Genomic DNA, 72,089 nt, shown 5'->3' on the forward strand with positions numbered 1-72,089 from the left:
AGACGGCTGGGCAGTTCCCAGCCGTGAGGCTGTGGAGAAACCACGGGAGGCCTGCAGTGGGCTCTGCCATGGCCCCACACGGGGCGTCGGGGACCCGGCCACGAGCTCCTCGCCTGGAGGGCAGGGCCCCTGGGACAGTGTGGCCCGTGTGCCTTTGTCACCGGCCTTACAGTAGGCCCTCCTTATCTGATGTTTCGTTTTCCGAGATTTCAGGTATCCACGGTCAACAGCAGAAACTACAAGTTCCATAAACGAACAGTTCATAAATTTAAATGGCGCAGTTCTGAGTAGCGTGAGGAAATCTCCCGAGTCCCGCCCAGTCGCTCGTGGGATGTGAATCATCTGTGTGTCCTGCCTCTCCGCGCTGGACCCCTTTAGTCACTGAGTGGTGACGGGGTGACCAGGGGGACTTTTGTGGCATCGCAGTGCTTGTGTGCAAGCAACACCGTTTTACTGGATAACGACCCCAAAGCGTGAGAGCCGTGGTGCCCGCCACTCGGGTTCCCGAGGAGAAGCCTGACTTGCTTCCCGTGAGTCCAGTACGACAAGACATTGACGAGAGAGAAAGACAAAGACCACATTCACATAAATTGTATTAAGGTATATTGTTACAATTTTTTATTTTATGATTATTGTTGCCAATCTCTTACTGTGCCTAATTTATAAATTACACTTAATCTTAAGTGTGTATTTATAGGAAAAAACCAGCATATACAAGTCCATGGTGTCAGGCATCCACTGGGGGCCTTGGAACATACCCCCCCACAAATAAAGGGAGATGACTTCACTGGCACGTAAAGTTCACTAAGTGAAGATGAGTTGAATAAATGAAGTTGTGCTGGTCCCAGGCTACTGAGAATGATGCCACCACCATCCAGGAATGCTGAGGCTCTGGCCCAGCTAGCAGCTCCCGGAAGAGGCAGATGTGTCCCCTCCTGGGGCCCATGTTGTAGATAGATGGGTCCTTGTGGTTCTGTGATTGCAGGACACGCGGAAGCAAAACCCATCAGGGAGCTCTGGGGACCCACAAGCAGGTCCTCGGGGTACACAGCCCTCTGCTTTTATTAGGGTCTGACCGACGGGGCTGTCTCAGGTTAACCAGGGTCCCCCTTGATTGGCTCATTTAAGGCATCAGAGCAGGAATTAGGGCACAGGGAGGGAGAAGCAGCGTCACTCAAGCAGTGAGTTATGTAGGTTACCCAGGGCTTTCTAAAAAAGAGAACCTCATGGGGTGGGGTGGGGGGGACAGCCTGATTCTTTACCCGGTTGTTTTGCTTATTGCCAGGTTATACAGGTTATACAGCTGGCAATGTTTATTCAAGATGGATGTCTTTTGAAATGGCTGTCTCTGCAATCACAGCTTAACGGCAGGCACTTGTAGCATGACATGTGATGAGCAAAGCAAGAGAGGAGACAAGAAGAGGCTGTCATCAGTAGACGACTGGATTAAGAAGCTGTGGTACATTTATACAATGGAGTATTACGCAGCCATAAAGAAGAAAGAAATCTTACCATTTGCAACAACATGGATGGACCTAGAGAACATTATGTTAAGTGAAATAAGTCAGAGAAAGACAAGTACCATATGATCTCACTTATATGCGGAATCTAAAGAAGAGAATAAGTGAATGAACTAATCAGAAACAGTTTTGGGGACAAAGAGGAAAAACTGAGGTTTGTTAGATGGGTGCGGGGGTGGGGATAAGGGGGAAGGTGAGGAGATTAGAAAATGGCCATGGGGTTTCCAACTATAATTTTATATACATATATATATGTAGTTATGGGGATGTTAGGTATAGCATAAAGAATATAATCAATAATATTGTAATAAATATGCATGGTGTCAGAGGGATACTAGATTTGTTGGGGTAAAAGATGGGAGAGGGTCTAGGGGCAGGGTGAAAAAGGTGAAGGGATTAAGAAGTACAAAGTACAAATTGGTAGTTACAAAATAGTCATGGGGATGAAGGGTATAGCATAAGGAATATAGTCAGTAATATTGTAATAACTATGGTATCAGATGGGTACTAGATTTATTGGGTGATCACTTTGTAAGTTATACAAATGTCTAATCACTGTTATACACCTGAAACTAATATACTATTGTATATCAACTGTAATTGAAAAATAAAACAATTATTTAAAAAAAAAAATCTTAGGAGGAAACAGCAGGGGGCTAGGAGAATGGAATGACCCAGGCTCCTCTGCCCCCGGAGTCCTCCAGCCGCGGGTCGGCTGCGCGGACACACCAGCATCTGCAGGGGCGATTGTGGGAGAACAGCACCTTTATGAACAATGTGAAGTATTGAATCAAGAAGTGAGAATCCTGGGCTCAACACAAAGACCTTCTGTTTCATTTTCGCTACTCTATGGTCAGTCCTCTATATTGCGGCCAAAGAGCTCCTTGAAAAATGTCAATCATTATTAACATTTATTATCATTATTCATTAATCATGATTAACATTACTAATATAGTTAATACCATATTGTGTATTTGAAAGTTGCTAAGAGAACATACTTAGAAGTTCTCATCACAAGAAAAAAATTCTGTAACTGTGTGACGACGGATGTTAACTAGACTTACTGCGGAGATCATTTTGCAAAATACACAAATAGCAAATAATTATGCTGTACACCTGAAACTAATATAATGTGGTATGTCAATTATACCTCATTAAAATAATTAAATTTTTAAAAAAGAAAAATTGTTAACCGAAAAAAAAAAAAAGAATACTGTGGGGACAAAGCCCCAAAAAACAGTTTCCAGGCTCTCGGCCTCACATAGAAAGGTGCTGGCTCGGGTAGTAAATGGCCATCAACTGTGATCAGATGGCCATCAGCTGTGGCTAGTTGGCCGTCAGCTGTAACCCGTAAGCCATTGGCCACTAATATAACTGCCGTGGCTACGCTAGCAGAGGGAGAAATGGGGGCTAGCAAGAAGATGGTGGCTGGCAAGCGCGGACTGCTGTTAGGCAGATTACGTAGATCCTGCTTCCTGTGTCTCCAGCCCAGCCGCCAGAGAGAATATATTGGTTTGACTCCCCTACTTATGGCTCCATGGGTGTTCCTTTTTGGCCTTACCGTGTCCTGCGTTCTTATGTGGGGAGTGGGAGCAGAGACCCCACAGGCCGCCCCGCCTGACGCCCCACACGACAAATACACTGAACAGAAGTTTATCCTGAAAGAAAAAAGAAAAAAAAGAGGGCTGTTGGGGGCATACATTTATATAAAGAAAGAATAGAGAACATCTCTCATTAAAGCCTCCTCCACTCCCCCCCTTTTTTTACCTGAAATACAAAATTTAACTTATTTCGGTATCCTAATAAGTGTACCCATAATCTAAGCTCCTCTGCCTTCCTGTAATTGTCCTGTTGGCTCCGTGTCCTCGGGCCATAAGTGACTCAGCTGAAGCTGTTGTCCCCCCTGCATGTTGGTTCCGCCATGTTCCAAACCGGGTCTGATACTGGTCCTTGGCAGCGGGAACAATTAAGAACCAGGGCGGTGGCCAGCTGTAGAGACAGAGTCCCAGAGAGCAGTTTGCAGGCTCTCGACCTCACGTGGAAAGGTGCTGGCTCAGGTAGTAGATGGCCATCAGCTGTGATCAGATGGCCATCAGTTGTGATCAAATGGCCATCAGCTGTAACCAGTTGGCCGTTAGTCACAATTGTTTTGTGTATAACTGCCGTGGTTATGCTAGCAAGAGAATTGCGGCTGGCATGTGCGGCTAGCGAGCAAATTGTGGCTAGCATGTTGGTTGGCAGAGAAGCATGGATTGCAGCTAGCAAGTGTAATTGGCAAACGGATTGTGGATCGTGTTGATCCTACTTCCTGTGTCTCGCCTTGACACCAGCGAGATTGGGGTGCAGGAAGACCCCTTATTGGGGTACTAGCGGATGTTTGCTTTGGTGTCTTGACCAGCTGCCATCGAGACTATAGTGGTACGACCCCCCCATCCATAGCTCTGTGGGTGTTCCTTTTTGGCCTCACCATATCCTGCGTTCTTGTGCGGGGAGTGGGAGCTGAGTCCCTGCATTATACCAGCACTCTGGCTTGCTACTGGCTCTAATTGAAGCAGATTTGATCTCCCACATTGGATAGAATCCTGTTACCTAAAACCCTTCGATGACCTCAAGTTGCTCTCAGGACACAGATAACCCTCTGTGGGGACAGAGTCCCAGAAAGCAGTTTCCAGGCTCTCGGCCTCATCTGGAGAGGTGCTGGCTCGGGTAGTAGATGGTCATCAACTGTGGCTAGTTGGCCGTCAGCTGTTACCAGTTAGCCAATTAGCCCCTAATATAACTGTCGTGGCTGCACTGGTGAGTCAAGTCGAGTTGAGAGTCAATGAGTCGGTCGGTTGGCAGGTAGAGAAGTGGACAGCAGGTTGCAGGTCGTGTGATTCCCACCTCCGGTGAGAATATAGTGGTAAGACTCCCCTATCTATGGCTCTGTGGGTGTTCCTTGTTGGCCTCACCATATCCTGCGTTCTTATGTGGGGAGCGGGAGCTGAGACCCCGCAGGCCGCCTTGCATGACACCCTTCTTCACTTGACCCGGGGTCTGCTCTCTGGCCTTTGCCCCCACCAAGCTCCCCTCACTTTCTCAGCCCCTGCCACACTCAGTCCCTCAGAAGCATCATTAACGGGAGTGGCCCCTCCTGTCATAGGCCACTTTTCATGCTGCTCACTGTGGCTGGACCACCTGCCTTTCTTCGTCACCTAGTTAACGCCTGGTCATTCTCGAGTAGGGCAGGATCTCTCAGGCTCCGAGCACCTTTCTTTCAGAGCACCTGGGTAGTGACATCTCTAGACATTGGTTCTGGGTTGGTTCCCCAGGAGACAGGCTCTGAGACCCTGAAGTTTGTAAGGTGTGCTGGTGACTGCTTGCATAGGGTGTGCTGGAATGCAATGGCCTTTGGTAATTGTCCAGAATGAGGCAAGAGGGCTGCACCTTTCTCTATGCCATTGACCGTCAGTGGATAGACTCTCTCCAGGGAGGAGGTGTCACCTTGGGTAAGGTGGCTTTCTTTAGCAGAGGACAAATTACTATGAGGGACTCAGCGGCAAGCCATTAGCAGACAATGCTCAGGCATGGGGACGCACTGCCTTGTTCCCACAGGGGGTCCTGGGCGGCCCATGGCAGCCTGCACTACAGGGCTTGTGTTATTCCACAGCACAAGCTTCCCGAGGGTGGTCTATTTTTGTTTTGCAAGTGTGTAGTTCTTACTTGGCACAGTGCAGGAGCTCAGTAAACGCTTGTGAAAGGATGAATGAGTTCAATCTGTGTGCCCAGACATCCAGGTTTGCCCAGAACTGCCCTGGTGTTAACACTGAATATCCTATGTCTCAGGGACACTGCAGCAACGGTCGTCGTACGTCTAATATTCCCAAGTACTGTTTACTGACCCTGAACAGGTCCCCAGAACTTCTGGCTCGCCCTGACAGCAGTCTGTGTGGCCATGAGTAGCTGGAATTCTGCCACCACCCTGCTCACCCTTCAATGAGGAGACAGCCAGATCTTGACTTTGGCTTAGGCTCTCTGCTCACACTGCTTAGGTCCCATCACCCCTTTTCAACATCAAGCCTCTGGTTTCTGACCTACTTTTGTACACACAGGCCTTTCCTGTAACCCAGCAGGTCTGTCCAGATTCCTATTCTCAGGATTTCTAGTCTGGCTCATCCTGTTACCACTCGAATACCTTTTCTTTCCATTTTTCCTCTTTCAGTTGAAAACACGGAGACAGTGTGATGTGCTGTCTCATGTGAAGAAACAGTCTGTCCTTTCAAAACTGTAGACTCAGTGGGAACCCTGGTTTTCTGGATCAGAAGCACGGCCAGTTCCACAGAGAGGGTGGGATGGTCTGTGTAACACTATTGAGTCTGATCCTCTTAGAGATGTGAAGGGACAAAGAAAAGCTTGGCCATTCCAAAACTGCGGGCCAATCCGTCTTATCACATGCAAGGAAAGCATTAGGCTCTGGACAGTTCAGTCCCTCTGAGGCTAGCTAATCTCTGTAATTCCCAATGCAAGATTCTGGGAACAAATCTGAAATGCAAAGAAGTTGGTTTTCCTAGAAACTATGGGTTTAGTTCCACTGGCATGTTTCATTTTCACCCTGAAAACAGTAAAAATACGAACATCCCCTCCTCACAGTCCAGCTCACTCGAAGCTGAACGTCTGTCCTAAATGTCACGGTCCTTCAAAATCTTTGTCCTTGCACTTCACCAAAGAAACAACTTGCTTTTCTATTACGCCTCCATCCTGAGGACTCTAATGGAATTCAATGACTTTTCAGATGATATGCCTGATGAATGTGGAGACGATTGGCATTTGTTCCATGCTAAGGAGGAAGATATTAAAATGCTGAAGCAGCCAGTCTGGCATCACCCAGCACACAGACCTAGAATTTTTGAGAGGACCAGGTAGAAATCTGACGTTTTAGCATCTCTACAGGTGAAAATACTGTCTTCCCTTCTGGGATGTCCTCCTACAGCTACCCAATCAAAGAGGGAAAATCAGCGATATTGCAGCTCTTAAACAACTTGAAGGAAGTTCACCACTGTACATATTTGCACTGTGATCTTACGTAGCTATAGTCGGGGGATGGTATGTAAATTTAATGGAGTCACTGAGACTGAGATCTGAAATATGCTCTTGGTGGTACAGCCAGGTTCCCAGGGACTGGTATACGGGGCTTACCATCCTTCTCCAGCCAGTGCCCCTTCCTTGGAGCGTGTCGCCAACAGGGACACGTGGAGTCAATGTCTGGCACTGCCGCTGGACTCTGCTTCACTTTGCCCCAAGACAGGGTTGCCTGGGGCAGCTGGGTCTCCTGCTCAGTTCCCAAAATTCAGAGGGAGCAGCATGGGGAAAACGATAGGCCGGGTTAGGTGGGTGTACTCTGTAATAGAGTTCTGCCAGCTATAACACAAGCCCTGAATTAGTGAGCTTTAAAAGCTAGCTGCTGAAATGGATGGGAACAGGCCTAGTTCCAGTTTTAAGGTCACATTGTCCTACATTGCAGTCATCATAGGTACCAAACTGGTAACCACAGAGGTTTCTCCCACAGCCATACAGCAATTTAAAGCAACAATGTTTACACAGAGAGAAAACAAAGGAAAGCAGGCGTTTCAGGTAAATTGTGCTGACATCTCTGAGCACCTGTGGACTCAATGGAAGCTTAACTATTTCACAACTATTTCATGGGCTCTGGGTTTCCAGCCACTGCTCAGAAATGGAAATTAAATGCTGAGTTACACGCATGGAAAAGTATGCATGTAATTTATATAAGAAAGGAAGCAAGAGGATGGAAAAGCCCTCAAAACTCAGCTCATTTCTTCAACTAAACATGAATAATACGGATACTTCATTTATTTACAGAACATTTTAGGAGTAGCGTCATCGTCACATATGAATGACAGCAAGGCTGCACATTGCCATTCTATCTCATGCTGGAAAACGAGACGTTGGGTCGAAGTGAGTTTTCTGGACACTGGAAGTGATGATTTAAGAAGCAAGCGTCTTAAAATGAATTTAAATCATTTTATATAGAAATACGTCTTAGTTTACCTTATCTCCTTAAATAGAGTCTATTAAACATAGCTTAACATTGTTGTGAAAATTGTATTATTGAAGTACCATCAAAAGAAATACTGGGCTGTCCTGGGGGCCATTTGCCCCTGTCTGAGGGCTCTAGAAGGCAGTTCTTTTCTTCATCTGGCTCTTTCAGGCCAGGCTCTCCGCAGCACTGGCTGCTCCTCTCAGCACACTCGCTGGCCCTGAACACAGTTCTCAGCCAGGATGACAGTGCAGTCAGACCCACACACCACACCCAGGCCAGGCAAATTGTTACCAATGTGGAACATCCATTTTTGCAAGTGGGTAAGTATGCACACATTTTACAGTCGTATTGGCCTGAGTATGTCCTGCCATTTGCCTAGAATGGAGAAAACTTGCTATGAATAAGTTGTCATGTTCCTGGAGTATGTGACCATTTTCCCTTCTAAGAAAAAGTCGGTCAGATTGTCAAACTTCTTCTCAGACACTGATGTCACAGGCAGTCAATGGGTGGTGCAGAAACCATGACTGTTGTCATGGGAACGGAGACAATGCTGACTGAAGGCTAAGTGACTGTTTGGGAATTATTGCCAACTTGCATCTTGAGACTTTTTTAACTTGTGCCACCAAAAAATGTATTGAAAAGTGAACGAACACAATCTTTGAGGACAATTGGGGAGCAATGCTCTCCTTTACTTTCTATGGGTTGGGAAACCAGAGCAGTGCCAAGTCTAAGCTGAGTGAGGCAGAGGGGCTTCCTTCTTCTTAAATGTGCTTTATTGCCAGGCTGTGAAAAGTACTTCAGAGCTTATTTATTTACTTCTGGGTTCCTTACTGTATTTGAGAAAGCTGAGGTTGCCTCCAGCACATACTAGATATGTGAGATTTTCGGAAAACTGTCCTCAGCAAACAATTTCATGTTTTGCCTCACACAAGAGGCATGAATGTACCAAATTTTCCTAAAATAAACCTCTTGGGAAATAATACATCACTTTAGGGAAAACTTTAAATATACTGAAGAGGCAAATTTAAAATTTCACTGAGCATCATGAATAAAGTAAATGGTAAATAGTTATTTCAATTCAGTTTTCTAAGGAAGTTTTGTTTCTGTATTTACCATGGAATGACCTGTTTGACCTTGAAACTATGTCCCCACAAAGCCCTCCCTCCTGACTTGAGGATATCGTGTGGATCACAGCTCTGCGCAGCATCGAGGCTTCAACAATGAACCACAAAACGTCCCAGTCAGAAAGCCCTGCCCGTGACTTCTGAGTTAGAGCCAGATGGTCCTGTGATCACCTTTCAGTGTCCGTTCATGCCCATTTAAAATGAACTCTTATCTGAAGCAAATGTCTCAGCTGCGTTAGTAAGAAGCCAGTGTACTGATTAAAGGGTTAGGAAGGCTCTGCACTATCTCAGTTATCTTGACATCATTCTCCACTTTTGTAAATATCTCCTCACTGACTTCCCAAAAGGCACATGAGGGTGGTTTGTAGTAGGTATGAGTGTGACTGTTTCCCACACAAGAAAGGGAGTCCATGTCTTAGAATCCTAATCAGGCCCAGACATGTACCTGTTCAGAAAATGTTCCTTTCTTTCTCCCACTCTCCCTCCCTCTCCAGCTTTTGAACAAATTTCTTTTTAAATCTCTTGGGGAATGATAACTATAGAGAGAAACCAGCCTCATAAGTGGAGTCGTCTGGGCCATGTTGTCCCCTGTATTTCTTTGTCCGATTCTTGTAAAGACGTCCCTGGTCCAGAGCTGCTCTGATTTCTGAGAGGTTGTGCACTCTTCCTGAGACACTGTTCTCTCCTCATGTGAGTGGATCTGCTGCTCCCAAGTCAACACACCTACGGGGCACACGTAACTTGAAACTCACACACAGTGGTGCTCTCTTGGAACCAGCACCATCTCAGCTGCTTCTCCATCCTGAGGCCATTCTGTAAGTCTGAAGAACTCGATCTAGAACATTCCTGCCCGACTGGGCTCCTTGTTTATACTCTACTCGTCACTCAGAATGCCCTTCTCTGGTTCACTTTCCCCTCAGCCTCCTTGTCACCCCCACCTAGGGGCTGCGGTGTCCGTCCTGGACACTCTGCTGCCCCCAGTGGACGCCACTCCCTTAGGACCACAGGGCAGCACCTGTGCATTGGCCGATGTCCAGGGAAGATGTTCTCCCTCACATTGCGCATCTGACAGGGTGTGGGAGGCAAACAACTTGCTCAATTTTTGTACCTCACCCTTCACATTAAAAACAACGAAAATAACCTAAAGGATGTCAAGGTTTGGTGTATTCTCTGCAGGTTCACACAAGCTTTGAAAATGAAGTGCTACACTTTATCCTGGTTCAGAATGCTTCCGTTATGCTCTTGCCCATCTTCTGGATTTTGCGGTCCCCTCTCATATTACAGACAAGCAGTGCCTCAGTCATTTCTCCTGCATCCACTGTTTCTGATTTATAATCTTCCTCACTCTGCACCGTTCCAAGCATTGTGTTCACTGAATTTTCCAGACCCCGTCATGTCCATGATAGGCGTCACTGCTCTCGAAGGCACCTCTGTTCCACTCCTCAGCCAATTACCTGCCCATGGGAGAGCAGTCTCCCACCGTGGAACGAGGACAGAGCTGTGTTGGTGGGCCAGCAGAACCCAGACGGGCAGGAACAGGATTGGAAAGGACCTGCTGGTGACAGTCACCATCCCAGGACCTACGGAGTGGCATGGGGCTACAGAGTCCCGGTAACTCCTACGGTTTTGTTGCCTTGAGGCAACATGGGATTTTATGCAGTAAAAAAGGCCCTGCTGTGAGGGGCTGCAATGTCTGCGGGCTAACGCAGAAGTGCTGGGACAGGCCTGGGGACTCATGCTCAGGGCGGCACATCACTGAGGCGGCAGACGTGAGTGAGCTCCTCAGGGTGAGGTGCCTGGTCGGCTCATCGGCAGGGCGGATTTTCCCAACACCTCAAGCACCAGTGGGCAGCCCAGACAGCGAGGAGGCTCGGTTGGCGGGACAGTGAGCGTCAGGTATCAAGCAGGGGCTTTCTGATGTGCTCTTCTCAGGTTCTGAACAGTGTCCTGTGTACACTGTTCACATGCTGCCTCTGTGGCTTCTGTGGCGTGCATACGTATTACCCACACGGAAGAAAACTTCTGATATATTAAAGCAGAAGACTGCAACCAGCTATGAGCTTTATTTATTTCAGCTTATAAATTTAAAAATTCCCAGATTAATTTGACAGAATCTGTCATTTGGGGCTGCGAGGGTCATTTTTGGGGCTGTAGTCCTAAGTGACTGCAAATCACGATGAACTTTTAAAACAAAACGTCTTAACCTTTTTTACAGATCGTATTTGACATGACTCGTTCACCTCCAGGGAAATGCTTATAAACATTTTAGACATCCGATATGAGTAGAATAGTACAGACATTCACTCTTTGTTTAATTCCTCTTATTTTATTGCAGCAAGTCTCGAATCTTTAGTATAAAGATAAATCAAAAGAAAAAATATCTACAATCTTGGGTTAAGAAGTATGCTGAGATCTGGTGACCAGAACCATATGTATAGGATATAAACATATTTATATTTTATATGTACACAGTTAATGGTTACCTATTCATTATAAATAATAGGTTTAACTTAGATTCTACAAAAATAATCATTTTGGATGGGCGCATGCAAACCAGTACACATAAACTTACTTATAAAACACACCTCTATGCTTTTTATTTGCTTTTAAATATAAATCTTGCTATTTAGCCATCAGCTAAAGTGATCTAAATGCAAATCCCCAAATCCCCAATTAAAAGTATAAAATCTGCTTCTACCCACAGCAGCATACTGCTTCAAGTGCTCTTCCCCTATCAGTAAAGTCGAGATAATTTTGTCGCAGTTGAATTACAGGTATATATCCCATCTCCTCCGGTATTATCAGTCCTCCAGAGCGAAAGCTTCCTTTGTCCTATTTTTCCTGTGTCGTTGTGAATATTACAAACAGTAGGTATCTGTTAAAACACCACCTTGGCTCTTATATTCTCTCACATGGACAAAGCCTGGCCTGGTGCCCTAGGACGAAGCCCTGCCCTCACGGGCCCATGGAGCCGTCCGAGGGGGCAGACGACTGCGGCGTCACAAAGGGCTCGTTCTGCTTCTGGTCCTCTTTCATGCCGGCGGCCTGGTCCGTGATGGAGGAGAAGGACAGCTGGTCGTGCTCGATGATGTGCACTTGGTCCTCGTCCTTGTCCTTCTTCACATAGAACATTTTCCTGAACTTTTTCAGCTCGTGGAGTTCACAGAAGGTTTCCAGAACCACCAACATGGCAATAAGGCCAAGGAGCAGGTAACCTGTGTGAGAAAAATGACAGCATCTCAATGGGACCCAGCCGGGGATAAATCAAGTCATGACCCAAAGTGTCTGCTGATGGTAAATCCATTGCCACTTTTCTAATTTCTAGGAAGGCTTGGAATTCCATGACACAAAGAGAGGGATGACCCAGAGAAAAATGAAGAATGCCTTAACCTACAAAATTGGGTTATTCAGAATCAGAGGGTCCAATTTTTGAGAACAAAAGTTGGGGGTGATGTGGCATCGTTACAGAGACAACTTACTGTCCTCACCCAAGGGTGACCTTCAAGGAGAGGGCTCTCCATCTCCCCTTTATAATCAGTGGCTCTCAAAAGGCCAGTGACACTTTAGAAGAGTTTTTGATTTATCGCGAGTGCTCACAACAAAGGCTGACACACTCAATACTTTTATCGTTATTCCACTATAGAATGAGAAGTTCAGCAACAGAAATTACAGTTTCAGCTAGGTGAGAATTGCTTTAAGAATTGATGTAGACATTAAAAAGCTCTTTGTGGGTGGCTATTTACACTTTCACTAAGATGCAACAGCAAACTAAGCTTTCTATTATGTGACCGTCATTTTCTTTTTCTTTCTTCTTCTTTTTTTTCTTTTTGGCACATGGACCATTCACTGAAAAACTCTACCAGCTTCTTACTCCAAAATAAAAGATAACCTGTTGCTTCAGGTAAAGTGCTCTTCCTTGGAATCTGTGATGGGAAACATGTCATTTTTAAGTCAGTTCCAACATGTTTAAAATCAGTTTTAAGGAAAAAATGTATCATCTTGGAAAGGAACAGAAAATTAAAAGAACATTGTAAGAATTACAAAAACCCCAATTTCATGTCCTAGTGGTAAAATGCTTGAGGAAGATTTTCAGAAAATAAATGAATGAGGAAAACTAGAATTGGCAGCATAATAGGATCAAGGAGGCTGACTGTCTTAAGAATGCAAAGTGACACAGTTCTAGTACCTTTAGAATTTGGCTACTAGGTGTCAATAGTAACACAGTATATTTTAGAAATAGCAATGGCATTGTTAGTCAAACTCTTTGGTAAATCCCTTCCTGTTCCTTTATCCATTATTTAGTCAAACTCTTGAATGCTGACAAAAATACCCATGGGACTTCAGGCAAATGTGGTGGGATTTTATCCTATCCACAAATAATACACTTTTGGAACAGTAATTTGCTATGTAGATTGCCTAGAAAATCCATGACTCACATTTTAACAAGTCTTAACATGTTCTGGAGGGATTTAGTATCAGATGAGAAACGGAGGAAGTTTAATGTTGGGCAAAATTTATGAGAAGACCTTGAACATAAGAGAAAAGCAGAGCTAAGAAACCTAATTAAAGAAACGTGTTCTACTTCCCTAAGTCATGAAAACATTAAATTAAAACAAGGAGGTAACATTTTATCTAACATGTGAAAAGAAAGTTGAGGTAATGTTTATCTGTGCTGTGACACGTGCCACAAAACACCTATACCGCACTGGCTCACACCACGCCAGGAGCACTGAAACCCACGCACAGGTAACTGAAGCCGAGATGCCGTTTGGAAAGCACTGGGCCAGTGTGTCCTGTGTGTCACAAAGGGGCATGCTCAGCGGGTCAGCAACCTCACTTCTTAGAACTATATCAAAGTAGAAAAAGTGTAAACATAGAAAAGTGTTTACTGCAGTGATTTTCTAATGCCTCCAAATTGGAAGCAACAGAAATATTTGACAATACAGGCTCAGTTACATTTTAGTCTAGTCACCTGGTAAAATATTATGTAGCCATTAAAAAGTTATGGTAACTAGGGGAACTATGAAGTCACCCTTGTAATCAGTTGGTAAATATTTATGGAACTTGTATGGCTGCTGGGCACTTTTCAAAGCATTGGGGTTTGTGAATGAAGTTCTTTGTCCTGCGTGAGTCCCTGGTTTAAGGAAAATTCTAAAATACAGTTCTGTCTGGTTAAGACTACAAGCCAGGGCCAGAGCAAGCATCTGACTGCCAGAGTATGTACTGTGATTGCCTAGAAGATATGACCTGAGCTGAGTCTTGATAAATTCTTGAGAAGGCAGGAATGAAAAGTTTATGTACATTAGGACGCAACTCTATGCAGCTTGAAGACAGAGGAAAGGGACACATCAAAGAGTTATCTGAAAACGGATTTCTAAGTTTTCCATGACGTACTGAATTTTTCAAAATTGTTTAAAAACTATAAATCACTGGCTATCTGTATTTTAATGCCTATTTTCCACATAATAAGTCTGAAAATGGTTAACATTTTTCTAACTTTTCCCAAAAAGAACCAGATGAACAGAAAAGACATTCAACTGTTTTAAGATTTTCCTAGGAAATTAAAGAACATGACTGATTATAACGGGCCACAATCCCAGCCCTAGATTTCTTGAGCTTAAAATATTTAATAAAGTTGAGCACTATTTTTGTTTTTTTTTCAAATTAAAAGTTGGTTATCAAGTATACTCTGCGTGGTATGTTTCTGCACTGTAACTTATAATGCTTATTACATTATTAGTAAGAAATGGATCAGTGCTTTTCAGGTGCCTGGGGAAAATACCTCTCAGTAATAGTTAAAATTTCTATAGAGTTTTGAAGGGAATCATGATGAAATGAAATAGTTATGGGAAGGTGGCAAAACTGAAACGTCATCAGTAAAAAAGCAACCGGGGCTTCTCTATGCAGAGCTACTCATGAGCAGGCAAGGTGGAGTTGCAACCCAGAAAGAGACACCAAGGGGGCAGAGTTGGGCCTCAGAACTCACATGTGATCCCAATCTTATAGAGCTCTCTGAATTTTTGATTGTAGCCTTCTCCAGGAACGTAATCCCCCAGGCCGATGGTGCTCAGGGAAATAAAACAGAAATAAAAGGATTCCAGGAAGTTCCAGTCGTCCTCCAGGATGGAGAACACGGCCGCCGGGATGAAAAAGAAACAGGACACGGTGACAAAGCCGAGGATCACGGCGTGGACGATGGCCACCAGCTGCTTGGAGAAGCCCCAGCGGATGTGGAAGTAGAGGACAGGCCTGCGTGTGACATGGATGGTGACGCGCTGGACCACGGCCGTCAGGAACAGGAGGGTGAAGGGAATGCCGATGACGGAGTAGACGATGCAGAAGGCCTTCCCGCCGTCCGACAAGGGCACCGTGTGGCCGTAACCTGCGGGGAGAAGGCAGGGGGCGGAGGACACACTTCAGTGGCACAGGTCTGCTGCCCACGCGTTCCCCTCAGCCTGGAAGAGGAGCCAGATGGCCGGCCTGACACCTCAAAGGCTCGCTGTGACCGTCACTGCGGCACATTCCACAGTGGACGCCATTCCTGTGGGAAGTCACCCCTCTGGATAAATTCTCACCAGCTCCCTCCAACACGTCCCAGTCTGCTTTTGAGTTCACTATCAGATGGAAGTGGCAGTTCTCTGTGCTAAGGAGCTAAGACTCATGGTCTTAGACCCCCAGGGACAACTCGGCACAAAACACCCACTTCTCCGGGCTCATGTACCCCACCCACTGCCCCCAAGGAGCCTCGGTAGTATCCGGTCTACACTCGTGTCCAAAGCAGACTACTCACAGGACAGGGCTGACTGACAAAGGTGTGGGGCTGCAGCCAGGCTGATGAGGGCACAGTGGGAGGGTGACTCAGTGAACAGGAAATAGGAAGAGAAAAGGAGATCAAGGCACAGCAACTCACAGGGCTGAGCACTTCTTTTAAAATATTTTGCTCAATTATCTGGTTAAATAGCACACTCAGAAATCATAACATTTTTCCCCTTTATCATTTCCGTAGGTTCCAAGATGCCATAAATTCCACAAAACAAACATTAAAATACACGCACGCATTAGGGCCAGTGCTCCAAACACATGCGCTTGTCTTCCCACTGGGTTTGAGTCACTCCCAAATCAAGCCAATGAAGACACTCTGCATCCTACACACGCCAGCCGGGGAGCCCCGCCGGATGTGCAGTCTCGTGGGCACTTCATCCTGAAAGGATGTCAGTTTGCCTCCCAGAGGCATGCGGATTGTGAACAAGCTGCAGGGAGGCCAGAACCCAGTGGAATCACATGCCATGTGTACGTCTAAACACAGGTGCGTTTCTCCGTGGAGACAGTCCAGAGCTCAGACTCTCACAAGGGTAAGAACCGCTGGTCCGGAATTCATCTGGTCCCTCCACACCCAGCTGCTGGTTAACCAGGGCGATGGACACCGCGGAGGACCCAGAGACTAATGGGGTGTGTGTGTGTATGGAACATTCCAGATAATGTTCATGTGGCAAAAGCAGGAGAAAGTCAACTTTTACTTTTGAGGAAGGAATGTGACCGAGGAATGAGACTGCTTTGTGACTAAAGTATCCCACGTCACAGAAGACGTGGTTCTGTGCTGCGATTTAGGCGGGGCACTAAGGAAGGATGTGCTAACGATCAGAGACATCTGGAAACAGAATGTGAAAGCGGAAGTTTATTTAATGTAAGAAAGGCAACGGGAAAGCCAGTCACACAGGTGGTTATGAGCCTGTGACTAGCATTGGAGACAAGAGGCCACAAGGGATGGCATTGAACTTCGGCAGGAATTTTGTAGAGAAAACATAAGATTAGCTGCATCAATGGGGCTAGCTAAAAGCCTTGAAATTCATGATTTCATTATGTTTTTTATAATATTTTTATAAATGATCTTTACTAAGAGTATAACACAGCTATTCCACACAGCTCACCTCTTCTGTACCATCAGTTCCAATAAATTACATGATTTCGGTTGTAATAGGGGAAAAAAGTACACGAATTTCTAGTTTTATAGTATTTTAGGATGTAATTTTTCCTTTCAAATGATCATAACTCCTTTTATTAGAATGCTTACTAAATGTCTGTTTGCTACAATACTCTCTCTAAGCAACAAAGATAATCGTTACAAGACTCTAGGTCTCTTTCTGCAGTAATGCGTTTGAATGACAGTAATATATTCCCACTAAAAGACTACAATCACCCATGTGTAGACCTTTACTGAAAGCCATTTGTCCTGATGTTCACACAAATAGTCTCGTCACTGGGCAGTACATGTAAGATGGACATCTCACTTGTATTCTCTACGCTTTCAGGGCCGGCCACACTGGGCGCACAGCGATTCTCTGGCAGCAGACAGCTCACTGCTCAGATGGAAACCTCCAGTCCTACTGAATTTTAATGAACGGTGACTGATTTACTCAAGGGCCGTCAACTGAACCCCAGGTGAATCTTAAAGCAAAGCTGAGATTTTAAAATCTTAAAATCCTATGAAAAGCCATCACGAACCATGAAGAATTTAGCAAAATGGTAATAAAGCTTCCAGAGTTGTTCTTTACATTTTTATAAGGCTATTCATATCATTTTGGGGGCCCAAAAGATTGAGCACCACAAACTGTATACTGCAAAAATGCACTTGTTTCTACTCAATCACGGGTGGTTCCTTTGGGGGGTTACCATCCAGAGAGGCAGGCAATGAATTCCTAGTTAGGGCAGTGCCGGGATCCTCACCATAGAGCAGCCATTCTGAGGGAGGGGACAATGAACACTGTGCATTTAAAAACGAGAGAAGCCCAGCAAATGGCTTGCATGTCATAGATGGGAGCCCCTTTCACTGTTTGCAATTCGAGTCTCAACTGGAATGGCAGCGTGGTGAAAGAACAGTTAGAAATGACGGCTCAGGCAAGGGGCACCTGCCAGGCATCCATGGGTCTCAGGAGACTGAGGTTCTGGAAGGAGGCAGGTGAGCTCTAAACACCCAGCACAAACACACCCACTTGCTGTTTGCCATGTATCTGCACTCACAGGATTGTGAACCTCTATCATGAGATTCACACCCCCGACTTACTATTTCTGCTTTATAAACAAGAACACTGAGTGTCTGAGAGTTAAGATAATTTGTCCAAACTCATAAAAATAATCAGAGCCCATGATCTTTCCACTGTGACACCCATGTGTGTTATGTGATGCCTCAAAAGTCAACTCAGGTCCTAAAATTACGTTCTCTGGAGCTCATGGTAACAAGGTGGGGTGTCACGTCTTTCCTGTGGCTCCATGGAGCTGAGTATGAGGTAATGAGACTCAGGAGGTGGCTGAGAATGAAAGGACAGCAGGGCAGAGAAAGGGCTGTGCCATCCACACAAAGAAGGCAGGTGAATGCAGACCCCAGGACACCACAGACGTCAGGAGGTGGGTCCGCACCAAATCTACCAAGGTCTGGCAGGTGGGCACAAGCCTTGGGAGCTCTATATTCTTGAATTTCAGTTTAGAGCCACGTGGATAAACGACGATGAAAAATGGAGGGCTCACCAGTTTAGGAAAGGAGAGAGGACTGTCAACTCATGGCAGAAAAACAACATCATAACAAATTAGTGGTTGACCGCAGAAAGTAGTTTCTGTGACAATGACTAACATCAGCGATTTATGTATGGAATGAAGTTCCATAAAACCCCTATTGTCCTGTTCAACTAACTTAAATGTTGATAACTCCACATGGAATCCCCCTCTGTAAGTAAATATACAAAAGTCAGAGGCACCAGCCAAAATAAGATAGGATGTCCAGTGGCCAGAGGGCTGGTTATATTCCAGAGACTATTCTAAACATCAGGTCAAAGTCTAAATAAAAATTGTACATTGTACTCAACACATAAGTGTAATTCCATCGTAAAACTTCCCAGGAGTCCCGATGAAGCAAGTCTCCTTGACCACCCACCTCCTGTTCAATGGCAGTTCTTTCCAGAGGTCATTATTGTGAGTTTGTAGCCAAAAGTTCCCGAAATTTTTCTAAGCATTTACACACACACACACAGAGGGTGTCAAAAAAACGTATACACATTTTAAGAAAGTAAAAAAAAAAACTATTAAAAATTGTAATACTCAATATATACTGATAAAAAAATGAATACAAGTCATGTGTATACGTACATTATGTATGTGTATATATATTTATATATATATATATATATATACACATACATGTATCGCCAGAAAAAAATCTTTTATTTTGTTTCTATCATAAATTGTATTCCACAGGTATTGTTGGTCTCTAATTGTTGAGTTTTCTCTGAACAACGTATCTGACATGGCTGTCTCCATCCTAAGCAAGCACCCGAGGTGCATTTACCCACCTTCCACCTGACAGGCATTTACTCTGTGAGTAACAACAGATCGGAGGCAGTACTGAGAGATGACAACGGGCCATTCCCTTCTAGCCTTGTACCTACCCAGACTTCTAGCTCAGAAGGCAGCTTATCCACGGAAACCCGAGAGGAATTCCTCTGATGCCTGAGCATGCCCAGCTCCCAGCAGGGCTGTCCCCAGCAGGTCACAGTTCCTGGGTGGCATCCGTACAGACCACACTCACTGTCTGGCAGAAGTGAGCAGCACCCTCACCTCCAGGAGGGCTGCTCCTTGTCCTGAATGTGCAGGTCTCCTACCTTCCTTGGGCCCGTCCCCCAGCCGCCTCACCTGAAACTGTAGTAAAACACACAAAAACGGCATCTGGAGGGTTTTTTTATTTATTTAACTAAGAGCTGGCTGGCAACACAACCATTTTCTCTCTTGGCTTGCTAGAGTCAGCATCTAATCTTTTACATACAAACAACTGCTTATGTTCTGATTCGATACATAGTTTTCATTCTTTTCTGCCTGCTTATTAATCTTTTGTCTCCAACTATTTGATCAAAAGGGTGGGGGGAGGGAGATGAGGGTCATGGAGATCAAATATATGGTGATAGAAGGAGAACTGACTCTGGGTGGTGAACACACAATGGGATTTATAGATGATGTAATATGGAATTGTACACCTGAAATTATGTAATTTCATTAACAATTGTCACCCCAATAAATAAATTTAAAAAAAAATAATTTTCGAATTTTAATTTTTAAGTGAGCAATATGGCCAACTTGGGACTTCCTAGTACAAATGCTTTTTCAAAGCATTGACAATTTTCAGGATTCATTTCCTCTGACTCTATAAAACTATGTTTATTCATTTTACCCTTCAAACTAGTCATGCTAATACTGAACACCTAACTCTAATTGATGCTTACTGTTTCATTTCTACACATTCGCTTGTCCCTAGCACTGTACTACTTAATTTTTAAATTTTTTGAGTGATCTTTTTAGCTCCAGAGTTCAAATTTCTTTTATATTTTTATTTTGCATGTTTTTGACCTGTTTCTCAATCTATTTTGAGGGCCAGTATCCCCAGAGCAATGCCTTCTCACACAGGCCTCTGTCTATTCTCACAAGGCAAGACCACCTTATGAAGCGCTGCTTCAGGAAACTGAAATTCTGAAAGGAGGAGAGGTGTTGAATAAACGTTTCCAAACTCTCCACCTCCTTTAGGCCACTCTCCCGAGCTGCCAAGTACTTGGCTGAGCCCAGCCTCATGCCTAACTCTGTCAAGGTGCTAAGAGGGCCCCTCACATCGTCTGGTTATAATTTAGTAATGTTTGCAGGAAGAAGGAGGCCAGGAGAGGTGACCAAGGGCTTTTTTTTTTTTTTTTTGCTAATCATCATAGTTATGTGTACGTGTTCCTATGAAAAAAAAAATCAGGTAATAATCTGTTTACCTGCCCAAACGCCAGCTTGTTCAATTGTACCGTCTATATAGCACTGGCAGTTGATGTCTTTGTTAGGTTACTAGAGGCAGAAAAAGGTAGCACGTGACTTATAACCAAATTACTTCACATTGTTAGAACAGTTCTCCCAGAATTCCAAGCAGTCACATTTATTGTGGTTTCCACAGGAAGGAACAGGCAAAGCAGGCTTAGCACGGGCTAGTTTGCATAATTTCAGCGAGCTTCGGGGCACAGAGGTGTCCCTAGTAGTCAGGCAGCTGGCCCCGGCATCATGAGGGCAGCAGGACAGTAGCTCAGAGTGAAACTGTGATAAAGAGGGTGGGAGGGGATGTAGGCGCTGGACTGGCTGGTGGGTACGTGCAAGGTACCTGTACAGGTGAGCCCTTACCATCTGGGTAGGCGAGCCCTGGGAGAGGCGGGTCCTCCGGATCTGCAAGGCCCCGAGATATCCAAGCACCAAAATAAAGACATCCTTAATACAAAAAGGGCAGTGGAACAGGAGCCCAGCTCTGGAAAGGCACAGCCATCGGGATAGCCTAGGACCCAGCCTGAGGGCTTAGTCCCAGGAACCAAACCAGGAAGAACGCCCTGCGCTGGGGGTGGGAATGGGACTTGTGCTCCAGAGCATTTAAAGAGCGTCAGGGAATATGGTCCATAAACAATCACAAGAATACTTCAAACTCCTGGAACCTTCAAATTATCCACACTTGCTCCTTGGGAATTCTTGTTTTCCCTGCACCGACTTGGGAAGGCGGTCCCAGAGAGAAAAGGAATGTGCCGCATCTGGCATGTTGAGACCCAGGCACCTGCGGAGTGCTTCAAAGGCTTTTATCTCCTTACCCTTCACATCAGGTCTTTGCGATAGTGTGCAGGCCCCTAGTTTACAGAAAGAGACTGCGATGGAACCCTTCTCCAGAATTCTAACAGTGAGGGAGGCAACTTTGAACCTTGAGTTTATCAACCTGTTGAATCTGGCTACAGGGACTGTGGAAGGAGGAACAAGGGAAAACCATGCGGGGGGAGGGGTAGCTGGCTATGTGAGAAGTAAAAGCTGGGAAAACCCCTGGGTGTTTTCAAGGAAAGAAACACTCTGAGACAGATCAGATGTTATGACCAACAAGACCACGGGCTTAGCTATTCCATACCTAGGCTTCCAGAAACTCGCCCGAGTCCTGGGGACCCGGTGGCCCTAAGCGAGGGGGAGGCTACCTGGGCTGAACACGGACTTGTCCTGACCCTCCCCTGGACCCTGGATGGAGACTTCTGCGTGGCCCACCCTGGTTTTGAACTCACTGTTATCTTGGCCTCAGCTACGCCCAGGATTTACCACCTTTGTTTACCTTTGCTCTAACCTCGATGAAATGTCCAGGTCGTCTCTGACCTACCTGGCCCCAATTCCGTGAGAACAGGAATGGAGGGTTTGCACCACCTCGCGGTGAATGCAATCCACATTAAGTCTCTTGCAGGCATCAGCAGCGGAGTGTCATGCCCCTGGAAGTACCCCCTGCCCACTTCTGGGAGGGTCAGCGTATGTGCACATGCCCATGCTCCCACCTGCCTGTTTGTCACACACAGAGCCCCCCCCTCCGCCCCGCCCCACTCCCGGGTCATTTGAAGAGTTAAAACCCTGACTCCAAAACTGATTAGTGCAGAAAACCACACAGCTGAGGAATCATACATCTCTAGTCGGTCTTTTTATATTATTTATTGTTATTTTCCCCTCCCACTCATTCTTGACCATTTCTTAGGAATTCTGACAACAGAACGACAGAAAAGCTGAAGAAAGCAACCGAATGATGGGTCTCATTTTTTTCTAAAGCCTCAATATTTTAAACTCGTCTTCTTGATCCATTAGGTTGGTGCAAAAGCAATTGAGGTTTTTGCACTTGTTTTTAACCTTTTAAACCACAATTACTTTTGCACCAACCTAATACTAACCAAAGCAGTATTTCCTCCACCAGCCACTTCTCTCAGATTCTGCAGGTTTGACAGAAGTGTCCCGCAGCCAAGACTATTCGAGGTTTAAAAGTCTTCATGCTGCAGAGTCTTCCCAGCAACGCACTTTCAGAACAAGGTTTTAAAATTCATGCTGTGGGCATTTTACCCCTGGGCACAGATGCTGCCCAGAGAAGTCAGGACTTCAATTTCTTTCCCCCTGGGAGCAGCTGGGCACCTTGCCCAATGGAAGACAGTCTCAAAGGTAATGGGAACAATGCTGGATGACACGGAGAAGACACATCATTTACTTGATGCTGCGCTCCCACCTCCACCCCCGCAGATAATCAATACAGATCTTACCTGGCACAAAGCTTAACTTCAGACTAGAATTGAAAGCGGCCCTACACACTCAGGCTATGTAAAGGCTGGGCCCCTGCTGGGTCAAACCACATCTCCATGCCTTTCCCCCATCATCCTGCTGTTTTTAGACTTTAAAGACCTTGATTTGAGGCTCTTAAACCTTGGGAACTCAGGGAGAAAGATGTACACAAAAAGGTCCTTTGCTGCGTCACTCCAGTAAACGAAAGGTGCTGTTTGGGAAACAGGCTGAGGAATGTGATTTCCCGAATTCGAATCCTGGCTGTGCTTCTTACTGGCTGTGCGGCCCTGAGAAACTTCACGCCTTAATTTCCTCATGTGTCAAACATGAGTAATACTTCCTACTTCATGGAGGTGCTGAGAGGATTTCATTAAATAACCCAGTGAAAGCAACGAGGACGGAAGCTGGGAGACACGAACGGCAGCAAAGGTGAACTCCCCTAGGGATGCTGAAGAAATGCGAATGGGATTATCTAGAGAACAGGCACACTCCTTCAGGTTAGAAGGTGTCTGTATGCTCTCCTCTGTTCTTTGCACACATCTCAGCTCTCCCCACGTCCTTGCAGGCACCTTCCACACTGATGGTTAAAACAGTCCTGATGACAAAGACCTAACAATGGCACTTAAGGAACAACCTGATATAAATGAACTTGGTGGCCTCTCTGTAGGTTGGGAGGACACTAGTGACTACCCCCCCCCCCCCAAGAGAAAAATCCAAAGTCTCTCAAGTTCTCACTTGCTTCATCATAAACTAACCCAATATGGCGACGGTTCACCACAGTCCCATTCTCTGGTTGATTCTAGTGGATCCCAACAATTAAAGGCAGGTGAGGACTGCAGGTCCCCTCCCATAAAATGTCTCTACTACGTGGTGTATTACAACGAATGGAGGCAACGAATGGACAACGAATGGAGAATAGTCACACTGCCTGCAGCAAGCTCAGGGACGGCGAAGCCTTCTCTCTTTGAGGAACATGAACGACTTGTTACTTGAAAGGTTCGGAGGAGGCAGAGGCAACACTCTTTTAAAAGCTGGGTTCAATTCCCTTCTGGTCAGATCAGGTAGCAGGATCCTCAGGGTCTTTCATTAATTGGTAGAACATGTAGCAACATGGAGTCCTGGACACAGAAAGCCATTCTGCAGGGTCTCTGTTCGCTGGGTTCATGGAGATTGTATACCCTTCCATGCAAGAGCAGAACATCTCTAGTCAATGTACATCACTGGAAGCCACGTCACCACTGCATCGTGTGCCCAGATCTACTAATTCAATACGCCAGGAAAAAATAAAAAGGTGGGAAGGCATGTGGGATGGATGAAACAAGAACGACAAGATTCAGTGTGGACAGCTGGCTTGTGGGTACAGGGAGGATTCATTATACATCTCTCTCTAATTCTGTATATATTTGAAAATAATAACCTATAACAACAAATAAAATAGCTGAAATGCGGATATAAAAATAGTTTTCCGCAACCTCTAGGAGGAACTTCTAGATTTGTTTACTCTTTAAAATCCTGCTTTTGTACAGACAGTACTAGAAATATACCTTACCATATAAATAGAAGATACATTGTAACACACAGGTGTGGCCCTCCAAATTTGATTCCATAATCTCCTCCGAGAGGTGAGTAAAAACCTCAGATTGATCTCTGAGGGCACAAACTCCCAGGCCATAGGCAACCCAGAAGTACTGGGCTGACTGGGTAGAGGGGAACAAACTCTGCGGTTTCCTCAGCAGAGTTTCCAGGGGGTAAAGCGACTCAGCTGTCTGCTCCTGACCGTGGGACCGAATCTTAGAGGAGCCCAGGCCCATCTGCCCGACTGGAGGGGTGCAGTGCAGCCCAGGAGCATCTCCTGGCCTTTCCAACCTGTCCCTCAGTGCTGTGTTCCGGAAATGCTATCTCCCCAAGGCTGTGGGAACAGCCGTCAGCCACAACACAGTACCCCCCACAGATGCTGGGCCAGACTTCCATCTACTATTGGGGGTGCATAATGGTTCTTTGAGAGCAGAATGCCCGAGTGGCAAGGAGAATTCACAGGTGAAACCCCACCGGCAAGGCCGTCCCCACATTCAGCATTGTGGCACTTGTGTGTACTGGGCTCCGAGTGGGGGCACCGAGGACCAAGGGCCGAACAGAGGAGGAGAGGGTGGCAAGAGCAGGGGCTGTAAAGGGCAGAACCTCTCCCACCCGCCATGGTGGCTCAGGTCCCCTTCCACCCAGGGACCTCACAAGGCTCACTGCTCTTCCACTGGGCAGTTGTGCTGTCTGACACTGGGTACTTTAGCCCTATATTTCAACTAGTGTTTGCTGAGCCCCCACTGTGTCGCTGGCAGTGAGGCTGCATGACGCCACGTGCATTGGTGTGTGAAACATCTTTGATTCATTAGATGGAACAACCTCGCTCATGAGAAACCACCAATGGGGAGAGTTTGACAGCCACACAAGCCCAGGGAAAAACCAGAGGATTTCAGCTGGAGCAAAGTCATAGGAGAAAGAAAAAGATTCAGATGAAAGGAACAGAGGTGCAGATGGCATACCGTTTACAAAACTGGCACATTAATAAAAGGATTCAGGTACCACTTTCCAAAAGATTAAATATTTGGTTCAACAAAGTAACTTGGAATAAAACTGTCTAATTCCCAGATCTGCTGGATTCCACGGGAGGAAGCAGAAGCAATGAGCAGGGAAGAGGCCTCCCTCACTGCTCCAGGTTTAATGCGAAGATCTACGGGCTCAAAATGTACTTCCCTTCAATTGATTCAATATGAACTTCCCTCCAAACCTCTCTGTTGAAACAGGTCTGTCTTCTCAAGGTCACCAATGGCTTTGAGGATGTTGGAAAATCCTAAAATTCATTCTGTCCTCACGTTTCTCAACTTCTAAGCACCAACTGCCCAGACTTGAAACTTTCTTCCCCTGGCTTCAGACACACCTCTCTCACTCTGCTTGGCTCTCATCCCGGCTCAGAGACCCGTCAGCTTCCTTCGCGCGGCCCTCCGCCTCGGTGAGTCGCCATGTTGCTGCCTCCAGAACTTGCCTCAGATCCTACTCCACCTACATTCACTCCCTGTCCTACCTCTTTCGCCTCATGGCCCACAGAATGAGAAAACTTGGTGCCAACCTTTATGGCACCACTATTAAAAAGTAATCCTAGAGTGTCACAGTGGATTGAAACGTGGATGGTGATCAAACTACGGCCACCCCGAGAGCCGAGGGGGATCAGAGACTAGCCTACTTGTGACCTCTTGGCCGCGTCTTATCTTTCAGGTTCTCTGCAGTGGGGATCGCACCCAGACCCATGCCTGTGGGTCTTTCTGCCTGCGGGTCTTCAACCCTGGTTAGGCTCAGCTGGGGAACGTTTAAATACTTTAGAGTTTCCATTTCAGTCGGTCTGGAATGGAGAGCAGGAATTGGTGTCTCTGTTTTTTCAAGCTCCCCAAGGTACAGCCAGGGTTGAGAGTTCCTGGTCCATATATCAATGACTCCCAAACTGACTCGCTCTCACCTCTTTTCAGTGCTAATTCATGCCTCACATCTTATTTAAAATCCCATCTGGGATGCGATACGAGCATCTCAAAATTAGCATGCCCGCAAAAGATGTCTTGACTGTGTCATACTAAGGCCCCCTCCACCCCATCATCACCTCCCACCCTGAAAACCCCAACCCAAGTGTGCCCCTCCCCTAGTCATCCTCATTGCAGGTAACAGTACTAGTACCGCTTTAGTTTTTCAGGCCAAACACCAAGGAGAAGTTTAATTCTTTGTTCCCTCGTCCCCAACATCTAAGCTATCAACAAGTCCTATTGGTTCTACTTGCAAAATATGTTCCAAATCAGAGTACTTTCTATCATTCCCACTATTGTTGATCCAAGCCACGTGATTTTTCTCCTGGAATACTTTAACAGCTTCCCACTTGGTCCCCATGATTCCACTCCACCCACTAATGCACGCCACGTCTGTGAGACAGTTTCCCGTGGCTGCCGTAACAAATTACCACTAACTTGGTGGCTTTAAACAACGGAAAAGTATTGTCTCACAATTCTGAGGGCCAGAAGTCTGAAATCAAGATGCTGGCAAGGCCACACACCCTCCACAGGCTCAAGCGAGAGTCCCTCCTGCCTCTTCCGGCTTCTGGTGGCTCCAGGCTTCCAGGAAGGTGGTATAGTTAGCCTGTGGCTACAAAACTCCGATCTCTGCCTCCAGTTCCGTATGCCACTCCCCTCCCATATCTTCTGCTCCTCTTCCTCATATAAGGACACTTGTCACTGCATTAAGGGCCCGTCCAGATAATCCAGGTGATTTCTTCTCAAGATCTTGAACTTAATTACATCTGCAAGGACTCTTTTTCCAAATAAGGTTATAGTCACAGGTTCTGGGGGTTAGAACATGAACATAAATTCTGGGGCCACCATTCAACCCACTACAACACTGAAGGGTTATATTTTAATAATGAAAATTATATCACTCCTTAGATCGAAATACTCCAACAACTTTTCATGGCAAGTACTGGACAAAGAATGTAATCGTAAATTCCTTTATGCTTTATAAACTCGACAGGATTTGGTCCCTGACTACTTCTTTGACCAAATTTCCTACTACTATCCCCGTCACACACTATCCTCTGGTTACACTGGCCTTTTGTCTACTCTTCAAAAAGTCCAAGCTCCTACCTCAGGGCCTTTGCACTTGCTGTCACCAGGCTTTGTAACCTTCTCCACCCAGTCTTCATTCAGGTCTCAGACCAATATCAGTGCCTTGGGAGAAGCCTTTGAGTTCACCCTCTCCAAAGTCGTCCCACTCACCCTGAAGCCCATTACTCTTTTTCAATTTCCTGTAGCTCCAAACACCACATAATTATTTAGTTATGTGCTGACTGCCTCTCCAACTAACGTGGAGATAGGAACCTAGTTTGTCTTGTTGACACTGTATGCCTAAGTGCCTATTAGAGCTGCTAGGCAGTAGGGCTCAATAAATATTTGTTGACTATATGAATCAGTAGGGTGTCTGGTTAAGGAGCGCCATGAACCACCTGAGATGAGTGGCAGTTTTATTGTAAAGACAGGTGAACTTCAACAACTCTTTTGGGACTGAGGCAGCACAGGTGATTTTTGTCTTACTATACTTTCCTTCCACATTGTACACTCTAAATATTCTACACTGGGCATGACCGGGTTAGGGGCTGGGTTAGGTGAACTTACTTGAAGCCTGACGGGAGACGATGCTAGCTGTGGTTTATCTGCACTCAGCCACATCACACCCACGCAACGAGGGCGGGGTGGAACAGGTTGGGCTGCTCCCGCCTATCCGATCTAAGACCCAGGGGGCAGCCCACACCCAGCTAAGGAGTCCAGGTCCTCATCCCCGTCTTCTGACTTCTATAGACACAGGTCACAACAGGTCTCACAGTCTGAGGATACAGTAAGGAAAGAGAAGCGCATGTTTAAAGGGAACTCACTCTAGGGAAAGTGTACTAACCACAGGAGATCATCAGAGAAAATGTTCTATTTTGGAGGGAATATAAAACTATGAACTCACGTATCGACATGACTTCCAGTCAGTGGGCACTCAGTCACTCTGTCACTCTGTCACTCCCATCCAGCCATTGATTTCAGCTCATACTTACGTGCCCTCTCCCACCCACACAAAGGCCCTAATATGTACTAGGCGTGATCAACAAATACGGTGAATGTTTAAATAAAAAATGTATTACAGAAAAAAGACATATTGCCATTAACCCCCCTTAAAATACTCTCCCTCACTTATCCCATCGTTCTTGCCACTTGCTGACGCAGTTCTGGAAGTCCTCTTTTGTGTCTTTAGTTGTGCTGTCGTGGCTGCCTCGATGTCCTGATCGATTCAAAACATTTGTCTTTCGCGGTCATTTTGACTTTGGGGAAGAGCCAGAAGTTGCACGGTGCCAGATGTGGTGAATAAGGTGGATGAGGACACAGCATAATGTTTTTATTGCACAGAAGTTGCCGTACCAGAAGCGATGTGACATGGAGCATTGTCATGATGGAGGATGAAGTAAAGACAGTCACGAAAGAGGACTTCCAGAACTGCTTCAGAAAGGGGCAAGAACGATGGGATAAGTGTGTTAAAAGCAAGCGGGATTAATGGCAATGTGTCTTTTTTTTTTTAGATTTTATTGGGGAAGGGGAACAGGACTTTATTGGGGAACAGTGTGTACTTCCAGGACTTTTTTTTTTTCCAAGTCAAGTTGTTGTCCTTTCAGTCTTAGTTGTGGAGGGCGCAGCTCAGCTCCAGGTCCAGTTACCGTTTCTAGTTGCAGGGGGCGCAGCCCACCATCCCTTGCAGGACTCGAGGAATTGAACCGGCAACCTTGTGGTTGAGAGCCCACTGGCCCACGTGGGAATCGAACCGGCAGGCTTTGGAGTTAGAAGCAGGGAGCTCTAACCACCTGAGCCACCGGGCCAGCCCGTCTTTTACTATAATAAATTGTTTTTATTTAAACGTTCACCATAATTTTTGATCACGTCTCATATACACCAAGCCCAACTTCTCTAATCAAACCAAGTCCTTCCTCCATTCCCAACAAACCTAGGGACAAAGCCTAGCGACTTCCAAGCCAGCATATCTCCACCTGAGCTAGTGAGCTCACCTGTCACTCAGCTTCCCGCCTGCATCTCTAGCCTGAAGAACGGCTCCACTGTGCAGCCACCGGCGGTCTTACTTGTACCGCAGTCCGGGACTCACTGTCTGGCCACTAACATTTCAGTGGACACCAAGAGCCACTGACTTTGGAAGAATTTTCCCAATTCATTCCTTTCTGTCACCACTGTGAATTACAGTTGAGGATTTTCTTGTCCCCTCTCTGTACACAAGAGCCCCGACTGGCTTTTCTCCTACTCTGCCCATGCCCCGTGCCACCATGTCTCACTGCAAGACGAAAACTCAGACCCCACAGGTGACCTCTAGGTGCCCACGTGTTCAGGCTCACTGCTTGCTAGTGGCCGGATCAAAGAGAACAGGATGTTCTCAGAACATCCCTGCCCTTTGCACCTGCATGATTTCACACAGCTGCTCCCTTCCATCTTTCTGGCCTGTCCCCAAGCTCCTCGGGCGGGTGTTGTGTGTGCAGGTAGTCTTGCAATAGTTGACGCACACAGTGCTGTGACAGTCCTCACGGCATACAGGACCCCTTCTCCCTTGCCAATCTCTACTTGAGGCTGGCGAAGCCACACGTTTCCTTTCCTGCCTCCCCAGAAGCCAAAAGGGACCACATGACACAATTCTGACCAATAAGATCTAAGTGGAAATCTGCTGGCGGGAAGATGGTTTGGGGAACCTTTGTTTCTTCCTGCCTTCATCACGAACACCACGTCTGGAGTGGATTGGCCATCCTGTGACACTGAGGGGCTGGCATGAAGGAGCCGAGGATGAAGGAGCTGAGATGAAGGGGCATCAGGCAGGGAGAGCATGGAGCAACTGCACTACAGCCAGTGTCTGTGCAGCTAGGCGTTACAACGAGAGAAAATACACACACACTCACCCCCACACACATACACGACACACACCCACATAGCCCATCAATTTAGGCCACTATAAACTGGGGTTTTTGTTTACTACAGCTGAGAGCGATCTAAATTGGTAGAGTCACTTGTATTGTAATTGTCAGCTTGCTCGTCACTCTGAGAGATGCTTGATTCTCTGTCTTACTCATCTCTCACTCCAGCAAAGGCCTTGAGAGCAGCACAGGGGAGGAGAGCAGTTCTAAGAGGCTGATGCAGGTAGATAGGAGACAGACCCGAACTTTATGCTCAACAGTGTCCCAGAAAACCACCTCTTTTGGAGCAATTCACAGGGACACCTACTAAAGAGATTAAAAATACATGTGTAAAATTTTACCAGATTTCCATCATGGGGAATCTGGTTCACATGGTAATAACTTTCAAAGCCAATTCATTTTACCATTCACATCTGACTATAATTAATTACTTCCAAGTCTGTTTTGTCTTTCAACGGAGATGAAATTAGAAATACAATGAGTCTGCTGAATTCAAGCTAATCACTAGGTCAAAAGCAAGGATGGGCATCCTGACTGGCCCTGAGATTTGAGCAATGAGAACTCCAATTACTCCCTATTACTCACCTGCTCACCTGGTAGTACATCAGCGTCCGCGGAGCCCACCAATATTGCACAACTGCTATCTCTTATACGTGTTTCCACACCTTTTCAAAACTACGCACAGTGAGAAAATGTTATCTTTTAAATTGGAGTAGATTTCCAATTTATTCAAATGTTACCAAAAATGTTTCCCTTTTCACACCAGTATCATATGGTTTTCTCTCACTGCTGCTTCACACACATCTGGGGGATTCCAGTCTTTCTGTTTGGAAAGGGAATTCTTAACTCAGATCTCTGGATACGAAGCTTTGAAAAATGAGACTATCAAAGTAATAGCTGTAACCTCCGGACGTGCTCAATGTTTAATCAGTCTCTTTTCCATTTATCCCCAAGCCCAGGGCAGCAACTGCACAGAGCAAGAGTGAGGTGGGGAGAGCCAAGTTCCAACCTGGCACATGTGTAAGGAGGCCCAGCATGCAGTACTGCTTTTCAGGAAGGCATTTTCAGGACAAAAGTCAGGAGTACAAAACGAAAACCAAATTCCAAACCAAGCAAACATGGAAACAAACCACAATGCCGAGTTCATGATAGGACTGAGGGCCTCGAAGTTGTGTTTTAAAAAACCGGACAGCTTACAAAGCACTGACTCCTTCCCCAGGGTATTGGAGGACTAAGTACTTGACACAAACACATCGAGAATGTCGAACGCATTGTCAGGCAGCAGATTCCATTAATTTTCAACATTCTTGGCAGATAAACGAGAAGGAAGCTTGGTCCTGAAAAGGAAGATGTCTTTTATGGGAGAGATGGATTCACTAGGCAACATAAAGTGGGAAAACCACCCTGCTCCTATCCAGCCTTAAAGGTAGGAATACAAGGTCTGACAATTAAGTTCACAAACTCATCCTAGAAAAAGTGCTCCACACCTCATTGTTGAATATCACTATGGTCACCTTCGAAGTGCTCCCCTTGGGAAGCTATGCACCGATGCTAGCGCCTAGTCCACCCTTCAAAGCAATTTTGGAACTCTTTATCAGGAATGGCCTTCAGAGCTGTCGTCGTATTACCCTTGATGTCCTGAATGTCATCAAAATGTCTTCCTTTCAATATTTCCTTTATCTTTGGGTAAAGAAAGAAGTCATTGGGGGCCAGATCAGGCGAGTAGGGAGGGTGTGCCAATACAGTTATTTGTTTACTGGCTAAAAACTCCCTCACAGACAGTGCCGTGTGAGCTGGTGCATTGTCGTGATGCAAGAGCCATGAATTGTTGGCGAAAAGTTCAGGTCCTCTAACTTTCTCCCATAGCCTTTTCAGCACTTCCAAATAGTAAACATGGTTTAACTGCCCAGTTGATTCAAATTCATAATGATAGCAAACAAGGTTAGCAACATTGTTGCAACAAGTTTGGCAACTGAATTGTCCGACCTGGTACAGCCTGGCTTGGACGTGCAGGTCTCTATGACACGCCTATTACGTACCCAACACTGAGAAACAGAGGGCCAGATCCATGCTCCTCTGATCTTATGAAAAATATAGCTGTGGAAACAAAAGGAAAACATTTTAAAAAATGCAAAACAGCATATTAGGAGCCAAATGAGGGGTTAACAAAACGCTCTATATGAGAATGAAAGAGGTGGGAAGTGCAACAGGAAGTTGACGTCAACCCTTTCTTTGCTCCTGGTCCAGGTTTAGTCACATCTGAGTGGAAACCTCAACTCCTGAGCATCCACCTCTTCTTTGCTGAAGCAGGACTGGAGCCCGATCGCAGCGCCAACGGTCGTGGGTACGTTTACACGTGGAAGCAAAAATGTGGGCAGAAGACTGCTGAAGACTTTGGTCAGAACAAACTAATCACTATTAGCCTTATGTTTTCTTTTCCCAAACAGTGAGTGGTGTCACTTATGTTGTGGACAACTTCACCCCAAGACAACGATGCTGGGAAAAACAGAAGGCAGCGGGAGAAGAGGAAGACCTCATATGAGTTGGATCCACTCTCTGAAAGAAGTCACTGGCTGAGTCTGTGGCTGAGCAGGGCTGAGGACAGGGCACGGTGGACGTCACTCATTCAAAGGGTCGCCAGGAGTCAGAGCTGAGTCAAGGGCACGTGACACACACACCCTGAGGTAGCAGGGGAAATGTATCTGCCACCTGTGCGGACACATACCATAGCCCATGGAGCCCAACGTGGGAAGAACAGCTGCTTGGTAGAATCACGTGAGTTCCTCCCTTTCTAAAAATAGTACTTTCTGGCATAAAACATTTTCCTGAATGTAGCTCAACTTAGTCATGGAGCCCGTGGATGCAGAGATGGTACATTCATCCCATTCTGTTCTTCACCAGCCGGGTCCCCACAGCCCCCAACCAGAGGGGCGGCCAGGAGGTGCCCCCTCTAGACGAGGCCTGCAGGCTGGCCATCTCTCGGCCCCGACAGCTCTGAAGCTCCACAGTCTGTCAACACCTCCCAAGGGAACTCTGGTCCCATCTGTCATAGCAAACACTGTCACTTCTGCAGAATCCTGAGCAGAATCCTGAGCTGATCATTCCTTTCTTTTTACATTTTGGAGACAGGGAGGGAGGGAGGGAGAGAAAGACGGAGGGAGAGAGACAGAGAGACAGAGAGAAAGAGAGAGAGGCTTTTCTGCTAACGCACATCTTTGGGTGACATCAGGAAAGAGCTCTCTCTTCAGGGCGGGCACTACAAAGTCAGGGGACGTAGAGGCACACGGAGGTCCCTCCACTTTCAAGTGTCTCAAATCAATACTTTCTTGCTTTGTTTTACCACTTAAGACATGTAAGCTAATGGGCTGAATATCCAAACCCGTATTTTACTTTTTAAAATCAACGTTCCCTTTGGATAAACAGCACAAAAAGAAATCCTTCATGGGAGAGGGTCCTGCTTCTACTAGGTGGGGGGCTAGGGTAACCTTGTATGTTTTGTCATGTTTCTGCAGCCCAGAAAATTCCATCAAGCATTAATTTTTGTAGTATTTATGATAAATAACAAATATAAAATACAATTCTTAGTATTCAAACTACATAGCCTTCTCCTGTCCTACAGATTTAAGAATCTCCGCTATAATAGAATCTCTGCTATGATAGACTGTAAATGCCATCTGTCAGCCCCACAATAGAACCATTCAAAGTGTAAAATAAGTTTCCTGCTCCTCAAGTGACTGAATTGGATTTACGTTTAATCCAGTGGTTCCCCAAATGACATTACACTCTAACCATTCCATTGTACCCAAAAAAGCACAATTACTACAGTGCAGGTTTTATCCAGATGATGACCTCATTCATCACTGGTCATTCCTTGGGAAACACACCCGTCAGAAAGGTCCCACTGAAAGCTTGGTAATTCTGTGCCTAAGCAAAAGTAAACATCCCCAGCCAAGTGGAAATTTTAATTTGAAAGAGAAGAGAGGACAGCTTCAAAGAAATAAAGGTGAACACTGAGAGAGGGGCAGAAGAATTGGTGACGTGACGTATATCGTTGCATTTTTAAAGTCCTTTTGTTTCAATAGTCTCATCCCACTAAGAAAAAGGAAGTCAGCAGGAAGAGCTACTGCGAGAACCCACCAGCACATCTCTCCTCCTGTGACAACGACCCAGCTTTTCTGTTCTGTCGCTGAGGCCGGCTCTGCACCTTGGCATGAGGTCCCAACCCCACTCAACTCCCCAAGGACATGTCCAGCACGTTTGCTTCTTCCCATAAACATTGTTGCTCTCTTATCTATAACATAAACAGAACTAACCTCCTGGCCTTCCATGTCCCTGTCGGCTACCGCCCGTTCTTCTGTTTCTCTGTGCAGCAAAACTCCTAGAAAACACCATTTACCTCCTGCCCCCAATTTATTTCCTGTGTCTTTTTAAAAATACTTTACTTTTTAGAGTAGGAAGGTACAGGAATTTCCCATATACCTCCTGCCCTCACACAGGCACAGCCTCCTGCAGGATCAACTTCCCCCATCAGAGTGGGACGTTTGTTACAACAGATGGACCTACAGTGACACGTCATCGTCACCCAGCATCCATCCTGTACCTTAGGGTTCACTCTTGGTGCTGTACAATCTCTGGGTTTGGACTAACGTATAATGACACGCACCCATCATTACAGCATCATACAGAGTGGGTCCCCTGAAATTCCTCTGTGCTCTGCCAATTTATCACCCCTACCCCCGCCCTGAGAATCCATTTTAAAGAATTTGCCTAAACAACGGATAGGTTGGACCAGAGAACTACTTACAATTAAGCACTCTTCTTTTGGAGTTGGGCTAAAGGACAGGAGCCTTGAGTACCAACGAGGGTTACAATATGTCCATTTCACTTTGGGAAGGAACAATTATTTCTTTCTGCTTGAAGTGTTCCACGTGGACAGAAGGACCACTTCATACTCAGAGGCCTCGGCGGGATACACTGGCAAACTGAAAAACGTCATCAGGCATCTGTGTCCTTCCTCCTAAGAGGTGACCTTTATTTTCTTTCAGCTTTCTGTTAAACGATTTCAAGGAAACTTAAGTACAGGATTCTCAGCAACAATGGAAGTTTCCAAGTGACCCTAATTGGAAATAATAAATAATAATAAAGTGAAAGTCACCATATACAGGGCATCGAGTTCCCATAATGATCCATGAGCCCTGCTGCTGAGAATCCCCGGCCGTCAAACCTGGCTGACTCTCTCAAAGGGCCCCAGGGACTGTCAGAGGACTTGGGTCTGAGCCCCCGTGTGGCCCCTTCCTGACTGCTGGTTTTACACAGGCCGTTCACACTCTGCCTCAGACGTCATACCTGTGACATAGGGATAATTAATGAAGTTCTGCCCTGCTCACCACACATGCATGTCTCAACAACCAAACGAAGTAATGTTACCGTGTTTCTCCAAAAATAAGATCTAGCCGGATAATCAGCTCTAAAGAGCCTTTTGGAGCAAAAATTAATATAAGACCCGGTCTTATTTTACTATAATATGACACCAGGTCTCATATAATATAACATAACATAACACCAGGTATAATATAATATAATAATAATATAATACCGGGTAGTATATTAATTTTTGCTCCAAAAGACGTGTTAGAGCTGACTGTCTGGCTAGGTCTTATTTTTGAGGAAACATGGTGCTGAGAGTAGTTGGGAACACTGAAAAGCAGTATCAAAATGTAAATATTCTTACTGAGTGTATGTATTTCTTATTGTCCCCTCCTTCTCTTTTCACTGTCATTGCTAAACACCAGTCTTCCCAATTTCTTGTACCAGCACATACTCAGTAAGTGAGTAAATGGACCTCTTGCTGGTTGAGGACTTATGAGGGCTCTAACACCCCCCTCACGACCCGAACAGCTAAAATAGGTTTCCCATCATGGCACCTACTGTGACTGAGGCGAGGGCTGCCTTCGTAAATCACGTGCCTTAGTATCCCCCCTTTGCAAATCTTCTCCCCCTCCCCAAACAAAAACAAAAAAAACTATCCCCCCAGAAACAAAACATGGAATTTTAGATACTGGAAACCACCAAAACTTGTCTCCTTTCCAGACTGTCCAAAATGGTAAGTAAATTTCATATTTTACAGGGTATTATTCAAGATTTTAGACAAGTTAGCACCATGGTTTTGTTTCTCTTCAGAGAAGGATAGGACTCCACATTTCATCTTACCAATTTGGCAGTCTAAGGAACATAATAAAGTCAAATATTCTTAGATTCAGGACTATTTCTTGAATGCCTCAGAAAAACCAACATTAAGTTTAATGGGTTCTCGGCATTTCCCAAGTATTTTATGTTAACCTGGCGTATTTTAATGACCTATATGAACCTGTCCAGGGCAAGAGCCCTCTAAGAAACATTCTAATGGAGTTTTCTTCCTAAAATGTTAATTTCCTTTACAGACTTGGACTCTTTCTCACCTGTCAGAGGACGCAAATGCAAGGTCCATCCACTACAGGGTAAATGTCTAAGGGCCACAAAAGGAACAGTATTGCTTGTGACTTCCTCTCTACCCCGTTTCTCAAGAATCCTCTTTTCAGTTGATTCACTCACTAGCCATCAATACAATTTTCGTTGCAATGACCTATGGAATCAAACCAAGATGAACAGTGACTGAGCTGGCCTGTGTAAGGGCCAAGGAGGAAGCTCTGACAAAGCCACAGGTGGGAAGATGGCTTCCAAAACCTGTCTGAGAACAGAGCGTACGGTCTCCCAGCTTACCTCTTCACAGGGAAAGGCTGCCTCTGAGATGAGACGCTCCCCGAAAACTAAATTCTGAGAGCTGCACTACACAGGAACCTGACGGGGAAGAAAAACTGAAGGACAAAGAAAACAAAGATGCAGGTTAGGAAGCTGCAGACTGGCTCCCGCTGAGAAGAGGCCCAGAGCCAGGAAACTCAGAGCGTGGCCGTGACTTCCAAGACCAGTGTATGGGCAGGAGAAGCACCCAATGAGGTGAAGGACAAAGAAGTCATTTCCAGTGTGTGGCCCACAGCACGGGGTCAGCAAGCGGGAGGAGTTACTGGAGTCATTGGATCGGATCCTTTGTGAAGTCCAAGCAGCAACAGGGGACGAAGCAGTGCCAGGAGAGCCAGCAGCCTCAGCTGCGCTGGATCTTGACAGTAGGCAGTTAGAAACAAAACACAAAAAACAAACAAACAAAAGAGCTGAAATCCAGTATCGGTAAGATCATGAAGAAATGGACCCTTGAGGCCTGTAGTCCATTCATGGATCTTACCACCTTCCCTGGTCAAAATGCCTTTTATCGTTCTCCTTGATATTATCTGGAGATTTGGTTGTTCGCATGTCAAGACTTGGCTTCAAATTAGAGCTGATGTTTTTAGGGAAAAAGAGGAGACAACAGGGCAACTACGTCCACGTAAAAGTGAATTCGTGCAGAACATGCCATGCCAGGCATCATTAACTTGCAGCAGCCTTTGGGGGTGACGAGCGTGCTGCCCACCTGGGTAGCGGAGCTCACGAGCTGGGGCTACCGAGCTCTTCAGCCGAGGGTCACACTCTCACTTAGCAGGACACAGAGCAATGTGTGCCTTCCCCACGGGTACTGTGGCCACATGTGGGACCAGAGGGTGAGGGGTACGTTTTGTCGGGGCGTCTCAGGCAGAGGTTGTGGTTGGCACCGTTGGAGGTCACAGATGGCTTTGAGGCCCAGATTGAGCTGTGACACCTCTGCAGGGATGAGGACAATGTTCCCTCTGCCTGAACCAAAGAGGACCAAACTAGAAGTCTGTGGATGCCACAAGTCTCCCTACCTGTGCATTTAGAGGGAAATGGAGGGGTGAACACCTGCTGGGGAAAAGGTGGCGCCTCCTGGCGACAATGAGACCGCGCAGGAATGAGCCGAACGGGTGACAACGGCGAGAGGCTCAGGAACACCACGAGATTCCGGGCTCATTGCAATGACAAATGCGCGGGGGCTGGAAAACCAGAAGACAAATGACTGTCTCGCTGTGGTCCCCGTACACGCCACCTCTGAAAACGTGCAAAGGATACATACGAGGGTGGGTGACTTCATGGCACTTCTATACAGAAGAAGAAGACTCTGCCTTAGAGCCGGGGTGCTCTCCCTGACAGCTAAACAAACACCAGCCATCCAATGAGTGGCACTCTTCACGGTACCCCTGAAGTTGTTGGAACCCCACCATTTGGTGGCAAAGGGAAGCATTATGATAATCAGTACCAACTGTTTGAACCGTTAATTTCCAACAGCGGTATAAATCAAACAGACTGGATGGTGCATGATTCTGAGGGCCAGAGTCCTGGATGTTGTGTTCCTTTTGAAGAATGTAAGTGAGGGTAACATCATTATAGGAATAATATTCAACCTACTCTAATTGTTTTAAATATGTCTTTTGTCACTTCCGAAGCTCGACCTCCCCTTTGCTGCAAGGGAGCCAGGCATCAATTTTCTATGGTGCTCTTACTGCTCTGAGAGGACATATGGCCAAGGAGTGGGGTGCCTTGGAGTGGGGAACATGTCGACACTGAGAGCTACCAGTGTGGACCCTCAGAGGTTAGATGGCAGGTCTTTAGGAGAATAAAAAGCCAACTCTGCTTTGCTTTTCACACATTTCCACATGCCGGTACACCTCTCAGACTTGCCTGGGAACTGTGCAAAAACTGGGGCTAAAAGAACGACCTACACAGACGTGAGCTCAGGATGTCTGCCGGTTTGATTCCCACATGGGCCAGTGGGCTCTCAACCACAAGGTTGCCAGTTCAATTCCTCGAGTCCCGCAAGGGATGGTGAGCATTGCCCCCTGCAACTAAGATTGAACACGGCACCTTGAGCTGAGCTGCCGCTGAGCTCCCAGATGGCTCGGTTGGAGCGCATCCTCTCAACCACAAGGTTGCCGGTTTGACTCTCACAAGGAATGGTGGGCGCCCCCTGCAACTAGCAACGGCAACTGAACCAGGAGCTGAGCTGCACCCTCCACAACTAAGATTGAAAGGACAACAACTTGACTTGGAAAAAAAGGCCTGGAAGTACACACTGTTCCCCAATAAAGTCCTGTACCCTTTCCCCAATAAAAAAAAAAATACTAAGAGATTAAGAAGCCAGTCTTCCTTCTTCTGAGTCCAATTAACTAAGGAGTTACCTTGAACAACTACGAAATGCAAAGAATGGTATTTATTTTACCCGTATTCTTTTAAATACAAAAGCTTCATTAGGTATAGTTTGGTCACTGAGGAGCTGAGCTGAAGTTGAAATTTTAGTATGCCAAAAAAGAATTTACTTAAAGCCAACAAATACTATAACCATGACTTGGGGGATGGCTCCCCTATTTAGAACTTGCCAAAACTGTTTAGAAAATGCCCACTTGTAACTAACTGGCATACTAACGACAAGTCACACTTACAACCACACCCCTCAGAGCTTAGTCATCATCTGATGGACAAAACCCTGAGAATTTGGGGTGAGGGCCCCAGAACCTCCCTCTGTCCCCCAGAAGCACACACGAAGGCTGGGGTCTTGCCAACCCCCACTGTGTGAGGTGGTGCAGGAGCACAGAACTGGGGCCCGTTCCGTCTATGTTCCAAGACACAGACACACACACACACACACACACACACACACACACACACACACACGGAGAGACTTACACGCCTACCTACAGCAACAGCTTGGCCACTCTCCCAGGCCTCCACAGGGTTCAGGCTGTGAAATTCCTGGTATGTCAGCCTGGGGCCATCTCCTTATCCCACTGGGCCCCAGGACCTAGGCGGTCCCATTCATGTCCTGCCAGTTCCCACAGCTCCCCTGCCCCATTCCCCGCCACCCCCTTGCAACTCTCCTCTCCATGTCCTGTCCCTCAGGCAGTTCTCTCTCTTCAGTACAAGGCACCTGGTGTGTGACGACTGCAAAAGCCTCAGAGCCTTTGCTGCCCAACTCCAGCTTTCCCGTTGGAAGCCAGTCTGCAGGCAGGACTGCTTGTCACAGTGCAGGTCCAGGGGCCAACGGTGGCTCCCTGCCGCTGATGGAGTCAAGTGCAAACTCCGCTTCCACCATGACGCCTCCTATCGGCCACTGGCCAACAGGTCGCTCGACTCAGCCTGCCATCCTCACGACGGGTCCAAGGCCAGACTCGTGCCTCTTCTGGTATCTGTGCTGAGCGATGGCCCTTTCCTCAACAGCCCTTTTCCTCTGCACCCCCAGACCAAACTTTGCTCATGCTGCTCATTCGTCTCAAGACACCTGCCCCATGAAGCTTCGCTAAACACTTCCGCCCACAATGGTCAGCCCCCCAAAATCCTACAGCTGTCACTAGGCCCCACATTGTTCAGGTAGGTTTCCACGCCCCGTACTGCTCGCCAAGAGTTCTACGGTTTAGTCTAGTGTGCCCGGCTGTGAAGCTTTGTGAAGTCAGTGATGACCCCCTCACAGTATTTTTGGGGTCCCCACATGTTGGGCACAGAGTAGGGAAGTGCTCAGTAAACCCTGCCAAGACCTAGGCCTCTACGCTGGGGCTGGGAGAGGAGCTCATTTATCGTTCAGATGAAATAACCGGCTCCAGAGAAACGACCACCTCATTTCTGGTGACGATGACTTGCCTGAGGAGAACGCAGACCTCTCAGTCCCCAGATCAATGACACCACACCTCCTGTCCCCAACACTTTCCACTGAGGCTGCCCCTGGATTTTTTTATGTCCCCCCAAGAACACTTCTAAGCAACAGTTACTCAGTCTATGGAGGGTGGTTCAGTATATCCGAAAGTAAATATTCGTCCTAAAAGTAATTCGTGATTCTTCCTTTTCACTCAATCAGGCTGCATTTTTTAAATATTCAGTCTGACATAACTGATGATAGTCGTACTTAATTCCATCCCTTGGTGAGGGAGAAGGCGTCCCTCCCCGTGGTTACATGGGGACACTGCTCTGAGGTGCTCCTGCCTCGGCTGGCCCTGTGTGGTGACGGGACACTGAGGAGCAACACCCAGAACACACGCGTCCCCAACAGCCCGTGGTAACAACAGGGTCGCCAAGGCGGGAATGACCAGCACAGATCAACACACAAAACGAGCTGTGATGGAGGCCAGAGAGGGACACTCGATGGGCACTTTAGGTACCACGTGTGTCTCCAGCCTCATTCGGATTCTCTTCACAAACAGCAGGCGCTGAGCCCGAGGTGCTGAAGAACAAGTCGAGGTTTCCGTCGTGTCCACTAACTACTAACAGAGGTGTGCAAGTTTTCGGGGTTGGGGGATATGCGTTTTGTTCTTTCTTTCCATCTTTGTTGGTTCAATATTTCAATATAAGGTGCACTGTGGAAGCGGGAGTGTCAGATGGGCATGGGGTGACAGATTGCTGTACACAGTGTCCTCCCTACAACAGTTCAGGGCTCCTCCTGCGCTGTCACCAGGAGGGCAGCGTGCACCTGGCAGGGGTGGGGGTTGTGTGGCCACGGTGGCCCGTGTCACAGCACTGGGGGCAGGTAAGGCGTGACGTGGGGGCCTCTCCGCCTGACAGGGAGGCAGTTGTGGAAGAGCCTCTCGGCTGCTTTAATTAACTTAATCTACCTAACCATGCTCTTTAAATAATTCAGTGCCTTGGTGACCAGTGTTCAAACATTTGAAAAATTTCAGTTACAAGAATGTTTTAACCGTTTAATTCTAGTGTCAAACACTTGCTTTCCCTCCTGGGCACAAACTGAGGCGACATCAAAAATACAGCATTTGAGAAGAAGAGGCTGCTGAGATCATCAGGGACGAGCAGGGAGCCACAGTGTTAGAACGGCAGCATTTCAAACAGCAATGCAGCCAATTTAAAAACACACGGAAGTAAAGCACGTTAGTCAGGTGGTTCTCAGAGTCACGAGATAACCGCTCCATTTGTTATAAGCTGTAAGTGTATTTATTCGAAGCTAATAGACTTCTAAAATGCTTAGATTTCTTGTGGGGAAAAAAATCATCTTTTTCTTCCATGCTTCCCTGAAAATGAGACCTAGCCGGACAATCAGCTCTAATGCGTCTTTTGGAGCAAAAATTAGTATAAGACCTAGTATTATATTACTTATCATATCATATCATATGTCATATCATATCATAAAATAATACCAGGTCTTATATTAATTTTTGCTCCAAAAGACGCATTAGAGCTGATTGTCCGGCTAGGTCTCATTTTCGGGGAAACATGGTTATTTACTTCCTAGAACAGAAAAGACCTAGATTGACTCCTTGGAAACTTTAATGTTAGCGGCTCCGAAATAATATACTTAAGATATTTACTTATTGCTGTTCTTTGGACTATATATAATGTACGTTTTATATTGAACTATGTCAAATACTAAAATATCCTACTGTTAAGAATATATGAAGCAAATCCTCCTGCCCACTCCTTCCCCCCCCCCACCAGTTTTCCACACAGTCTTACATGATATTAAGTTAGAAAACAATATCATAGTTTGGATGTGTTTGGAAGGTGAAGTAGTTTAAACTACTGTGAAGTGTATTCATCAAACAGCAACTCAGCCCAGAGAATTCACATTCTCACTCTGGAATAGCTTTATCCTCTTCCTTACTTATGGATGCTCTATTTTCTCCTTCAAGGCCAAGTTCAGGCATTACCCCTCCACAGCCTTCAGCCTCTGCAGTCAGATGACACACATAACTTGAAATCATGGCTTACTGACAAAAGGAAGCACTGCCACAGTATCAGCACGACCCCCGTGACACCACAGTGGAGTGTGTAGACCCCCAGACACCAAGGAGGGATCTCAAGTTCAAAATGCCCATAAACTTGAGACCTTTCACCCCAAATCTGCTCCTTCTCCAGCTTTTCCTGTCTCCATGCTGCCAGGGGCTCAGACCAAAATCTTGGGGTCATTTTGACTGCTTTCTTTTTCACAGCTCATACACCTAATCCATCCACAAATCCTGTTGGTTCTTCCATCGATACGTATCTGAAATCTGACCACCCTCACCACCTACTTCCCACCACCCTCCTCCAAGCCACCAACAGGCCACATCTGGGTGATTGTAACAGCCCCCGTGGCCCTCTGCCGCCACCCTTGTCCTCCTACACCAGCCGCAGTGAACTTGGTAGGACCACGGTCAGAGAACATCCCGCTTAGCTCAAAATCTCCCAGTGCTTTCCACCTCACTCAGAGAAAAGCCAAATGCTCCGCATCCTTCGGAGGATGCTGTCACACCCCATTACGTGCCCTTCCCTCGTCCTTGACCTCATAAGACCCCCTTACTCAGCTTTAGCCACAGTGGCTTCCTACTACACCCCCCAAATGAGGACTTAGTTCTAGAACACAGCTCCCCAGATAGCTACAGCATGACTCCCACCTCCTTCAGCTCCTCACTCAAACGCCGGAAGACCTTTTTTGACTTCCTTATCAAAGACCTCATCCCGACCCCTCCCCACCCCTAAGCACACATTCGTTTAATTAATACTCCCTGTCCACCTTGGCTCCCTCGGCTGCAGGATGTTTCTCCAGAGCAATTATGCCCAAATAGCATCCTGTGCATTTTTCTGTGCGAAGAACGTACTGTGCAGTTGCCCCATTTACTGCACCTCCCCCAGTCCTATGGACACACATCCAGAAAGACGAGATTCCTAACTGCCAAAAGCAGTGCCAGTGAACCCAAGTGCTCAGTAAACATGTGCTGGAGAATGTGGGCTTTGATTTCCCAAGGCAAGTCAGCCTTAGCCAGAGGAGCCAAAGCAAATGGTCAGAATCTGAGCGGGGCTCAAGCAGACGGTGGCCAACTGAAAACCACTGTCCGTGTCTCCCAGAATCCAACCATCTGTGTCGTGTAAGAATTGACTCTGTTTTACCGACTGAAGAAGGGAAACATGAACACCACTAGGAAAGAGCAGACAAGCCTTTGGGTCTGATTCATGCTCAGGAGGAACCACACCGTGCTTTCAGATGTGCTCCCTCTGCACCCCCAGTTCCCTCACCTCCTCTTCAATCAGACCTCGGGTTGGGGCACAACCCTGCACTGACAGAGTAGCCACCAACTCTGCGGACAAGGAATCCACATAGAATAAACAGAGAGAGTCAGAGCACAAACTGAGGAGATGGAAGCATCAAGAGGACGTCCTCAAAGTCGCCTGCTTTTCTATGAAGACACAACCTTCATCCTGCCAGTAACCGGCAGTGTGAACACGGCGCAGTCCACAGAGAAGTTAAGCACTTTAGTACTTCACGGATTCGGTTATAATTGGGATCGAATGACGTGCCTTGAGAATCAATTCCAGCACAGTGCAGTGCGGTCTACGCCGAGACAGCTGATGACGTAGACGGCGTCTGTGTTCCCAAAATGAACTCGTAGTCAGTTGAACCACATGAAATGCGTTGTTATGTGCCGAAAAATTAAGCACCGCAATTTCAGGTGCTCCAACCTTTCAGTGCGCCTCTACTCCACGGACAACACGCTCCCTCCGCAGCACTTCAAGGAACAGTGCTGTAAGAGAACTTGACCTCAAAGGCAGCCGATTTCCCAAGAGGCTACCCGTACAATTAAAGACTGCATTTCCGACCACACTTAGAGTTATGTCATAAAAGCAAACAAATACTTTCTTTCAAGTTATAGTCATTTACAATAGTAGCAGTATGTTCGAGGTGCATAAAATAGGCATAGATAGCAGCAAATTTCTAGTTTAGGAAAAAAAAAAAACACACTCCAAAATACTAAAGAACTGATGTGTTAGAGACAGAAATGGGCTTACACATTAAACATGAATTTCTACTTTTTTTGACCATTCAAGGACAATTATTGTACTATAATTCAAGGACATCAATTATTATACTGGGTTCTAAAACAGTGATGTCCTATTGAGACATAAGAAATTGTTGGTTGTTAACACTAAAAATCTTAAAAGTTCTGTTTCTTGTGCTCCTGTTTTTGTTTTTTGTTTGTGTTTTTGCAACCCAACACAGAAAGTAACATAGTACTTTTGTATTAGTTTGTTAGGGAGTCATAAGAAAGTACCACAGACTGGGTGAGTTAAACAAAGTAATTTCATTTCTGTTTTGCAGGCTGCAAGGCCAAGATCAAGGTGTCTGTAGCTTTGGTTTCTTCTGAGGCCTCTCTTTGGTTTGCAGATGGCCGCCTTCTCATGTGTCCTCATTTCAACTCATCACCTCTTTAAAGGTCTTCTCTCAAAACACACAGTCACGTTCTGAAGTACTGAGGGTAGGACTTCCACATATGAATTTTGGGGAGACACAAGTGAGCCTGTGACAACATGCAAAGCTCACTCTCTTAACTCAGGCACATCTGGCTACATATCAAGGCCATGTCACTTCAGGCTTTGTGAACTCGGCAAAGAAGTCACTCAACCTAAACTTCAGTGTCAGCCTCTGTAAAGTGAGGCTAACGACACCTACACCGCCTTAGTTCCTAGTAACACATGCAAACATTGCCTGGTGCACTCAAGTGTTCAATAAATGTTTGCTTTTTAAAATATCATTTTATTTTTGATTTTAAATATGTCTTTTCATGACCTTTCAACGTACGTTTGCCTGCCGCTGTGCCTTTCCTTCTTTACTTTGTTAGGGGCTTCACAACCAGGTAATTGAACCTGGTAGAATTGAACTTCAAATGGAGACCAACGGCTCTCCTGAGGACCCCGTGTGTGAAGGGCAGGGAGACCTCTCTTCTAGCTGACAGTTTGCTTGTCTGTTTTTGGGAGGATGTCTTTCCCTGTTGTTATTGTGTCCCAGATAAAACACAGCATTTACCATACATTTCAGATAAGGCAGTGCCCATGGGAAGGGTATCTTTGTCACTGTTTAAAAAAAGGTACTGTCATCAATGTGACCCCAAACTAGTGACATCCTGTAAGAGCCATTTGCTCTGGAAGCGGTTGTGGCTGACAGTGCACACCACTTATAAAGCAGCACAAATAAGTCTAAGAAGCTAAACAGTCTTATGGAAAAATTTCCAAAAGGAAGCACTTAGAACTCCTCTGACTTAGAGCTCCTTCCAAGAATTACTCTAACGCAGGAATCAGCACACTTTTTCTGCAACGGCCAGACGGTGATTATTTTAGGTTCTGCTGCCATGTGTTCTCTGTCACGACGACTCAATTCTGCCACTGTAGCTCGAAAGCCACATACATGATGCAGATACAAATGGGTATGGCTGTACACCAATCATATTTTTTGTGGACACCGAAATTTGATTTGCATAAACTTTAATGTGTCAGGAAATATTCTTTTTCTTTAGATTCCCCCCCTCCAGCCATTTGAGGACATAAAAACCACTGTTAGCTCGAGCCACACAAAAGCAGGTGGCGGGTTGGATTTGGCCCAGGAGCCATAGTTTGCCCACCTGCATGAGATTTAAAAGTTCAACAAGTATTTTTTTATTGATAAGAACTTATTTCTCCTACTGAAAACAATTTGAAAACCAAGGATCAACCCAGCACTCTCATTATCGTTTCCTACTTTCTCTTTTTCAAAACTGCCCATGTGGCAGAAGCTCCCTACCTGATAATTGAAGGCCAGTGTAAGACAAGCTGAATTAAGATCCTTTTCTGAGCACTTTAAATAAAAGTTTCAAAATGTCTCTTCATAAACAGGAATAGGCAACACCCTGAAAAAAGGCCTCCAAGTGCCAGAAACAGGACTGAGCTATCTTGGGGACCCCACAATTACAAAGCAGCAAAGGCACTGGCAGCTTTATATTCAAATGCACACAAAAACTGTATTTTTTACCAAACATTCATCATCACGATATAGCCTTGGTTGGGGGGATGAATCAAGAAGCAAATTGACGTGACACACTGTTCTTAAGAATGGATGAGACTGCTCGAAGTTTTATATGGCTACAAAACATAACTTTCATAAAAATTATTTCTTATGCCCCAAGTGCCACCTATACATTATTTCCTAATCCTTGAAAAAAAATCACAGTATAAGAGTTATGTGGGAAATACTTCAGTCTATAACTCCTTGTCTTACTTTTATATAGCCCTTCTCTCTGAAAAGGTACAGATGGGTTTCACTCTTTCTATATAGGACATGAGTCCTATATAGATGTTGCCTTCTTTTCTAATCCAGAAGTAAAGAGATGTTATATTGTTTGCTGGAAATAATTCGGCATCTTCCACAGAGCGGAGAATAAAAAGAACATTGCTGAATTACCAACCTAAGGCTTCTTCCAAATACACCACAAAAACTTTACTTTCGAAGGCTTGTACTTTCGCAGTCCTGTCAAGATTCTGACATCATGTATTCACGCTCCCATATGACAACGATGGCCACCAAGAACAGCACGTTTGTAACGCCCATTGTTTCTATTCTGGACAAGCTGGGGATTAACCGTACTGATTGACTGGGTGACAATTGTCTCAGTGATTCACCATTGACAGAGCTAAAAGTTTTATAAAGAAAAACCTACAGCGTGTCTAAAATCTACCAGAAAGAGAAGTATAAACCACAGTCCCAATTCATCTGAGTTGTCTGATACTTTTCCAGAAAATATTTTTCTAGTAAAGAAGTACATGAGCTTTACTCTAAAAATTGGCTGATTCTCTGTCACAAAACCAGTGTTGATACCACGTGGAACTTGTTAGAATTCTATTTGAATTAATAAACTCAATTCTAGTCAATCAGTGACAAAAATTCATTGATTTGCTAATTTTGCAAACCAAGGGGCACCTTTTCCTCTAGTTTATCCTTAAGTGCCCCTTGCACTGACTTCCTAAATGAACTCTTGTTTTGCATGAATACAGACTTTCTCAGGGACTACAATGCAATCTGAATACCAATAATAAGACAGCTATCCCTTCTTTTTTAAAAACAAACAAACAGTAACAGCAGTTTTTTCCAATTAAAAAAAAAGGGGGAGGGAATCGAGGAAATAATGGTCTATTCAAGATGTACACTTGTATTTTTGACATTTAAATAGATACATGTAGTATTGAGGTTATAGGAGCTGCATCAGTGATGGGAAATCCCACTCAGAAATAGCCATCATGTCCTTTTCCTCATACCATTGTTCTTATTCTGTTCTATCTTTATAACAGCACTACTTAGAAAGTACTATTAGGTTGGTGAAAAAGTAACTGCAGTTTAAAAGGTTAAAAATAACTGCAGAAACTGCAATTACTTGTGCACCAACGTAATAAAAGTGATCATCATTCTTCCCAATGTTTCCCCAACATAGTGATCCACTCGGAGACCTCCAATGGCCCCGTGGAAACACTTCTGCAGAGAATGATGCACAAACTTGCTCCAAAGGAAAGGCTGGGTGACCTCTGAGTGCAGCTCTGAGGACCGGAGTGCATTCGGTCAATGGAAGCAGGACTGGTAGAAAGAAAACTAAACAGTGTTGGCCAAGCTGGAAAGTAAGATTCTTGTCTTACTTTGTCTTCTTTAACGCTACGTTTAACACAGTATTAAAATATCACTATACCAGCTAGACTTCTGCTTCTACTTATTTCTGGATAAAAGCAAGTCAATTTGGTAATTCATCACAGAGTTCTGAGCCATTGTTTTATAGGACCTAGGAGGATAGTGTCCTACTACTCATTACCAAATAATTAGCAAAACAATCAACTGGGTTTAGCCCAAGGAGATGAAAAACAAATAAACCCTGGGAGGTGGAAAAGGGTGGGGTGCAGGAAGAGTCGAGTCAGGAAGCTGATTCATTCACCAGTAAAGGTAAAGGTGAGGGGGTGGGGTACAAAGAATACCTGGCAGGTAAATCACAAGGTCCAGATTCCTGGACTACACTGTTAACTAGGAAATGTGTGATCCTGGGCAAGCCAAAAACTGTTCAAAGACCTGACCTTATGCACAAAAAGACAGCACTGGGCTGAAGGCTCTTGGAGACACTTTCCAGGGTCCACACACCAATTTCTAAGTATCTCCATCCGGGTGTGTGTGCCTCACTTGGCCACTGGGAAAATCCAGTCTTCACTCATCTAGTACAGCCCAGTAACGGTGCCTTGTGACACAGAGCGGCCCCCCGGGTCACCCCAGGGCGCTCCTCCATTCATGCACGTCCTGCTGGGCGAATAGTGCGAGGAAAGCGCGCTTCGAAGTTTAAGGGTGGTCTGGCACTCCTAAAGTTGCAAAAACTGCTGAATCAGGGAGCTCCCATTTTGCCAGATCAAAGGCAATCGGACGCTCCTTTCCCTCACCCTTCCCCCTACTCTGAAAAGAAACCGGATCCGCCTGTGCGCTCAGAGGTCACCTGCGAAGAGCAGAGTGATGTCACTGGCTACCCCGAAAACGGCCCCCAAGGTAGAAAAGATCTGAACGGCCTACGCATCGTGAAAAGAGATGCCCTCCGGAAGGTGACCCTTTCACGCACTGTCATTCCATTCCGCAGCCTGGCCCCGAGGGATGGGGTCGGGGGAAGGTGCGCGCGCTCAGTGTGGGGAGTCCGCGGCCAGGACCGTGTAGACCCGAACCCGACGCCTCGGTGGAGGGCCCGCGAACAAAGGGCGCAAACCAGGAAGCCCCTTCGGCCACCCAGGCCGAGGGCTTTAGGGACCAGTTCCCAAGAGTTGCCGGCGGTAACACCCACGTCACGTCCTGAGCCCACTTGGCCGGCTTCAGGCTCCCCCGAGCCTGCCCTCGGCGAGTCCCCAGAAGAGGCCCTCGGGGAAGGGCGGGAGTGGCCGGGGAGGGGTGGGCGCGCTGGCGGGGTCGGGGCTCGGAGGCCGCGGGGCCCGGACACCGGTCCTACCCGTGGTGGAGAGCACGGTGCTGGCGAAGAAGAGCGCGGAGGTGAAGTCCCAGTTCCAGTTGCCCGACGCGTTGCTGAGCACCGACACGCCGTAGTTGCTGGCCTCCAGCACGCGGCCCAGGAACTGCTCGAGCTGCGGCTCCGACAGGCACTCGTGCTCCTCCAGGAAGCGCCGCTTCAGCTTGCGCAGCTCCTGGCGCAGCAGGTCCTCGTAGGGCAGCTCCACGGACGAGAAGACCACGGCGCCGAAGACCAGGTAGAGCAGGTAGCCGAGCACCAGGAAGCCGAAGCACCACGCCGAGCGGTGCCGCTCCACCAGGCGCACGCACGAGCTGCCGGCCAGGGACTGCAGCATCTTGCCGCCGCCGGACCGCGCCGCGCCGCACGCCGGCCCCGCACGCCGCCCCGCGCGCCGGCCCCCGCGGCCCCGCGGCCCCGCCCCCGCCCGCGGCCCCGCCCCCGCCCGCGGCCCCGCCCCCGCCCGCGGCCCCGCCCCCCGCCCCCCGCCCCCGCGCGCCCGCGGCCCGCGATTGGCTCGCTCCGGAGAGGTTTCTGCCTTCTTTTCCTGCTTCCTTGGAGGTACAAAGCCGCGATGATGTGGCGCTGACGTGGGGGCCGGCTCAGGTAACCCGAGCGTCGCCCGGGACCGCGCGCAAACTTGGCCGGAGCGCCGGGCTGGGCGGGCGGCCGGACGCCGGGCCCCGCGCGCGGCCCCGCGCTGGGTGGGAGTCGCGGGCGCTCCGGCCCGGCGCCGGGTTCAGCCCCCGAACCCAGCGGCCCGAGGGCGGGGTGTGAGTGCATGGGCGTGTGCGTGTGTGTCTGAGAGTCTGTGAGCGTGTGCGCGTACGTGTAAGTCTGTGACTGTAGGCGCGCGCATGGGAGTGTGTGCGCGCGCGTGAAGATGACTACGCGCGTGAGTGTCTGAGAGTATGGGTGTGCGTGTGTGTCTTTGAGAGTCTGAGTGTGTGCGCGTGCGTGTGTGCGTGTGCGCGCGCGTGTGAAGATGAGTACGCGAGTGTGAGTGTCTGTGTGTGCGTGTGTGTCCATGTATGTGCGCGCGCGCGCTATTGGAGGCACTTGTGGGCGATGCGCTGCCTGTCCAAGCCGGGTCCCAGCTGCACGCTTGTCCCACCCATTTCTTCCTCATCAGAGTCACTGTTACCAAAGAACTTGGAAGTGCTTTCCCGGTCTGTCTTATGGGACCCAGGGCTGAACACTGTGGTGCCAGTGATGATGGCTCCAGCCTTAGGCTCCTTGGCTCCTTTACTCGTCTCTGCCTCCCATCCCAGAAAGGACCTGAGAGTAAAGGAGCGTTTTTGGAAAAATCGTATTTCTGAACTCCAGTTCTTTAAAACATGAATGGTGAAAAAGTCTCAGTATGCCAACTAGCAGAAGAAACAGCTTTCCCAAGTAGTGTTTCTTTTTAAGGTGACAAGTGTCAGTGAGCCACCTTATTGTGGGTGACAGTGAAAATCAGTGTACCCTTCTTGGAAAGACAATTTGACAATAGGTCTCCAGAGCCTGGAACTCTTTCCTGAACTCTTATGTGCTCTGATTCTGTGATGGAGCCTAAGAAACAATAATCAGATGTGCAGAAGTTTATAGACAAGATTGTTCATAAACTATATACAGAAGGTGCCAAAAAATGTATACACATGATTTGTATTCATCTTTTGTTATCAATATATATTATTACAATTTTAATACAGTTTTTTCCTTAAAATGTATGTACATTTTTTGGCAACCTCTGTATATATATATTACATATATTAAATGTATGTATTTACATGCATTACATATATGAAACAATGAAGAGTCAGGAGCAATCAAAATGTTCCAAGATAGGGCAATGGGTTGATAAATTATGGTATCTCTACAGTGTGGATACCATATGGCCATTAAAGATGTGTTTGCAGGCTACTGAAGCATAAGGAATCCTATGTATAGGACATAAAATCTTATATACAGAATCTCAAACACGTGAAGTATTTGTATTTTATATTGTAAAATTTAACTGTCTGCCTAATAGATCGACTGGAAATAAAACCAGCTCCCAACAGTTGTCTTTGGGTAATAGAGTATATAGTAGGTGACTTTTATTTCTTACAAGTTTTTACATTTTTCAAATTTTCTACAGTGAACATAAATTATTGTAATCAAGAAAAACATTAAAAATAAATGAAACTGAGTTGTACAATTATTTACTACAATTCCTAGCTATCGACTTCCTTTGCTGAATTCTTTTTTTTTTTTAAAAGAAAGAAGCTGTATTTTGCATTTAGATAGAAATTTTCACAGAAACATCTAATATACCGGTCAGCAATTTTTCTTTCAGTAAATAACCTTACTTCCTACTTTCTCAGAAGATTGAAGCCATCCCTTCACTTCTCTGCACTTCAAAATCTCTTAATCAGTAATCCACTTCTTCCCTTTCTCCTTTCTCAGAGGGAAAAAAACGCCTCCTTTTCCACATGAAGTCATTAACCCACCATTGTGTGTCCCTCCTACAGTGTGCTCTGCAAAATGCTTTCTAACCCTTGTTCCTCCTACGCTGTCCTCCTTGATCTTTGCCAGTTTGACATGTTGGGGCAGCTCTTTGTCCCTGAGGCCACCTCCTCCTGCAGCTTCCTCATAGTTCTCCTGCCCCTCACCTGCCTTTCCTCCCCTGTCATTGTTGTCCTGCTCTTTTTCTGCCCCTCTGTCTTTGTTCATCTGTTTTAGCCAGTCCCTGTTCCATCTCTAGCTGTGATGCAGTACCTAGCCTTTGGGGCCGGGCTTCAATGCCATACGTCATCCACAACCCCCACTCCTGAGGAGGTGTGATTTCTTCCTCCTCCCAAGCCCCATGTCCCTTTGAATACCACAGTTTGTGTGGTTAACAGGTGCACACAGGAGTGGTTTTATCCTCATGCGCTCAAGTACACATATACACAAATGGCAGCTTTAAAACATGGTTACAATGTCTTTGACCCTCCTCTCATCAAAAGGTCGGCTTTGTGTCCACTCCCCTTGAAACTCTGTGGCCTTGTGACTGCTTCAAGCACCAGAGTGCATCAGAAATGACACTGGGTGATTTCAATGCTAGATCACAGAAGGCCAGCGGCTTCTCACCTTGTTCACTGGACACCCCTCTCTAGGAGCCCGGAGCCACCACTAAGATCTCTGATGACCTTGAGGTAATGAAGGTAGCCTGCCATGCTGGAGAGGCCACGTGTGGGTGGGACAGTTCCCACTGTGGCTCTGCACGTCTTCATCCTTCCAGACCGGGCCATCCACCTGCTGAATACCACCAAGGGACCTCTGCTCATGCCCGCTGGGACAGAAGAACCTTCCAGCCGAACGGGGCTTCAATCCTGAGATAGAGAAGATGGTTGTGGTTTCCGGCCATTAAGTTTTGGGGTAGCTTATCAGTAGGAGAGAACCGGAACAGCTGAACTTTAAAAATCACCACAAGGTGTTTATTTCAGAGGAACTTCCATTCTCTCCCATATTTCACTGCTGCTGCAGTTTCATATTATAACTAGGCCATGGATACGGCATCCTTTAAAGTCGTGTTACCCTCAGACCGTGGACAGAACCTGGAAATACGAGTGGTCTGATGGAGACCCAGGTCGTGCCCTGCAGGCTTCTGCCTTCCTGGCTCTGAGTTGATGGGAATCACAATAGAGCTGGCCGGTCTCTCTTCCTGGCCCACTGCTCTGGACAGTGAGCAGTCGTAGCAACGTGGGGGTATTTTCTTCTGCTGAAACCTGCACGTCACGTGAATGCTGTGCACCCACTGCTCACTAGCTACCTCCCTCTTGGCCTCCTTGAGGGGACCATACGAGCTGGAGCTGACATCCCTGCCACCCCACCCAGTGTGCCAGAGGTCATCCAACCATTTCTCAGGGGAAAAGAGGAAATATGGGTGAAAACTCAGAGAAGAGTGCAGAGACACACAAGGACACAAGGGGAGCTAGGGTGCGGTGGGAGGGGTGGGGTGAAGTGGGCAGGACAGGCAGTGTGCTCCCAGACGGGCCTGCTTTCTACAGCACTATCCTTGTTAATTGACGACATGTGGAGACAGGTGGCCAGGTTTGTGAGAAGCCTTGCTCTTGGCACAGAGCTACTGATCTAAAGGATCACTGTTGTGCTGTATGATAATTAGGCATAAAGGGCAAGCAGTTCATGTAAATGGATTTCATCTCAGCGGTGAGACAATGAGAGCAGTTGGTAGAGATGGTGGTTCAATAGGAAAGACTTTCACTTAGGATCAGAAAGTGAAATTCACAAACACGGGGTTGGGGCAACCCAGTCAATCAGCGGCAGGCACAAAATGTTAGTGCCTTCTGGGTTTATACCCAGAAGCATCTGGGTTTTATACCCAAAAGCATCGAAAGCAAAAACTCAGAGACATTTGCATACCCATGTTCGTAGCAAAATTATTCACAATAGGCCAGTGGTAGAACCAACCCAAGTGTCCATCAACGGATGAATGGATAAGCAAAATGTAGTACATACAATGAATATTTATCAGCCTTAAAAAGGAAGAAAATTCTGACCCATGCTACATACAATATGAATGAACTTTATGTTAAGCGAATAAACGAATCACAAAAGGGCAAGCACTCTGATTCCACTTACATAGTGTACCTAGAGTTGTCCACAGGGACAAAATAAAATGACCTGTGGTTGCCAGGGGCTGGGCTGGGAAGTGGGGGGAACAGGGAGTTAATGTTTAATGGGGACAGAGTTTCAGTTTTGCAAGTTGAAAAAGTACGGGGACTGGATGGGGGGGATGGTTGCACAATAATATGAGTCTACTTAATGCCAATGAACTGTACTTAGCAAAGGTTAAGGTGGTAAATTTTACGTTACGTATATTTTACTACAACAATTTTTAAAAAGGTAGAATTTGGGTTGACAGTGGGGACACAGGTCTTCAAAGCAGGCTGAAGCTATCCCATCAGCCGACCAGCTCTAGCCTGTATCCATGATGTGGGCCCTTGAAGAAGCAGACATACTTCACTTGCAGAGTGTTGGATGGTCCAGGTGCAGCCAGCACAGGGCACCTCAGCGACCTGACACACACCAGATGAGCTATACCTCGTTGGTAATAGGACTGGAAACTCAGCTTGGAGAAATGGCAGGAGTATTCGAGCTGTTTCCATGAAGAAAGAAAACTTAGGATGATCTGCATGCAGATAAAAAAATATGTAAATTTATTTTGTACGTCTTCAGAGGGCAGAGCTAAGACTACTGGTGGAGGATGTAGGGTGTAAGAGTCAAGTCACTGTTAGCGAACAATCTAATCATATGACCTGACTGTCAGTAGAATGAGCTGCCTCTAGAATCAGTGAGCTTCCTGCCATGAGTGGTCAGGGAGGAAACAGCCACAGATGAGGAAGGTATGATGGAGAGCACTCAGCCTTGTGTCAGGGAAGGCTCTTTCTAAGACAGGTGTTGCAGTTGCAGCATTTGCATGGTCCAGGGTCTGGGGAGGAATGGAGTAAAGCACAAAGGTGCCCTGAGGTGCCTTTGCAAAGTGCTGGATTCTTAACCAGGGATGCCCAGGATGCAGCAGCCTGAGCCTTAACTGCCAGCAGGGGCCATGCCAGTGTCAGGGAACCCGATAGAGCAGAGTCTCAGCTTCTCGGTCATCTTACTGTGGTGGCCGGTGTCCGTCCTGGGAGGAGCGCAGATCAGTGTCGGGTCTGGTGGTAGAGCGGAAAGCGACAGATGACTCCCCTGGAGGTCCTCCTGCCCATGCAGGCCTGTAAAACTGTCCAGTCCCCGCCCCCAGCTTTAGCGATGTTCATCATTTCCCTGCCCTCAGCTCTGTCTCTTCAGCATGTACTTTACCTGTGAGTGTGAGAACCTAATTGATCTCTGCTTACCTCTTACTCAACACCCCCTTCCCTGCTGTGGGTACAAGAGATACGGAGGGAGAGGAAACGAAGAAAAGGCTCTCCTTGAAGGAAGATGAGTGAGGAAGAGATCAAATAGAAGGGGGAGAGGGTGAGGTTTGTGGGTGCACCCTCCCTCAGCTGCCTCATTCCTCGCCCCAAAACCAGATCACGTCTCAGCAACTTGGAATGGACTCACATAAGCCTGGTTGTTCCATGATTTGAAAACATCAAACAATATGGGGGTTCTGGCCCTACCGCTGGAAAAGAGAGAGATGCAGAATCGGACAGTATGTTTTTGGCCCTGGCAGTCATCCAGCTGGGCTGCTGGTTATCCTCTGCATTTGTGTCCCACTCCTACCTAGATGATGGCCCCTGAGTGCAAGCCCTTTGGCAACATAGGACAATAAACTGTTGTGTTTGCATGTACACAGGTCAGCAGTATGGACGCAGGCGCCAAGTAGAATCCAGGAAGCTTTCCAGCAGAGAGGCTTTGTGCTGAAGGTCAGTGTTTTCCCTTTTCAGGGACTCACCTCCTCAGAAAATTTTAAAGTCTGGGCACATTGAGATTCCCCACCCAATCCCGCTGAACTCTAGGGCCGGGCCTCCAAATGAAGTAGATGCGCACTCCATACACTTGTGAGTTTGCTGTGTTAGTACCTCCCCTAAATCCTAAAATAGTTTAGTTCCCTCCCTATCACATGCCGCTTGCCTTAAACGTTCCATATTTCAACTCCCATTGAAATCTACTATTTAGGTCACTTTCTTTGACTGCCAAAACTCACAAAAACCCATCTCTCCTGCCTGTGAATGTGGCCTGCACACATTGTCTGTGCGAGCCACTAGGTCCCTAACATATACCTACGGTCATTGTTTTCACCAGTACGTGCTTTGTCTCCCCAGGAGGTTGCACACTTAGGAGCCATCCCTGTGTCTCTTAGTTCTTTGTGTCCTTGTCAGCACTCAGCACAGTTCTTTCCCATGATATGTGTACAGTAAATATCTTTGATTGTTTAATTAATAAACAATCACCATGATTACACTTTCTCCAGGAGACTGTATTGGTTAGTGGGAAATATTTATAGAACCCTGGTCAACCACCCTGCGTGCTTGGGCATTAAATACCTGTAACTGCTGACAGCGTGAGGAAATTTAGCACAAGGACCTGTCCAGGGGCCTATACAGGGAATGATTTATTTTGATGGTAATTGGGTTCTATTGGAGTCTAGAATTTTCCACATATAAAGATGACCCTTCAGGTTCTTTTTAACCCAAAGGGAGGCAAAGATCCTCTATTGGACTTTTAATTTCAAATGTCTGCTCCGCCCATCATCTTCAAACAAAACAAAACATCTCTTTTCGAGATCCTAGAAGAAGCGTGACTGTGGCCATGACCTTATCCTGAGCATGACAAATTGGACTAGGGGAAGAACTTGAACCAAAGCCACTCAAACCGATGATTGTTTGTCTACCAGTCAGATTCACTGCAATTATTTGAAAACCAAATGTGGATTTCAGGCAGTGACGGGGGGTGGGACAGGGGAGGGGGGCAGTAGGACTGAACGGGATCAGGTGCAAGATGACAAGGCTGACAAGGGTGAAAAATAAAGGACAAGCTTCAGTGAAATATCAGAGGTGGAAGTGGAGTGTGTAGACTGAGAAGTAAATAGGAGTTGAGAAAGCAAAAATAGCAAATGCAGATAATATTTCCCAAAAGTTTGAATGTACAAAGGGAAGAGAAAACAGAAGTTAGAAGAACTTACAGAGTGTTATGTATTGTTTTCAGGTGAGAGACATTTTCACATAAAGACATTGATAGAAATTAAGAAAGGAACTGGGAAGTGGAGCAGGAAGAAATCCAGAAAGAGTGGTGCCTTCTAAGACAAAGGAGAGAGAGTCACCCAGCCCATCCTCAGGGGTGGTGGGCACTGCAGGAGGACAGAAAGGGGGAGGCTGAGATGTGAACATGAAGAAAGCTTTGGAAAGCTTCTTAGTACGGTTTTGGAGCGCCCAAGAGATGCTTCAGTTAAGGACAAAGATGGAGAAGTAAAAACCATAAGCCCAGAACATTAATTCAGGTTAGGCTATGAAAGGAAAGGGAGCCTACTGATGGGCCTATAAGGGTGTGTGTGTGTGTGTGTGTGTGTGTGTGTGTGTGTGTGTGTGTAGACATGTTGTGTGTTTAAGACGGGAGAGACTTGGGCATGATTGTGCATTTCAGAAGAAGAGCGAGTGGAGAAGTTGGGTTTGAAGCAAGAGAAGAAAGAGGAGACGATTGATAAAGAATGGTTCCAGAGGAAGTAGCCAGGACTGCCATCAATAGCATAGAAGTGATAGACAAAGAAAAGGAGCAAAGTGAGTGCTTGGATTGTTCATTCATTTATGAGTTGCTTTATTTACCAAATAAAGGGTGAATACCTGCCATGTAATAAGACTTGTGCTAGGCTCAGGAATATAATATGAGCAAAATGATTGTTTCTTGTTGTAAAGGAACATATTCAAATGACAGAGTCAAACACTAACGAAATATGAGAAGTAAGGTTCAGGGAACTATAAGGCGCATAACAGGGAGGTCTAGCTGAATCTGGCGAGTGCTGTTTGTGCTGAGATGAAAGACAATAGTAGTTAGCTACTAAGAGAAAGAGGTGAGGCCCAGGAAAAGAGCTGGAACTGACGGGAAAAGAGGCGAGTAAGCCAGCCAGGGCCAGACCATGCAGGAATTGGAGCGTAGATGAAGATTTCTGGTCTTTTTCATAGGAACCCAGGGTTTTCAGCACAAGAATTTTCATTTTAAAGTGGCCACTTTACAGTGTGAAGAAAGGGTCTGAGTGGAGCAGAGTGAGTGCTGGCAGAACCATGGGGTTGGAAGGGAGTGTCCCAGGAGGAGATGATTGCGGCTTGCCCCAATGTGTGGCAGTACAGTAAGGAGAAGGACCCATGTCTGCTCTGTCCTTTGCTGCAGCCTCAGCACCTAGAAGACGGCCTGGCATGTAGTGGCAACTCAATAAATGGTTGTAGAAATGAAAATGAATGAATGAATGAATGCTAGCAGAGAGCATAGGCTTGAGAGGTCTCCAGGATTTGAGGCTGGACCAGTGGGTGAGTGGGTGGGTAGGTGTAGGTAGTAAGAAAGGCGTTAGGTTTCTGGCTTGTGCGTGAGTGTCCATGGTGGTGATGTCATTACTCAATGTCAGGAACACTGGAGGAGGTTAAGGTTTGCAGGGGAAGCTCATGATTTCAGTTTAGGATGAGCTGAGTTTCAGGTTCTTTTCAGATATCCACGAGCACATGTTCCCGTAGGCAGTTGTATATACAAGACTGGAGCTCAGAGAATTCTTGATGGAGATAGAAATCAAAATGCTGGTGGGTTATCTAATTTGATATTGACATATGGAACATCTGTAGATAATGACAATTATCAGTTATTATTACAACCTTCATCAGACAATGAAGGTAAAAAGGGGCCAAAAAAGCAGAGGAAATGGAAGAATTGAGCAGCTAGTTGTCTCTATGAAGTGGGAGACTGGGGACAGTTGGGATATGGCAGTGAGAGGTGCAAGGAGAAGAAGCGGTGGTGGGACATTTATTTCGGAAGGGGGGAGTAAGTTCTGGATGATGACAGCTTCTAGCCATTGCTGGACTGGAGAGAAGAAACTCACTGGCTGTGCTGTGAGTCTAGGATGATGAGGATATGCAGCACAATACCAGGTCTGGGGTAGAGAGAGACTCCCATGCCACGAGCAAGCAGAAATCTCCAGGGTTTCGGGAGTGAGTGGGAGGTCAGGAAGATGTACTGCTGTCGGGCCGACCCCCAACTGAGGGTCCTTTAACTGAAGAGAGAAATGGATTGATTTAGGAACTTGAGAAAGGTGCCAATCACTTCTCCAGCCCTGAGATGTACTAAAATTAGCAGCATCCACCAAGGACTGTCAGGAATATGCCAGGAAGACCAGGCTCCTGAGAGGCAAAAGGCAGAGGCTATCCTGTGATTGGAATAGAGAAGTCGGTGAAGTGGCTTCGGTAAAAGTCACAAAGGGTAGATGAAAAACTGCATGGAAGAGGAGCCATGGAAATTGTAGTCAGAGGAGAGGAAGTGAGAAGAAACTGCAGGCGAGAGTGGAGTGGAGGATGGATGGATACAGGAGCCTCCATTTTGCAAGGTGACCAAGAAGATGGAGAAGTGCAGCACAGCAGAACTAACTGGTCTCAAGGTTTCAAAGCCAACTGTGGTCTAGAGCAGCTAGGATGCAGCTGCCGCTGAAACTCATGGCTGATGGTCCTGGCTGCGGTCAGCCTGCCACCAGATGGTGGCGTCTGCTTCTGCTCCCCTCCGCCTTGCCCTCTGCACCCTCCCCATGCTCACCAGATGCAATGATTGTCACAGTAAACCAAACACCAGCCATGGCCGTCTTTGTTACTATTCCCTGATTGTAGGGTGCATGGTGGAAGTTTTCACTCTAAGAACGGTCATTAACTCAATTTCAGAGCACTTCTTTTTCTTTTAAATAATACCCTTTATTCTACTTTATTTTTCTAAATAGCTTCACTTTCATTTGGTGCTTTGAAATTTGTAGATCATTTCCATATAAATAGCTCATTAGATACATTCATTAATTTCATTACAACAACTGTGGAAGTATTAGGTTGGTGCAAAAGTAATTGCGGTTTCAAAGGTTAATAATTGCAAAAACTGCAATTACTTTTGCACCAACCTAATAGTTAAAGCATTGTTATAATTCAGTTCTTACAGATGAGTAAAATAAGAATTTGGGACATAGTTTTCAAGGGCATCTTCTTTCAGTGTCTTATAGGGGCCAGTCCTTTGAATTGCGAAGTCACAGAGCTTGCTCATAAGGTTGCTCTGAAACATGCCTACGAAATGATTATGATGCACTTACTGATATATTAAAAAGAGAAACCTAAGGGCTTGGTAATAACAGCTTCCTGTCACTATTGCTTTGTCATCTTTCAAGGCCTTTTCAATCACTGAGAAATATATTTGTTCTTTGCTGAAAACCACATAACCCCAATGAAAGTGACACATAATCAATAATGAGAATGATTAATAATGGTGGCTGTATTTGAAACAATGAGCATGCTTGGTGTCTGTTTAAGACGATGCTAGAGTAGTCGCTGAAAAATAAGAAATGATGGACCTCAGTCAGTGGTTCTAAGATTTTTATTATTCTGAGAGACCAACTGCCTTTTCAATGCAGATTTGAAAAATGACAGAAATCAACCTGAATAAGCAACTCTGAGAATGTTTGGAGATCAGGGAAGGCTGGCTTTTGTAGTGGTTTTCAATCTGATCTAAACAAATTTGGCCAGAATTATGAGAAAAATGCCCGAATTGTCTGTGCCTTTAAGCGAAACAGATAAAGATTAAGAATTTGGCATAAAAATCATTATAAACTTGTAATGACCCCTAATCTGTACTTGGGCTTTATAATAAGTATTTTATACTTTAAAATATTTAGTTGAATCTTTCAACTAAATCAAAATATTTAGTTGAATCAAATATTTAGTTGAATCATAAAGTACTTTATACTTTAAAATGTTTACGTTGAATCATATGAAATTGTTTTTGTACATAAAGTGATGGTCAAATACAAACAATTTCATGTGGTTCAAAGTAATATTTACCTAAAATGTCAGATGGTTAGAACCTCCACTGTGATACAGGCTCCGTTGTGGGAGCCTTAAAAAATAAAAGCTTCAGTTTTCCTTCTTGGTCAGTGTTTTCTTTCAAACAGGTAACCTGTAATGGCCCACCGTTCCTCACAGATCTGTACTCCGACTCTTCATCCTGTAGGCTAACACTCGTGTCCGCACCCCGATCACGTTCTTCGAGTTATTGCCAAGAGAAAAAAGGTTGACACCTGTCACTAAAGTCCTAAAATCTCCAAAATCCTTCCCCCCAAATTCTTAATCCAGTTATCATTAATTACTACATTGTTGTTCCGTATTAACTACTCACCCATAGAGATTTAAGTGGTAAATAAACATGAAAAACTATGTCCCTTCCTTTCATTGCTTTTTCTAAAGTTAAAGGTGAATAAGAATAAAGCATTTCCTCCCTCCAGCTTTAAATTATAACCCAGTTTGATTTGAAATGCTATGAACATGTCCTGTAGTCAGCTAGCCCATGTAATGAAAAATGATTATAGACGTTTTACACACCAGGAGACTAAGGAAATGTTGCCATGGAAAATTTGGTGCTGAGTTTTTAAGCGTAAATTCTTCATTTGTGAAATTACAGTTGCAAAACATTCTGTACATCAAGATGCACCTCATCTCAGAAGCCAAGCGTTCGTTACCTTCCGCTTTTACTAATCAATGGTGGTGAACATTAGTCTCAACTGTCTGTGAGATCTGCCATTGTTTTCCTGCCACTTAACCAAACTAGGCATTTTCTAATCAAGGCATCATTGAAAACACGTAAAACTCACGTTGTTAAGTGTATTGGCTACACATACAAGAGATTTTCCAAGAGAATAAGTTAAAAGCAGCGGACCCTGGAAAATATTTTTCTTTAGTTCAGTGTAATAACTTAGAGCTGGCACACTATTTTTAATTGCAAAATAGAAAGACAATCATCCTCCTTTCTACATTTCTCTACAAAGTGAACGAAGATAATTTATATATAAACATGAATATTGGGCCAACCACCACCACCTCAGTGTGTGTTTATAGTGTTTTTGGTAAATGTTCGTATTTATCCATCTTCTTTCACCTCGGAATAATGCACATTCAAGATTTATAGCATGGTTTGGCATTCAGCTTTTAATATGGATTAGGGATTTTCTCTAAAGAAGCTAACTGGTGATGTGATGAGGAGAGGAGGTCTGAAACAATTTTTATCAGCCCCATTTTCTGATCAACAGAGCTGACTACTACATACGCTGTGCTTTGAAACCAACTTATTGAAAGAGATCGCAGCTCTATCATGAGAAACTTAAAATCGAATGCATTATAAGAATATCATTTTTCCCACATTTTTTAGAATTATTAACAATGAACAAAATATGACTAATGGAGTTTGTAGTTCTTTTATATAGCATAATTATATATGTAGTAGGGGATACTAAGTCCCTCTATGTAACTTTTTAAAGTATATGTGTATACACACACACACACACACACACACACACACACACACGTATATATTTATATTGACAGAGAGCAGATTACTTTTTCAAAATATTTTATGCAACCCAACCATAACCTATTTCATTGAATTACATGTGTACTAAATCACAAGGCACATGAACACAGAGCAGATGAAAAAGTATAAAAACATGTCAACTAGATGAAAGAACAGAATAGAGAACCAATAAATATTGTCATGTACATGGTCATCAGCATTCTGACAAAGGAGCCAGAGTAATCCCAATGGGAAAGGAAAGTGCTTTTGACAAATGATACTGGAGTATCTGGATGACCATGTTTAGAAAAACTGAACCTCAACTCTTGTCTCTCACCATACTCAAAAATTGTTTTGAGATAGATCTTGTGTCTCAATATAAAAGCAAAAATCATAAAAGTTTTAAAGGAAACAGGAGAATCTCTTCATTTACTTGGCAAAATGTTAAATTTTATATTTAATTTTATTAATACTTGGCTAGGTCACAGTACCCAGATAATTAAGCACTAGTGTAGATGTTGCTGTGAAAATATATTTTTTATGAGATTAACATATAAATCAGTAGATTTTGAGTAAAGCAGATTACTCTCCATAATGTGGTGGGCCTCATCCAATCAGTTGAATTTGAAGGGAATATGGGTTGGGTTAGTAGCGATAGGCAGGTTCTGACACCAGTCAGAGGATACCTTTTTGTATGGTTTTGACTCTGAGAATCATACCATATTTCCCCAAAAATAAGACCTATCTGGACAATCAGCTCTAATGCATCTTTTGGAGTAAAAATTAATATAAGACCTGGTCTCATATTATATAAAATCCAGTCTGATGTTACATTATATAAGACCTGGTCTTATATAAGACTTGGTCTTATACTATAGTAAAATAAGACCGGGTCTTATGTTAATTTTTGCTCCAAAAGACACATTAGAGCTGATTGTCTGGCTAGGTCTTATTTTCGGGGAAAGATGGTAGTATTGTTTCATCTAGCCCCCGCCCCCATAAATAAATAATTAAAAGCAACCAGGATGTGGGGGAAATCCACATGCAAATAGTGGCCAATAAGCCTAATTTTATTACAAGTAAATAACAAAACCACATTGAAGGGGATGTGGAAGAAAGAACTAGCCTGTGTAACTTTAGGAAAGAGTACTGTTACTGGATATTGTAAGGCTAACTAAGGAAATAACTACACAAATACTGTACTTTAGCTAGGAAATCTGTTTCTTACAGGGGTTTTGGTTATTATTTCTGTAACTACTTCATGGTCGTACAAAGATTGGACAAATAAGTGAATATATTGTAAACCGAGGCAGGCTTTTTACTGTTGTAGAAATCTTTTACAATTAAGGGAGTGAAAAGGCTGGATAAAAATTGGAGTTACTACTATAAAGTCAAAGTTGTTAATGTAGGTGTGACAATTAAGTTTGTGAACTTGTTGCGCTGATGTCGCTAACCTTTTTTGATATCAGAGGGGTTATTCATTTTGAATTTGTACCAACTGGACACACAGTTCACCAAGTTCACTATTTGGAAGTGCTGAAAAGGCTGCGTGAAAAAGTTAGACGACCTGAACTTTTCACCAACAATTCATGGCTCTTGCGTCACGACAATGCACCAGCTCACAGGGCACTGTCTGTGAGGGAGTTTTTAGCCAGGAAACAAATAACTATATTGGCACACCCTCCCTACTCACCTGATCTGACCCCCAATGACTTCTTTCTTTACCCAAAGATAAAGGAAATATTGAAAGGAAGACGTTTTGCTGACATTCAGTACATCAAGGGTAATACGACAATAGCTCTGATGGCCATTCCAGAAAAAGAGTTCCAGCATTGCTTTGAAGGGTGGACCAGGTGCTGGTGTTGGTGCCGAGCTTCCCAAGGGGGAAGGTGATAACAGTGACATTCAGCAATGAGGTGTGTAGCACTTTTTCTAGGTTGAGTTCGCGAAGTTAATTGTCCAACCTTGTATATATACAAATAGCTATAAAAATATGCGTAGATGTGTGTATGCATGGGTTACTATGCAAATATATGTGTTTATACATATATGTGTGTGTATGTGTATTTTCCCCCTAGCTTCTCAGAGATAGTTTATGAGCTCTCCAGTGACAATGAGCACACCTATGACTCTATTTCTAAATGATCATGGTTCAGTAAAAGGAATGAGGGCTCCTCCAAGAAGTGGTTAATTCCAGGGCTGGAACAGTGTAAATACTAGAAGAAACTGGAATACCCTGTGATACATGAATACTTGATGATTTGGAAAATTCCCAGTAATTTCAGTATGTAAAAAGTGCTAAAATTTGGATATTCACAGAACGTCTGCTCTAGACAGAAAGCCAAGGGAGTAGCTAGACAACCTTTTGCTAGTGCCTTGGAAGGAACAAAAAGTGACAGTATTCAGTCACACAGAGGATTCTGAAGGGATTAGTGTATGACTCATGAATTTCTTCAGTTAGCAGAAGCCAAACAGAAATGGGATTATCTGGAAAAGACCAAAGGATGAGCCTTTAGTCTAATGAATTGAATTTCTATGTCATACATGGGAGACCCAAAGTTCCATGAGAATTTTATACCAGCAGAAACACTTCCAGTTTGAATGGAAAGGAACAAAAACAGAATGAGATGAAAGAAGGGTGCTGAATTTCTAGGGTATTAGAGACGGGAAGCAGGCTGAGGAAACTACTGAGCTGCTAATATGTGCTCCTCTTTATAAAAAGGGAAGAATAACTTAGAAGGCAGGGCTGACGACCCAGAGAGTAATACCTTGAGCCCAGAGGGCAGATTATTTTCTTTTAACAATTTAAATATTTTATTTTATTTAATCAATTAAATTCTATGTTAATTTATTTAAAATATAATGCAGATTCGACTGAAATGGCCATCAATTAATGAACACAATGTGGTATAGCCATACATTGGAATATTATTCAGCCCTAAAAAGCGATGGTACAACACCTTTGACAACATTATGCTGAATGAAATAAGGCAAATGCAAGACCACATATTGTATGATTCCATTTATATGAAATGTCCAGATCCGGTAAATCCAAGGGACTAGAAGGTAGATTTCCTGGTTGCCAGGGGCTGGAGGGAGAGGGAATGCTGAGTGACTGCTAATGGGCATGGGGTTTCTCTCAGGGGTGATGAAAACGTTCTGAAATTTGATAGTGGTGATGGACGCACAACTTTGTGACTATACTAAAAACCAGTAGATTGTACACTTTTTAAAAAGGGTAGATTGTATAGTCTGTGAATGATATCTCCATTAAAAAACAAAGAAAGGGAAAAACAAAAAGATTCTTTTGATAGGTATAAGAGTGAGAATGAAGTCAGAAAGTTAGAAGTGAGGATTTTTTCTTTAAGAGCAGCACATGCAGCAGCAATGTGTGATGGCAGTGGATGGAAGTGGAACAAAAGGAAATGTTAAGAAAAATTGCTGAAGACTGTGTTTTCTTCGTGACATCTAATCAACAGAGGTTAAAAAAATTAAACAATTTGAAAATTCCTGTGTGTGTGTGTAGACTTTAACACCTTTGGGGAATGAAGTACAGGGGCCATGGTTCTATAACTATTAAAGTAGTAAAAGAAATGGTCTCCACAAGTAGAGAATTTAACATTTATTTTGGGGGAAAAAGATTAACAAAGAGGTAATGTAATACAACACATAACTGAGAGCTGAATTGTAGGATACAAACTGTAAGTCTGTAGGACCTTAGAGAGAAAGATCAAAGAGGGCAATTTGAATAAAGTTTGAATGAAGTCGCCCCCATTCCTTGTTACTATAATGAGTTTTATTTTTTATGGGAACCCAAGGGACAGACAGAGACCTCAGTTGTTGATAATGGCTGTCCCACCAGTCCCGTCTAAATTCCAGTTAAGTTGCCAAATATTAAAAGTCCGAATTTAATTTTTTTCGAAGGGTAATGTATGTTTACGAGGAGTACAAAATGTTAGAAAATACATTACTTCTCCTGCATATTTGGATATGAACTCCTTGAAGCCTCTGATTTTTGTGTCTCCCCCTCCCCACTTTCTAGCAGCGCCATACACATAGTAAACAGCTGATCTATCGGTTATTGAATACTGAAATGCACGTCTGCCTGGGCTCTACCCACCATCGAGCCTTTCTAGGTGTTTAGCTTTCCAGTTAGTTCTTTTACAATTGCTTAAAAGTGTTTCTCTCTGGTTTGAAAACTGTTATGTCTTGTGATTACTACAGGTTATATCTATTATAGCTGCATTTAGTTAAGAGTATTCAAGATACAAATATTCTGGAGATCCTAGAGGATCCAGAAGGAACCTTCAGAAAACACACCTCTGATTAGCTATCTGAGTGTTCTCCTCAGCTGTGCTCCTAAATATTTGTATTCTGGTGCACCCCTACATTTCCTTCATGGTCGAGGAGAGATGCATTGTCAGAGCATCGTGCTGTACAAAGCCAATTCAGTTTGGAAAATTTTAAGTGAATGTAAACCAAATTGCCCACTATCAATTTTGGTTTTCAAACCTTTTCAATTTCTATTATGCTTTTTTATTATATTTATATTCTGTAATTTGATGTTGAACATTGAGGCCAGAACCTGGGGGATGCCCACTGGACAAGCCTTCTCAAGAGGCGTGTAGCAGCATGGTTCAGAGCGAGAGTACTGGAGAAAGACCCCAATTCTCTACTTAATGACTTCTTACTGTAGTTTCTCTATGCCTTGTTTTCCTTATCTGCAAAGTGGGGATGGTGGTGATATAATCGCTTTGTTTTTAGGATTAACCGACACAATATATGTAAAGTACTTAGAGAAGGGTTTACACACAGTAGGAGTTATATAAATGTTAGCTACTATTACTTTTTCTGGAAACTGCAGCATCGGGTGGAAAGTCTCTGCCCCAGGGAACTGAAATGTAAATCATGTAGCTCTGTGATCCTGCACTAGGCAAAGAGGGGCTGCGGAAAGGTTTGGCAGCGTATTTACATCACATAAGTTACACTGAGCCCTGATTGTGTCGAAGCAACTGAGCAACAAATATTAATCAAAGACCACTATTCATGGAAGGCAATAAGCTGAGTGATGTCAGCTATGGGTTCCTCCGTTCCTCGCTCTTTTATTTCCTTCCCCCCTTGTCTCTGCATCTCATTTCCCTTCTTCCTTTCATGGTTTCATCCCTCCTCTTGCTTATCTTTGATTGTATTTCTTTAAACCTTAAAACTGTTTTCTATACTGAAGCTGGGAAAATACCCTAAAAAGGTAATGTTGAAAGCAAATTTAGATAGTCTGATTTTATAACCAGGAAAATAAACTTCGAAGTTGTTATTTTGCTTTGAAATTATTTTCCTTATTTTTAACTGTAGAAAAATGAGTGGTTCACTCTAAACAGTGGCCGCAAATGACCACAGAGGAAATTGCTTTTCCTTCTGAGGTCTGCAAATCTGGATGCATTTATATTAACAGCATGACATCTTGGCTACAATTCCAAGAGAACACATATTGTATTTGTTCCGTTTTATGAGATAATACCCTTCCTCACATACTGTCAACCCCACTTGTGCTTATTTTGGGGTTTTAAAAATCACACTAATGATCGAAGGTGCATTAGAAGAAGAGTTTTTCTTTTTATGTCAAATGGTATAATTTGTTTTATTTTCTGGACTTATTTCCATATACTTGAAATGACAGACGAAAACTAGCATTGGTGATGAAAAGGGCAATATAAGATTCCATTATAAGGACATGATATCACAATTTAAAATGTTATTTCTTGGTTTTAAAATGGCACTGGGATTTGATTGGGAACCTGTGACAATGGTATTCCCAGCTGTTTTCCACGGATGGCACACAGAAGTAGTTCTAGTTATATTGCAACTAGAAAAAAATAACTGGAAAGCAGTGATAAGTTATAATCACCATGGTAACCCAGCATACTGCACATAGGAAAAATACAATCATATTAGCACAGTACCTCTTATATATCAAGATGGGCTTTAGAGGTCTAGCTGTAGGGAAAATAACAGAAAAACCCAGGCTCATTCATTCACTCAGTAGTTTTTTTGAGAGCTCTGTGGGGTAAGGGTAAGTTTGAAGTGAGATGATGAGTTAGAAAAACAAAAAAAGTCCTCTGCCCCCAGGGACTCACCCTGTAGTTCACTTAATGATAAATTTATTAATATCTTTTCAGTTTTCCATTTCAGTTAATTAGCCTAACTCTAGTCTGTAAGCCCACAACTGTGCTCAAAACTAAGAGAACAGAAGTAAGATACAATCTCTACCTGTGACAGAAAATGGAAGTCTAGTTTGAGATATGGTATCATCAAGTTCTAAAGGTTTTTTATTCTTTCTACTCTTGTTTTCAATGTCTCAAATCCATTCTGTCTCAAGGGATGAGGTGCTGTCTCATCTGTCTTTATATTTGCGATGTCTTATGTTGTGCCTGACACATGGTAAAGATTCAGTAAAGGCATGATGAAGGAATGCACACATTTCTCCAAAACCCCACGGCTTCCCTCGGGGCACACACCGCATTTCCTGGGCGCTGTGCCCAGACTATGGAGAACTGAACTTTTTCTCTGGCTTTTTAAGTAGCTGCTCTTAATAATGAATTTGAATAACTATTCCCAAATATAAGCAGATCTTGAACCCTGATCATAATTTATTATCTGAAACATCTCATTTGCTTAGGAATCGCTGTTAAGATTGGAAATCATAGAAACCAGAAGAAATATGATTAGAGCTCTAATTTAATCTTATAATTGTCTTGCAGCGACAGCTTAATAATGAGTGAATCCGTTTTGCTTTGGTCAAGTACTGAGAGGTTCAAGAAAATGTACACCAACTTCTGAGCATGGGTAAACCTATAAAACAGATTCTCTGCTTTCAGGGCCTGTACTGAAATCACAGTGATGTTTTCCATTGTGTAAAGGTTACCTTGAATACAGTTATCACATAATTCCATGAATTGAATGGAGCACTGCTAATGCAGCCTGCAAGGCCTAAAGTAGCTCCCTGGCCAAGTGAATATGTAGAAAGGTGTGGTTTCTTTTTATAAATATGGACCATATGTCTGAGGCCAAGCCGTGCTTTTCCAGGAGTTGCAAACCCGCATGTCTGGCTGAGCACTCTCGCCAGAAGCCAGGGGCAGCGTGTGGGGACTCGGCATAGGCTGAGAGATGGAGCTGATGACGGGCCCCTAAGGCACCCAGGATCTCAGGAAATAAGGTCCACCTCTCGACACCTTTACATGGTGCTGGTTGGCAAGCTCACTCTAAGGGGAGAAAGGTGAAGGTCAAAAGTACGGGCAGGGGGCGTTGGTGTCAGGTCATATGTCAAGGGTGGCTATGAATACTCTGTCAAATGGTTTATTTTCTATCCCCACTGGGTAAGTTCCCTTCTTCTATTTCCTTTGCAAGGTACATATACACTCTTTTCAAGCACCGATGTGAAAATGGGGGCTAGTATGGTTTTCGTTGTTGAGAAATGAAACACAGTTCCATAGTCCCTTAGCTAAAGCCTTTGAGGCTATAATTCAGCCTTTTTTTCTTTTTTTTTTTTTTTGGATTTTATATAACACCCCCCACAGGGCCTGAGGCAGAACCCAGAAATCAAACACATTAATGTTTCTTCAGTGAAATGCATGAATATTTGTACTAAGTGGGATAAAGATTAAAAGTAGCCTCATGTTGTTTCAGGTCAGGTTTGTTGCCAACTGAGATGTGGAAAACCTTTGAATTCTCAGATCATTTTTGACTTTGGAATTGGAAGTAAAGGATTATAAGGCACTGAGCCACCCCCGTCCCCCATGTTACCCCCACCTGCCGCTGCTGGGGGACATGATTCATAATCTTCTAGAGCTCAGTCTTTGGTCTTACACCTGCTTCGCCTGAGGAATCTACCCGAATGATAGAGGGGCCATATTACCCAAGGTCTGTGATGAGGGGGTGGTTACCCAGCCAAGGGGCAGGAAAGGCTCAGGGCAGGGGGTCGCGCATATGCCAAGGCTCGGGGGTAAAAAGAGGGTGTTTTTGAGAAATTGCAAGTGTGTAGTTCTTTGGGGCTGGAGCTAAGGGTGGATGTAAGATCAGAGCAGTAGAAAAGGCAGGCAAGTAGAGAAGGTGGCCTTGGATAGTGTATAAAATGATCCTTTGTTCTGGAGAGTGTTGGGGACCCATGGACAGGTTGCAAGCAGGCGAGAAGCATGATGAGATTTGTGTCATTTTGAAAATCCTGTGATGCCTGATGAATTGCGTCACAAGGACTGTATTATTATTACCTTTATTTTAACTCGAGCAAGAGACTGGCCATTTGGGGGGTATAAAAGAGATTATTGCCTAACCCCCAATATTTGTCTTCCCTTTCTTCCTTAGCAGTGGAATCTGTGGGTAGTGGAATGATGACATTTCTAGTTTCTTCTGCATCTAGGTGTTGTAGTGTTAGAAAGTAATCAAAATTAGAAGTTAAAATAAATTTTGTATAAGTCTATTTAATATATAAGTTCAATCTAAGACCTATCCTAAAAATTACCTTGTGATTGCTGAGAATAAAATTCCCTATCCTCAGAAGGTATAATATGAGAATTCCTTATATTTAGCAGTGAAGGGAAAAGCTAGTCAGCTTCAAAAAGACTATTTGAAAGAGGTATTAATAACATACTCAGATATTCTAGTCAGCATCTGTCCAGTAAAACATTCAGGATTTATCATTTTGTTGATTTTTTTTTTAACTACTGACGTGCGTACCACCATGTTATTATGGAGAATCAAGTGACTAACTCTGGCCAATGGGGTGTGTGCAGGGCAAGACTTGTTCTTCCCTCTCTTTCCTCCTTGCGGGCAGGTAGGTGGTGAACCAGAGAAGGAGCCTGGGCTCACAGCCCATGCCGATGCAACATGGAACACCTGCTTCTAGACTTCTTTTATGTAAGAGAAAAGTAAACTTTATCTTATTTAAGCCACGATTTTATTGTGCTATTCTATATAGTCGAATCTAATCCTAACCAATGTGGGTGTTACTGATAATTTGAGGTTCTGATG

The 72,089-nt window shown here is 45.1% G+C and overlaps 1 protein-coding gene across 1 annotated transcript; it reads right to left on the reverse strand.

Moving 5' to 3' along the window:
- Positions 1-10,713: 10,713 nt before the first annotated feature.
- On the reverse strand, positions 10,714-50,460 carry KCNK1 (potassium two pore domain channel subfamily K member 1). The gene is made up of 3 exons (XM_081039480.1): positions 50,040-50,460; positions 14,668-15,063; positions 10,714-11,896 (listed from the first exon to the last, which is right to left on the reverse strand). The coding sequence occupies exons 1-3, from the start codon at positions 50,392-50,394 to the stop codon at positions 11,637-11,639; spliced, it is 1,011 nt and encodes a 336-aa protein (XP_080895606.1). The 5' UTR covers positions 50,395-50,460; the 3' UTR covers positions 10,714-11,636.
- Positions 50,461-72,089: the final 21,629 nt, after the last annotated feature.

This window comes from Rhinolophus hipposideros, assembly GCF_964194185.1.
Source record: "Rhinolophus hipposideros genome assembly, chromosome: 26".
Taxonomy (NCBI): Eukaryota; Metazoa; Chordata; class Mammalia; order Chiroptera; family Rhinolophidae; genus Rhinolophus; species Rhinolophus hipposideros.

Excerpts from the sequence above, each read along its gene's own strand:
- KCNK1 (XM_081039480.1), bottom strand. The coding sequence starts at position 50,394 with ATGCTGCAGTCCCTGGCCGGCAGCTCGTGCGTGCGCCTGGTGGAGCGG. Across the intron at positions 15,064-50,039 it reads CACCGTGCTCTCCACCACGG|GTTACGGCCACACGGTGCCC; the intron begins GTAGGACCGGTG and ends TTCTCCCCGCAG. Across the intron at positions 11,897-14,667 it reads CTATAAGATTGGGATCACAT|GTTACCTGCTCCTTGGCCTT; the intron begins GTGAGTTCTGAG and ends TTTCTCACACAG.